The sequence below is a fragment of the Cajanus cajan genome, chromosome 11 (genome assembly GCF_000230855.2).
Source record: "Cajanus cajan strain Asha chromosome 11, NIPB_CcT2T_4, whole genome shotgun sequence".
In the NCBI taxonomy this organism is placed as follows: domain Eukaryota; kingdom Viridiplantae; phylum Streptophyta; class Magnoliopsida; order Fabales; family Fabaceae; genus Cajanus; species Cajanus cajan.
In genome coordinates, this window is record NC_138527.1 from 4,541,897 (window position 1) to 4,613,985 (window position 72,089).

Genomic DNA, 72,089 nt, shown 5'->3' on the forward strand with positions numbered 1-72,089 from the left:
CCTAGGTGGTCATTAGGGTTTTCTTAGCCTTCTTTATATTGCTCAATCGCTTTCTTAGTGTAGAACATTCAACCTTCATGTGTCTAGGCATTTTGCATCCACAACAAATGACCTTTTCTCTTTCTTTTTTGATAGCTCTTTTGAACATATCCTTATTTTTGTGGAAGCTTTTTAGCCTCCCTTTCTTTTTAAGCATGTTCTTAAACTTGTTGGACATGAAAGATATCTCATCATCCATTGAGTTCTCAGAACCTTCATTTGAGTTGTGCTCAAAGTCAACCTTCAGAGCCTTGCCCTTATCTATCTTCTTATTGGTTTCACTTGTCCTTAGAGCAACTGCATAATTTGTTTTCAGATGATCCTTATTGTTCAGATAGACTTCATGGACTTTTAAAACTCCTAAGAGCTCATCTAGTGTAAGAGTTTTAAGGTCACAAGCTTATAATATAGCTATAATTGCCAAATCTTTGGAAGACTATCCAAGATCTTGAGATTGTTCTAAGCTTTAGAAAATTCAATTCCTAGGGATTTTAGCCCATTGAAAATGTGTTGAAATCTTCCATACATCTCATCAATGGTTTCTTCTCCTTCATAGAGAATAACCTAGTGTCTCTAAAGATTAACAACTATTTAAGCCTTACATCTTCAATATCCTCATGAATTACCCTGATGATTTTTCATATTTCTTTTTACAGTCTTACAACTACAAAACTTGTTGTATTCCATTCTTGACAAAGAGAAAGCTAAGATTTATATTGCCTTTGTGTTGAGCTATAAGATACTATAGTCTTCCTATGTGTATTCCTTTTTTGGTTTAGTTATAAGAACATCACCACATGTGATGATCTTCTATAGATGGTATTGGGTAGACTTGATGAACATCTCCATTCTGTCTTTCCAATATGAGTAGTCTTCTTTATTAAAGGTAAATGACATTATAAGAAGAGCTTCTTTAGGTAGATATTGACCTTCACTACTTCCCAACTTAGAATCTTTTCCTTAAATATGGTTACGTGCTTAACCCCATCAAAGGCTAAGCTCTGATATCAAATTGCAAAGAAAAGATAGATATTAGAAGGGGTTGAATAATGTTAATAAAAAAACTCAACACTTTTTAAAACAATGAAGTAGTATCAAAAATCTTACGAGTGCAGATGAAAAGTTAATAACAAAGAACACAAAGTATTTTTATGTTGGTTTATTTCAACCATTGAGACTACGTCTAGTTCTTGATCAAATTGATCAAGTTTCACTATCTTTTACAAAGATACAAGTATTCTTTCACAAGCCATTTCTGGCTCAACTTAAGTATTCTTTGACTTGCTTCTTCAAAAAACTACTGAAGTATTCTTTGAACAAAGAAACCTCTCCAAGCTTCAATAACCAAGTATTCTTTACAACAAAACCTCTCCAAGCTTTAACAACCAAGTATTCTTTATGAAAAAGCCTCTCTAGGCTAATAGCCAAGTATTCTTTACAACAAAACCTTTTCAAGTTTCAATAAACAAGTATTCTTTACAATCAAGTATCTCCAAGCTTCAAGTTATAACATAGAGTTAAAGCCAAGAAATCACTTGTTGTTTCATTTTACTATCAAGATGTGATATAATAAAATTAAGTACAAAGCTTTTCACATAAAGAATGAATATACATTTTTTACAATGATTTTTCTTTTTTTCTTTTTGAATCTTCAAGCTTCTTTATATAGGTGTCTTATGAAGATGACCATTATAAATCTTTGAGCATCTCTCATAGGCTTGTTTTATCTATCTTTTTCTTTCTTCCTTGTGAGAAGAGTTGTCTGTTTGTGCATTAATTATGAGCATGCATTTCACCAAATTGTCACTTCTTATCTAATCAAGGAGGCTACTTATCACTTTTATGATACCAAATGGAAGCAAATATTGTGTATCAATCAAGAATGACTTTTTCTGGTACTTTGCATGCTTCGAGGGATTTGTTTGTTCTTTCTCTCCCCCAAAGCATGTATTTGTTCTTTTTGAAATGCGAGTACTGAAGAAGATTTTTATTCCTTTTGATCTATTAGGGAATATCATATACAAATATAATTTGGATATCATACATCATAAATAATATATATTAAATGCATTTATCTTACAAACAAAGTCGTTGATTTGAGAGACTACACATAATCATAATCAATCATCTATACTGATTCGTCAAAGTCGCTGATTTGAGAGACTACGCATAATCATAATCAATCATCTATACTGATTCGTCTTATAGTATAATCTAAAAAACTTTTCTCTAGAAAGTGTCTAAGTTTGATATCATTAAAATTGATATCCTGAGGGATCCAAGATCATCTTTTTATCTAACATAATTTAACAGAGATAGAATAAAGAATGAAGTGTTTGTGGATTTTTGTTTTTCTTTGAGCTTGTCCATTATTTTTATGTATTTGCATCAAGTGAAGATGATTGTTGCAAATCTTTGAGCTACACTTGTTGACTAGCTTCGTCTTACTCTGTTTCCTTACTTTATTTTGCGAAGATGAGTCTATCGGTGCATCTAATGTTTGCATTTAATGCTTTTTTGCCAAAGGTTCACTTATTATTTTATTAAGAATATTATTAATCAACTTTGGAGTACAAAAGGTAAGGAACTATAACATATGTTAGTCACAAACAACTTTTGGCTGACTTTGCATACTTTGAGGTATCTACTTGTCATTTCTTTAATGGAAAGCAAATCGGCCTCATAATTTTCTATATGTTGTGAGTACCAAAGAAGCTTTTATTTCTTTGATTTGCTAAGGTATAGGTTGAAAGAAAATTAAAGGAACCTCAAAAACATTAAATATAACATTTAAAGCATTGTTTGTGATAAATGATAATTTAGTTTGATATTTGGACATGTATAATCTTTATTCTATTTGTATTAACATGTGTTTAAAACTATCATCTTAGATATTGATCTTTTTATATTTTGCAAAAAAAAAGCTTATGTTTATTATCATTAAAACATAACTTTTGTGGAGCCTTTATTTATCCTTTGATCTAACACTTAGGTCAATTCAAATGCTCGAAATAAACCTAAGTAATCAAGCAAATAAGTTAGAACTAACCTTGGATTATTGGCTAAATGTTGTGAAGTGCCTTGGAATTGACTCCCCAACATAAAGGAATATAGAATTGCTTAGGTTAATTCTCACATAGTATGAGTTATAATTCCTTAGGTTAATTATCACATAAAAGGGATTTCTACGAGCCAACAACAATGCATTGGAAAAAAATCAATTCTCAAGTGTAATTATTTTTGTAATGACCTAATATGGCACCACACTTGATACAAATCAACTACAACACAATGGAAAATATAAACATCATCTAACATGGGATTAACATGCAAGAAGTACTTGGTTATTCATACAATAGATATATGTATAAGATACAAAAAAAAACATATCCTACTAACTTCAAATAATAATATAAATACACCTTAAGGGTTTATATTAATCCATGTATATATACATATATAACTAAAATATCAATGTTGAAAACATAAATCTTAAGAACTGGTTTAGTGTCACTATACAAGGCCGAATAAGAATAACTCTACAAAAATTCATTTCCAGTATGGCCATCCAATAATGCTCACACTTTTGCCTAATCCTAACATGCTCTCATACCAAGTATAAGCATCACAATCTAACACATGGAGAAACACTATGGCAACTAGTCTCCCTATTTTAGGATTGTGATATAATTGTTCCTAGTGAACCCTTAATGACGAATTGCATGAATTATCTTTCTTAATTGTCAAATTATTTTAGTGATTTACAATCATATCCTAGTTAATTAAAATTTCACGATCAAACTCTTTCAATTAGTAAAACCCTAAAATAATTAAATTATGAAAATTTGCATGGTCAAACTTGTTTTCTTATTTTTTTTTATCGAATTCATTTATTAATTTGTTTTTGCATGTTTATGTTTTATTTTATGAATAAACTTCTTATAATCAATTTGGCATTTTCCTAAACAAAGAATGTCAACTTTCTAGATCAAGGGATGTTAGTAATTTCATAAATAAATTGACGACAATGTTATAAGATTTGTTAAATTCATCTTTGGGGAATTGAGGACAATAAATCATAACTCTAGGGTTTTCTTCCTCTGAATCTCAATAACATTTTCTTCTCTTCTACTTTAATACTTGAACTTTAATTTTTGTCATATTCTTTCAATCAATTTCTATTTCTTCAAACTACCAAAATATCATTATTAGGTAGATATATAATTTCCTGAACATAGTCCTTTGGGTTTGATATATGCACTTTGTCTATGGTTACTACCCTAGTGAGGTATCTATTTTAACTTCTTATTTGATAAAGAATGTTGTTTATCCTAATTTTTGTTTGTGGTCAGAGTAAGAGAATGCTAAATTGGGTTGGAACCCATCATACAATACAAATGTTAACTTGGGTTAGAACCCATCATATGCTACATTGTTAAGACCTTAAATAAAAATACATGGAAAGGTTTCACAACTTAGTAAAATACATTGAAAATTTGGGTTTTCTTGGTGACACTCACCGTATCAACTAAGTTACTAGAGAATTGCTTGTTTCTAAGGTGAAAATAATGTGTAAATATATATATATATATATATGTATATATATATATATATATATATATATATATATATAGTATAATAAATCCTCCAAGGCACCCTTTTGAGGCTTTAGGCTATTAGAATAGTCTTGGAATCCTAGAAAAAAAACTATTGGGGAAATGCTTAGCTACAAAAAAAATCCCTTAGGTAGCACTCATTTGAGACTTTGTGTGACAAATGCAAAAATGTCTTAGTGGAAGAGCAACCCTTAGTTAGTAGGTGAGTGTCTTATGAGTAGAAAACTTGAGAAAAACATGGAAATAATTATGAGTTGATTTCCTAGACCCAATGCTTATTTGATTAACTTGACAATAACTATACACTTAGGGACATCTAAGGAATTGTGATTTTTTCCCTAGACTCAGTTAATAAAAATTTTGGGAAAGGTAAAACCAAGAAGGGTGAAGGTTGATCCAAGGAGGCTCACACTTGAAGACCATTGGGCCTTTAACTAGGTCCATGGTTAGGAGGCTAGAGGAAGCTTCTATAGAGGAGGTTCTTATTAGACCTATTCTCTTCTTGAGCATTGAGTATGATTCCTCTTTTTAGTCCCTTAGTCTCCATTGTATATACATTGTATGATACTTGTACACAGTAGTTGCTTGTATAAGTGTATTTTGCCTTTGTATTTATAAGGCACTTTCTTTCCTTTATTATATGTTATCCTTTAGGAATTTAAGGTATGTTACTTGGAGATTTTTGCTCCATTTGACCTTGTATTAAGGGTCATTCATTTTCATATTTTTCAATAGTAGAAGTGGAGTGACAAATAGCAAGGTCTGTAGGTGCAACTAGTAATTGGGCCAAGATTGGACGTAGGCCAAATTTTACATATTGGGCTTGTTTTGTTCCATATTTTCCAAGGAATTGATTTAGCTAGGTTTTTCACCATCATTTGATGAACCTAACTAAACCAACTCAATGTTTTTGGATTGGATTAAATATGGAAATACAAGTCTTGGCCACCTAACCTAGTCCTTTGGCCAAATTGCTTGGCTTGCCTTGCACACTTGGGAAGCTTGTGCTACAAGCTTCTAACTTAGCTTGCTTCCCAAGCTTCTAAGTTAGAAGCTTGCTCCACAAGCCTTCTAAACCAACTAGACCGGTTAAGTTAAGTTAACCATGGTTCTCTTGAACCATAATTAGCCTAGCTTGCACCACAAGTTTCCCCACTCTATATAAATCTTTTTCTTTTGTAATCACTTTTTGATCATATATTGAGTGAATTCTGAAATTGTTCAGAAATTCTCTCTTCTAATAGTCTCCAAACTCTTTGATATTCATCCAATTCTCTTATCGTCTCAAACAAGAGTGTGCTAAGGATTAAAGTGGCTTACCTCTTCCAAGGAGTGGTGTTTCTTGAAGAATGTTCTTCACTAAACCTTGGTGAAATCCAAAGCTTCTCCTCCATTGGAAGCTTTGGAAAAGCTTGAGAAGAATCAAGGAGCCAAAGGTCTAGGGAGAAACTTGAAGAGGAATCAACATCAATCTGTTTCCAAAAGCAAGTTTCCATCAGATCATGCTTGCTAAAGCACAATCATGCTTCAAAAGGAAGCACACCTTGATTGAATGAAGCATACTCATGTCATTAAGCACGTTTGTGTTTTCCTATATCCATGATTTTAATTGTAAATAGGGATGTACAGACCACATTTCTTTCATCAAGTTCTTAGATTTAGTTTCTCATTTTTTTTTCTTTCTTGTATTTGTTGTTGAGGTTATGTAAGAGGATAAAATCCAAACTCTCAAAGAAGGATTCTACCACTTATGGTATTTTTACCCCTTTTTTTTTAATGGATTTTAGTAGCTTGTTAGGTTATTTTTCAATCATGTCTAACTAGTCTCTATGTTTTACGGTTATGATGTAATTATTCCTAGTGAACCTCCAATAATGAATTGCATTAATTATGTTTCTTAATTTTCAAAATATTTTAGTACTTTACATTCTTATCTTAGTTAATTGGAAGTGCATGATCAAATTAACTCTTTTAATTAACATAACCCTAAAATAATTGAATTATGGAAATTTGTATGGTCAATTTTGTTTTCTTAATTTTTGATTGATTTATTTTATTAATTTACTTTTGTGTGTTTATGCTTTGTTTTACGAATAAACTTCTTATAATCAATTTGGGGTTTTCCTAAAACAACTGTTGACTTCTTGGATTAAGAGTTATTAACAATTTAATAAGTAAATTAACAACAATGTTTCATGATTTGTGAAATTCATCTTAGGAGAGATAAGAGACAATAAATCACAAGTCAATAGTTTTTTTTTTCCATTGATCTCAATAACACTTTCTTGTCTTCTACTTTTGTACTTGAACTTTAATATTTGTGTTCAATATTTGGACTTTGTTCATTGTTACTATGTGGTAACGCACACTATTGCCTTAATTAAGTGCATTTTATACTCAAAAAAGAAATTTATCAACATAAATGAATGACAATGAACTAAACTAACTTGAAAATAGTTTGAAACTCAATTTTTAATTCATTGAACTTGGTTCATAAATCAAATAAGCTAAATTTGAGCTAAAGATTGAACTCAAATAAATTTATGTGTTGAATTTGAGTTGCATGTAGTTTAACTTGTTTAGTTCGTGAATCTTCTCGACATATAAATATATAATTTATATATTAACTTTCTATTTAATTTAAACTTTTTAATACTTAAAAAAAACTTCAAAACTTAGTTATAAGTTATTATTAATAATAAAAGAAGTGAACACTTTTGAATTTTGTGGTTATGGATTGAGTTTTCTATTATTTTATGCAAGGTGAAGAAGTTTTTATTTATAAACTTTGGTTGTAATTAGGTTTCTTTGGAGTCATACCTTGTAATTGCAAAACTAATAAAATAAGTCATACTTTGTCTTTTAAAAAAAGTAAACAATCATTTTATCAAAAATATATTATAAAATGAAATTTTGAAATGTATAAGATTAAAAAAAATTGACTATTGGTACATGTGATTCAAGCTAACAAGCTGAATTGAGTTATTAGCGAGTTTGAATCAAGTTGAATTTGAGTTGAAAAAAGAGGTTCATGTCGAACTCCGGTTGGGCTATGAAATGAGCCAAATATACTCAGATCAATAACAAACAATAAGTTAACACATACAACTACACATAACTTAAACAACTTCACAACAAAAGCATAATGGAAGTGTTGTGCACTAGGGAAGTTTGCACACACATCTCTATATTAGTAAGATATTCTCCACTTTAGACTTGAGCTTTCATGATTTTACTTTTGAATAATGTTAGACTTTGATTTCATCTCAATAATCCTCCTCTCAAATAAAAGACCATGATTTAACCCCCTTTATAATAGAAGCTAATTCACAAGTATACCCAATGTTGACCCATAAAGCTTAATCATTCTCTAAGTACTTGCACTACCACTCCATCGTTAACTCACAATAGTGAGACACGTCTCCTAATCTTCCATGTTACCAATACGACTTTTTTCTATATATTAGTCAATCATTAGGAAGACTTTTATTATCAGGGATCCTATGCCTGGATCTACCTATCAACTCCATCATACTCGCCAAGTTAGTTACCTAATTGAAACCACCAGCTCTGATACCACTTGTTGAGCATCGAGGGTTTCCACAGACATATGTCTCTACATTGGTAAGATATTTTTTACTTTGGGCTTAAGCCCTCTTGATTTTAATTTGGTTCATTACCCAAAAGACCTCTTATTGATGGAATTTTTGTGTATATAAACTCATGTTCATCCTTTTATTTGAATAAAGTGAGACTTTGATTGTTAAACTTGTTGTGGCTTCTTTTGCTTGATAAGCTTAACCCACTGTGGGACACCAAATTGGACAACCACAACTCATTAGGCGGGTTGACTCCCCTATGGATCTTCTTGTCCAATGACCACATCTCATTGAGTAAGAAGGATTCTTTGAGGTCCTCTCGCTGAGAAAGCTCTCATAAGAGTCACCCACAAATTCATCTTCTCATTGAGAAAAACTTCCACTGTTGAGCAAAAGGACAAAAAGTGGGCAAATGTTCATTAGCTATACATGCACATTGGGCGAGCATGCATTCTTGTTGGGCGAGAATGCGAAGTTCCACCATGGAACTTACCTTTTCTCAACAAATCCAACCAACATATACCTTATCTACCACATGCAAACCATCAACATGTTCCAAACAACTTAAACTACTTGAATTCAACATCAAATTCCACATGCAACAAGGATCTAACACATATTCAACGTCCTTGGGTCTTAAGTTTCCTTTCGTCAAAATCCTAACTTAACAACTTCAACAATTATCATCTAATCGCAACATATAGGCAACCAATGGGGCAAACAACAATAGTTAACAACTTAAAACCACTTAAAGAATCAATCAATAAACTTTCGTTACCTCAATTGCTTCTAAAAAACAAGGAAAAGAAGAAGAAATATGAAACTTTCAAAATCCTTAGGGCTCAACTTCTCTATAAGAATCTGAGCTCTTTAAGCTTGAATTCCAACTTCTACAACTAAATCTCAACCTTAAGAAAAGATCTAGATATTCTCAATAAAGTTAGAAGAAAAAACGATCTTCTTAACATGACCAAGTTGCAACTTTTTCCCAAATATATTCAAAATCATGAAATACATTGTCATTCTATTACTTTTTCTTTCCTTAATTATTATAAGCTCATAAGTTAGTTTTCTCTCTCTTATTCCTTCATGTCAATTTCTCATGCTTTTGGCTATAATTTGATGTTGCAATAGATGCATCTAGCCTTTAACTAATATACCAATATTAAGGTATTTTATTTGCTTATTTTATATTTTCTTCCGTTACTTGTCTTATTACAATTGTCGCGCATATGAATTTTTTTTAATGTATGCTAGTAAAATGTTTTCTATATTAATTGAGCCTGTGACCCTCAAGCTTTAAGTTATTCATTGCAACTTAGTTAGAAATGGTATAAACTCTTTAAGCTCGTTGCTGACTTTTATTAACTGTTTCAATGTAGTTGACAAACTTTCTGTTGGTTTTTCTGCACCTCTGGTGGTTTTATTAATTTGGCTTGTGATGTATGATTATTTAACCGTTACAAATTAACTTTTTTTTTTTCTCGTGGTGGTTAGTTTTTCAACAGAAATAAAATAATCTTGTAATTATAATCATTATGAGTTTATATTACCAATAAAATATATTACACTGATAGTGGCAGTAGTAATGATATATATATATATATATATATATATATATATATATATATATATATATATATATATATATATATATATAATTTCACAATTTTCCATCTAACAAAATTGTTTATCAATAGTTAATGCATCAAACTAATTAATAAAATGTATATACTATATTAATAATTGAATTTTTGTAAGAAAAAAATGTGTAACAATGAGAACAAGCCTATGGACAATATGGTAGTTAATAAATGGGTTTCTTTAGCGTATCGTGAACCAAATTCAACAACAATAATAATAATATACATAACACGGATAATCCAAACAACACACTACACATGACCAATATTAAAAAATAGCAAATCCACCCACATGCATGGGACCATTCTAATGAAATTACACAAATGCATATTAAAACAATTACATTCTGGCATGTAAAATTATGACTTAATTCCCATCATCTATTGACTATGGGGGCCGGGCACTAGCACTTCTTAAAATTTGTATATATTCTGCTTCAATCTCCAATCTTGTGACGAATAATTGCACATTGCATTTAAATATATAATATCTTGAAAGGTTTACTTAATTACTATTATGTTTCCATGACTTAACTAGCAGTCATTAATTTGAATTCCAAGAGCTAGCTTTTGATGTTCTCATATCGGATCCTCAAAACATTGTTTATGTATGATTTACCCCGATGCTCAGGTGAAAGGTATCCCTTATAGAAATCTGCTACACCAATTGTTTTGAACAAAGGTGGTGTTTCTGGAGTAACAAGAGAAGGTGCTGGACCTATGTTTCCACTCCATTCTGGGCCACTAAATGCAGCTATGGATAGCCTTTCTTTATTTGAGTTTACCACTGCTCGATGCTCCCTGCTCCTATATATCCCATTTGTCACTACCTGTACGTCAAACCATATATATAACAATGGATTAGGACTATACTGATCCTTGTCATGTTAATTTTTGTATTATACATAATAAATCAATAAAAACTATTAAAATATATGTATTTCACTTAAATGATGAATTATAAGAACTAATTATGAATAAAAATATCATATACATGATTGATTGTTACCATAAAAGTTTAAGTCAATGAATAAATAAGTTACTTATGATTTTAGTCGTAGATATTATTTTGGTTCATAAAATTAAAATTTGTATTTTTAGTTTATGTAATTTCAAAAGAAATTTTTTTAGTCTCTTTATATAATTTTTTTTGATTTTTCAAATTTAAAATTTGAGTATTCAATCTCTAAAATATTATTATTTTAATATCTTTGTCCAATTGTCATTATTAAATCCGTCAATTAAAATTCATTTATTATTGAATATGTTGCATATAATTTTTCTATTTATACATTAAAATTATTGATTCTATATGATTATTTTAACCTATCAATGTTAATTGATACTATTATATATTACAGTCTTATAGACTAAATTAAACAGTAATTTTTTAAATAAAAAGAATAAAAGGATAAATTTTAAATTTGAGGAGTTAAATTAATTTTTTTTCCTTTTAGTGACTAAAAACACTAATTTTAAATTTGAAGGACAAAAAATATGTCTTAAATTTTAAAAACTAGAAACATAATTAAATCTAATTTATTTCATGTAATTATAATCAAATGCATTTTTGGATAAACAACCTAGGAAAAGGAAAATGTTAGACCAGCAAGTTTCGCATGCATTGCATGAATACTTTTAAATATAGGTAAAATATCAAGGTAAAGTTAATTATCCTATAGAGCAATTTATCATTCTTTTGATATTAGATTTAAACTCAAGAGAGAAAATAAAAACAATTATATGACATGATGAGTATAATTATTACTCACAAATTTGGTTACCTCCAAAACATCTCCAAGAGTAACGATGAAAGCATTTGGGAGGGGTTTAACAGGAACCCATTTTCCATCTTTTTTGATTTGGAGGCCTTCCACTTCATTGGCTTGGAGAAGGATGGTTAGGGCAGATGCATCAGTGTGAGACTTTAAGCCAAGGACATTTTCTGGTTGGGGACAAGGAGGATAGTAATTGATCTTTATTGCTTGTCCTGGTTCCCCTAATGACTCTTTAATTTCCTTTGGCTGATCTATACCAAGAGCTTTCCCAATAAGAACATAAATATTGATGGCAAGGTCTCTCATCTCCATGCAATAATCCTCTAAATTTTCCCTTCAGGCCAACGTTAATTCATATCATTATTGTGGTTTGAGGTACTAGCTACACAGAAATGGCAGTCTTCTAATTTCATGTGTGCATTTGGTGGAAAAGGCAATAATTGGTCATTTCAAAGGAGCAGTCTTTAATTATATCAAAAACTGAAACCATGTATATGATTGGCATAAATATAGCCTCACATCAAATTCGAAATTGAAGATAAAAATTGAGCACTGAGAACTCTATCTCTTACTACTTTTATCATAAAAAAATGATTTGTAACACTACAAATCTATTTGTAACCTAGTAAGAAAAAGAGATAAAGAGATGGGTAAATATCTTACGTATACAATGTAATATGATGAAAGAGAGAAATAGGGAGACAAGGGGGAATTTTTAAAGTACCTTTCCAAATATAAAGAAAAAACTCCTGTATAATGATATTAATTATAAATAAATTTTAATTATTTTATATTATTTAATTATGTCTTTAACAAAATACCCTTTATTTAATTGGAACTTTTTTACTTATGCTTCTGAGGTGAGGGAGAATGTGAGTAACATTTTAGGCTTCACATCAGGTGTTATTTATTTTGCTGTCCAAAAAAAAAAAAGGTATTATTTATTTTTCTTTTTAAAAAGGAAAGAAAGCTTGGTAACTTGACTTGCTTATAACGGAGAGCACTTTGGACTTATATACAACACTTAATTTTTTATTTAGATCATATAAGATTTTTAAAAGTTATATTATTATTATTATTATTATTATTATTATTCTATTTAGAATAATTTTTTTTATTATTTAATACGTGTAAACCTATTTTACCAAGGTTGAACACGGTTAAATAATTTTCTAGTTTAATGATTAATTTGGCTTAAAAACATATATTGATCTATGTCAATCTCTCTTCTACATGACAAGTAGAAATGAACCAAAACTTAATTTAAAAATGTTTTTCCTATTTTCTTAAAATAAGGCCTAAACCTATGGTCAACCTTCATTTTTTTATTAATATATATATATATATATATATATATATATATATATTAAATTAAAACAGACCTTTCATCTTGTTATGTCCTTTTACCTTACAAATAATTAACAAATATATATATTAAAGTAATTCTCTTTTCTTTTTTTTTTTTTAAGATTACTATTTTACTTGTAAAATATTATTCTCCTTTTTTATTGTCTCATCTTCGCACTACTTTATTATTTTATCATTTCAAGAGTAAAATAGTTAGATGATGACAGCACCACTACTATCTTTATTATCACTATGACAATAATAATTTTGAAATCTATATATATGAAATCTAAAAACAATACTAGGAATCTTATTTTCACAATTAATTTAATTTGCATTTTGAACTAAAACGTATCAAACTTTGACCTAAAGGATACAAAGTTGAATTAATAATTATTATTTTTATAATAAATAACATTTAATTTAATAATCAATTCTTGAACAAGGAGGGGGAATTGAAACAAAAGATTTAAAGAGCATGCACCTGAAAGGTAGTGGTAAATTAGGGAATAGGTGGGGCTTCCTAAAGTGAGATGGAAGTGTTAAAATGTAGAATCCATCTATCCAATCTGATGCTTCCCCTTTAGGCTTTTCAGTCATTTGACCAAACCCTTCCATATCTCCTGGTTTCTGCCAAAGCTTTTTCTTCTCTTCCATTGAAAGATTGAACAGTTCTTGAGCACCTCTCTTTACATCTTCCACCAATTCCATGCTAATTCCGTGGTTAATCAGCTATGATATATACAAAACCACAATTTTATAGATTAGCCTTTGTGTTCTCTCTTGGTGAAATTACGCTTGCAACTTATTGCTCCACATCATTTCCATTGTATACATATCCTTTTATTTTAAACTTTACTGTGCTTTTTCTTTCCTCAGTAGAATTTATAGGCATATTAGTATTCGAATTTAAGACTATCACTAGTAGAAAATAAGTATATTACGTCACCCCTTTTACGTCGGAAATACGAAAATCCGACGTAAAAAAAATGCGGTGGCATTTTTGTAATTTTTGCGAACTTTTTTACGTCGCACCTGGTAAGGTCCGACGTAAAAAGTCCAATCTACGTCGCACCTTCCCAGGTGCGACGTAAAAAGTCCAATCTACGTCGCACCTTCCCAGGTGCGACGTAAATTTACGTCGCACCTTCCCAGGTGCGACGTAAATTTACGTCGCACCCTACCAGGTCCGACGTAAAAAAGACGCAAATTTGAATAAGAGAGCGCGAGGCACACCGCGCGCATTCACTTTTCATTTTTTTCTCTGTAAACCCTCTTCCTCTTCGTTGTGTAAATCCCTCCGCCTCCTACTCCTTCGGTCCTTCCTTCCTTATAATTTTTCTATCATTCAGTCTCCGTTCATACGACAAAAACAAGCAGTTTGTGTTCATACGACTAAATGTGTATTTTGAACTTATTATGTGTGTTTCTTTATATATTTTGAGTAGGAACAACCAGTGGCTGAAGCCAAGCCTGAGGAGAACAGAGAAGAGAAGCGATTCTGGGAAGAAAAGCGATTCTGGGAGGAAAACGCAGAAGAAAAGCGATTTCTGGGAAGCAGAACGGGCCGTTCTGCAAGGAGAACGGCCCGTTCTGCAAGGAGAACGGCCCGTCCTCCAAGCAGTATAGGCCGTTCTCCAAACAGAATGCCCCGTTCTGCAAGGAGAACGGGCCGTTCTCCAAGCAGAACGGGCCGTTCTGCTGCATTATTTTTCTTTTTTTTTTTAAAATTTTTACGATTTTTTACGTCGGACCTGGGTATGTCCGACGTAAATTTACGTCGGTTTTTGACCCCCGACGTAAATTTTACGTCTCCCGCTTCTACGTCGGACGTTTCCCTGACGTAAAAACCCCTAAATAACCGACGTAAAAAGGGTCTTTTGTACTAGTGTATCTACATACTCTAATTCAATACTATGTTGATCCCAGCTGTTTAGAAATTTAATTTAACACTGTTGGTTACAAGACATATATTAAACATGAAAATGATTTAATAGCTAGTCGAAAATATTATAATAAATATAAAGTTTAAATAACTATCGTATGATATTAGAGAAGAAAAGAGAAAAGAAAAACACAAGATATCTAACATACGTCATTGAATATAATTAATGGAAAAGAAAATGGATACATGTACCTGAAAGAAACCCCATTCTTTGCATGCAAAGTCTAGCTTCTCCAGTTCAGGACCCTTCAATTCTTCAGCCAACAACTTGTTTAGGTCAATAACAGGGAGCTGAGGCAAAGAGTTTGTGTTAGATAAAATTGGAGGGTCAATATCTGCAATAACATATCTCTCTGGAACTTTGGTTAGTGCCTTCTTTGCTAGTTCTTTCACAGAAAGTAATCCAAGCTCTGCTGTTTCTGGTTCCATGTTGCTCAGATGACCAATCCCAAGGCTCAGATGAATGTTCCCTTCTCTCTGATCAACTCTTAAATACGAGAATAATGATAACAAATATTTGTGTATATGTGTTAAGGATACCCTTCTACCTCTTTAATATATTATTTATTTTGCTGATAAAAAAAAATGTGTGTATGTGTTTGTTTGGACATTGAAAGTGAATTTTCTAAGACAGGTTGTGAATTGCTACTTTGTTTTTGTTAATTGAAAGGAGAGTTGGGGCTTAGCTATCCAATCCGTTGACCCCAAATATAATAATTATAAGTTGATAATGAAGTACGCATGCCAAATAAGGGTTTGACAAAAGGAGTTATTATTGTGAATATGAATTTATCCTTTGCAAATGGCTTAGCTGGGGTGGCTTGTTTTCCGGCGCAGCCTCGGATATATATGTTCCATCTCTTCCTTTCACGTAAGTTGTGGTTCCAAGCAAGAACATGGGTTTCATCGCTTCATGCATGGTTTGGAAGTTATTTATGTGATATATATAGTTTGAAATATACACAATATGGTTTTATTAAGTTATAATTGCAATCATTATTTTTTTAAACATGTTGCAGCTTGTGATGTTAGTTTGTATATAATTTACTTGTTCAAGTATGATAATAATTAAATATTAATAACTATACTATAGACTTTTTTATTTTTATTTTTATTTCTATAAACAACGACTTTATTAAATGAACAAAGTATAAACCGTAATCTTACCATAACAAAGAGTTCTTGCATTTAAGGCTTAAGAAGATAAATAAGGAATGCTAGGGTCAAAATTAACATCGAAAATTATAAACATTGTTTTTCTTGCCTTTAAACCAAGTCTACAATCTAACTTTTATTTAATCCATAACGACAGTGAAGTCGAAAAGAATGCCTTGGAATACAAAATAATATAGTCTTTAATTGGATACATAAATGATTTTTTTATTTTTTATTTTTACTATCATTCAGCCATAAACCGTCATATCTAGTAATATTATTAATTTTAATTATTGATATATATATATATATATATATATATATATATATCATATTTAAAGTGTTGGAAAATATGAGAAGGAATAGAATAAAGTTAAATAGTACATAATGGAAAAAAAAAACTCCTATTCTATAACTTAAATATGTTACAATGAAATAGCACCAAAAATTTATTCCATTATTTGAGTAACGAGTAAAACGAAATAAATTATTATTTATGTCTATATCACCTTATTTTAAAAGTATACTAAAATATTATTTTTGAACAGATAATTTTTGTCCTTGCTGCTTTATTGTCAATATTTAATTTCTTTATTTTTATTTTAGAAGTGAGCGATGACATCTGCTTACTTGTCTAATTTAGTTGTCACTAGCATGCTTCTTACAAATTCATGGTTTGCAGCAACATGTTGTTTTCATCTCTAACACATCATTTGTTCTTATTATATATTTAAAGCAAAAGTGTCTCATTTATTAATTTCCTCTCACTTGATTAAACCCCAAATTTTCTCTCACTTGATTAATTTAAGGGTTATATTTTAACCCTCATCTCTCATAATAAATTCTCTCTCACTTGATATGCTCCCTATATATATATAAAGAGATAATGGATCCACTTATTTTGAGAGTAGGTCTTAATAAACTTATTTCATTCAGTAATTCATATTCTACATCAAATTTTAGCAATTCAACTATTAGATCAAAGTTTTTATCGTATAGATAAAGTTCAAAAATTTATTAAAAAATTTGAAAATTATTTAATATTATATTTCGTTAAATCAAATTGACGAATAAATATAAAAATATTTTATACGTTCATTTGGATTTACATAATAAAGTATCACATGATATACATTTTTTTTAAAATTTGTGTTGTCTACACGCTAAGAACTTTTAAGTTGACACTTGAATTGTTGAAATTTATTGTAAAACATGAATTATTGAATGAAGTAAATGAATTATTCTCATATATATATATATATATAATATTAGCTATCAAACTTAATGAAATTACACTAATAAAAAAATAGCCTCACTACTACAAGAGCCATATTTTACATCGGTTTTTCTTGGCATTTTACATCGATTTTGGAACCGATGTAGATTAAGGAGATGTAGAAAGTATCAGACATTCTACATCAGTTGTTCAATAACTGATGTAAAACCAGTAACCCCTCGTCGGCGACAGCCAAAACCCTAACGCGCCTCACCACCCAAGCCATTCCCGGGTCCGTCCTCCTCACCACCGCCCACGGCAAGTTCTTCTCCAACGGCTTCGACCATGCCTGGCCCCAATCCGCTGCCTCCCCCTCCGCCGCCCTCAATCACCTAGAGTCCATGGTCGCCTCCCTCAAGCCCGTCATCGCCGCCCTCATCGCCTTCCCCATGCCCACCATTGCCGCTGTCAACGGCCAAAATCACCTGAGCCCAACCCTAGTCGATTCCCTCCTCTCAGCCCTAACGCGCCTCATCACCCAAGCCACTCCTGGGTTCGTCCTCCTCACCACTGCCCACGACAAGTTCTTCTCCAACGGCTTCAACCTCACCTGGGCCCAATGCACGACCTCCCCCTCCGCCGCCCTCCATCGCCTAGAGTCTATGGTCGCCTCCTTCAAGCCTGTCATCGCCGCCCTCATCTCCCCCCATGCCCACCATCGTCACTGTCAATGGTCATGCCTCTGTTGCCGGCCTCTTGCTCGCGCTCAGCCATGACTACTTTGTCGTCGTCATGAGGTCCAAGATTAGGTCGGCGCCGCCGATGTGAGGGTGGCAGAGGATGCATCCATTTGGAAAGCCGCGTGACGAGGGCTTGGGTTGTTGCTCAATGTCATGGAGAATGAGGGACCCTGTCATTTGAATTGGCAATACTACATCGGTCCTTTAGTTAACCGATGTAGAATGATTAAATAATTACAAAAATGGCACCGTCCTTTTTTTTACATCGGTTGTTCAATAAGCGATGTAGAAAGCCCGACGTATAATATTGTTTTTGTAGTAGTGCCTACAATGTCAAGCTATTAAATAAGTTGTTTTACAATCTATTTAATAGACAATGCGATGACATTTTTAAATTTAATCACTTCATTTAAAATCAATTATCATGTAACCGATTTTGTATATACGTATAAAATCGGGTATGAAATAACTAGTTTTATAGGTGTGACTTATTAAATTGAATAAATATAGAGAGAGGACAAGGCTTTTCGTTGTTGTTGCTTCCACAACATTGTTCTCTACCTCAACTCCGAGGCAACTTTGTTTCATTTTGGTTTTCTCTATGGTTTGATATTGAATGCCCATTTTATGTTGAAACTTTTCCTTTGCTTTGTTCTTGTGATTAAAGGAGAATCATGATGATACAAATGTTGTATGTGGAGAACAGGATCAAGTGATTTAGTTTGATTTCACTACTGGTGAGCATCATAGAGCGCAAAATGTTTCTTGGTAAGGAGGAAGGCATATCGATATTGGTCGTAGTGCCGGAGGCTAGGACGACACTAGTGAAGGAGGGAGGCATACTGGTGCCGATGGATATTTGTTTGATTTTTTCTTGTATATTTTCATATTTTGTCAATTTATTTGCTTGTACTAGTGGACCACAACATTGGAGTTACAGGGAAGTATGCCTACATAAAAAATTAGTTGTTGTAGACACCAGATTTCATCCATGTTGTCAAGACTAAGGATAAAGGACTGTTAGAACGACACGAGTGGCCCTTGAAGGCCCAATAGAACACTAGAACAGACTAGAACAACAATAAAAGGCCTAAAAGTTTGAAGGTAGGGTTTTAAGCGTGGAATGGGTCGTTCCCAAACTGGAACAGGCCATTCTAAACCCCTAAAATGGCCTAAAACCCTAGTTGGGAATGACTTGTTTCCAATCTAGAATGGGTCGTTCTGACCCACTAAAATCAACATGAAACCTGTGACACCCTCTACCCCAACATAATTACTTAATAAGCATTAACTATATTAAAAAAATATATTAGAGTGATAATAAATATCATAAGGTAGAAGATGCACATTCGTAATTAACATTTATACCAAACTCAAGAAGTCATAATAAAACAAAGATTATAAATTAATCCCAGTAAAGGTGGCAGTGCCTCCTAGTTAGGAATCAATTTATAATTTTTTTTGATATCATACAAATATATTTAAATTTCAAAAAAAGGAAAATAAAACATTATTATCCCAGAAAGAAGCCTAGCTAAGCCCGATGTCACATCCTATCAGAGCATGCCCACTTAAGCCTCTAGACTTCATTACCAACATCCTCATGATTAAGATTACCTGCAACATAAATTTAAACATATACAAGAATAACAAGAGGAGTGAGAAACTTCTCACTTAGTTGCAGGTATAGAAATAAAAGTTAAATAGCACACACACACGCAATATAATTCACATATATAATCAATCTCACATATATGCTTATGTATAATGATTTTCTTGACTTGACTCACTAATGTATGCATGTGGCGCCATACGGAAGTTTCAGAATTTATCACTGGTGACCCAAAGGTACACCTATCACTGGTGTTCATACACCTCGTTAGCATGTTACATCACTGGTGTCCCGAAGGCACACCTATCACCGGTGATCATACACCTTGTTAGCATCACTAGTTTGCGGCCTCAGCGGCACACCTGGAATAATATATGCATATGATGCATGTCATACATTCATAGACTCAACATTTAGCATATTACACATATAAGATTCATATTTCATAATTATGATTTATTTTATTAATCCAACTTTAATAGTCCAATAGTCCAACAGTCCAATAGTCCAACGGTTCAATAGTCCAACGGTCCAATAGTTCAACAGTTCAACGGTCCATTCATGGATCGTAGGTCACAAGTCATGAGTACATATTTCATACAGTCATATCCTCATAGGTCCGCATAGGTCTCATATATACTTCATATACTCAAGTCATAATAAGATCTTCATAAGTTCGCATAGGTATTTTTATTCTAAAACTTATTCTTTTTTTAACATCAATTACATATTTATTAATTAATAGGAGGCTTAGCCTTCCATATCTTTATTAATAAACAATTTATTCATTTTTTTTTTCTTTTATAAAAATAGTATAGTTATTATTTACTACGGACAAGAAATCAAGTAATGCAAAAAGCAAAGCACATTAATAACAATATTTCATACAAACAAACAACAGGCATAAGATCGGGAGCCAATCTAACAAACAACTATTTAACGATTACTCCAACACCCCCAAGCGAGGTTTCCCACTCCCCCCCTTACCTGGATAAAAAAGAATTCGGCAGAATCTCCTCTTTTTCTTCTTAGATGATTATCGAAACAAGGGCAGAACCTTCTCTATTCTCCTCCTCTTTCAAAACCTAGGCAGAACCTTATTTTCTTTTTCCTTCTCTCTCTCTTACTTTCTCTCTCTATTTCTCCAGAATTTCTTTCTCTCTAGAATTCTGAATTTCCAAAACCTTAAGCCCCTATTTATAGAAATTTTGAAGTTACTATGCACTATGCACTATTCATTAAAATAATATTATAAATTACTATGCACTATGCACTATTCATTATTATATTCAAATTAATTAAAATTTTGAAACGGAAAGAATCCGCAGCCCACGTTTCAGCCGCCCCTTCACTGTGCAATTGCATAGTAAAATACTATTCATACATACGTATACGTAATTAATAAAATACGTATATATAAATAGTAAAATACGTATACATGAATAGTAAAATACGTATATAAATAGTAAAATATGTATATAAAAATATGATATATCTACTAAGAATCTCAATACATAAAAATAAAATTTTGGGATGTTACATTTCTCCCCTCCTTTTAGAAATTTCGTCCTCGAAATTTACCTGAAAATAGGAATGGATATGCTTCACGCATCTTGCTTTCTAATTCCCAAGTAGCACTTTCTTCAAAATTTCCTCCCCAAATGACCTTAACCAAAGGAATTTCCTTTCCTCTTAGTTGTTTTACCCTCGTATCATCAATTCTTAGAGGAACTGTTTCATAGGTAAGATTATCTTTCAACTGAATGTTGTCAGACTCAATGATATGGGAAGGATCATGGACATACTTTCTGAGTTGGGAAACATGAAAGACATTATGAAGATTTGAAAGAGATGGGGGTAAGGCAATTTGATAGGCTACTTCACCAATTCTTTTAAGGATTTGATAAGGACCAATAAAACGTGGAGTAAGTTTACGGGACTTCAGTGCTCTGCCCACTCCTGTCCAAGGAGTAACTTTAAGGAATACATGATCACCTTCATTAAACTCAAGGTCCTTTCTCCTCTTATCACTGTAACTTTTCTGCCTACTCTGAGTTGCTCTCATTCTCTCCTGGATCATCTTAACTTGTTCAGTAGTTTGTTGAACTATCTCAGGTCCTAAGATAGCATTCTCTCCAGGTTCTACCCAACACAAAGGTGTTCTACATCTCCTACCATATAGAGCTTCATAAGGTGCCATCCCAATACTGGAATGGTAGCTATTGTTGTAGGTAAACTCTATCAAAGGTAGGAAACTATCCCAACTACCCCCATGTTCTAAGATGCAAGCTCTCAACAAGTCTTCCAAAGATTGAATAGTTCTTTCGGTTTGACCATCTGTTTGGGGATGGTAGGCTGAACTCAATCTAAGCTTTAGTGCCTAAAGCCTTATGCAAACTCTCCCAAAATCTAGAAGTAAATCTAGGATCTCTATCAGACATTATACTAGTAGGAACCCCATGTAATCTTACAATCTCACTTATGTACAACTTGGTTAGTCTTTCCAAAGAATATTTAATGTTAATTGGAATAAAATGGGCAGACTTAGTCAATCTATCCACAATGACCCATATAGCATCTAAGTTTTTCGCAGCTTTAGGTAACCCCACTACGAAATCCATAGAGATACTATCCCATTTCCACACAGGCACATCCAAAGGTTGCAGGAAACCTGAAGGTTTTTGGTGTTCTACCTTAGCTTTCTGACATACCAGGCAGGCATACACAAATTCCTCCACTTCCTTTTTCATCTTAGGCCACCAGAACATCTTCTTAAGGTCTTGGTACATCTTAGTGGCTCCTGGATGAATACTAAGGCTACTCCTATGTCCTTCTTCAAGTATTGCTTTCTTAAGTTCAGGCACCCTAGGAATACACAACCTATCCCTAAATCTCAATACTCCATCTATTCCAATTCTAAATTCATTTTCCACACCTTGATTCAATTTCTCAACTTGACTCAATAGGAAAGGGTCAATCTTCTGACCTTTTCTAATTTCATCTATCAAGTTATTAGTCACCTTCAAGGTTCCCAACCTAATACTCTTAGGGGTTAGTTCACACCCTAAACTCATATCCCTAAATTCTTCAATCATACGCAATTCCATAATCATCAAGGAAGACACTCTCAGAGATTTCCTACTCAAAGCGTCAGCCACAACATTAGCTTTGCCAGGGTGATAGTTCAATTGAAAGTCATAGTCCTTAAGAAATTCTAACCATCTTCTCTGTCTCATATTTAATTCTTTTTGGTCAAACAAGTACTTAAGGCTTTTGTGATCACTAAACACCTCAAATCTAGATCCAAACAAGTAGTGCCTCCACAACTTAAGCACGAATACTATTGCAGCTAACTCAAGGTCATGGGTAGGATAGTTTTGTTCATGGATCTTAAGTTGTCTAGACGCATAAGCTACTACCCTACCTTCCTGCATAAGTACTCCACCTAATCCCATTTTGGAAGCATCACAAAATACCTCAAAAGTCTTGCTAGGGTCAGGTAATACTAACACAGGTGCACTAGTTAGTCTCTTCTTAAGTTCTTGAAAACTCTCTTCACACTTAGAGTTCCACACAAAAGGTTGGTTCTTCCTAGTTAACTTGGTTAAAGGTAAAGCTAATCTAGAAAAACCCTCTATAAACCTCCTATAATACCCAGCTAATCCTAGAAAACTTCTAATCTCAAAAACTGACTTAGGTGCTTTCCATTCAAGAACCGCTTCTACCTTAGAGGGATCTACAGCTATTCCATCCTTGGATATCACATGCCCTAGAAAATTTACACTCTCCAACCAAAATTCACATTTTGCCAATTTAGCATACAACTGTTTCTCCTTAAGGGTTTGAAGGACAATCCTAAGGTGCTCAGCATGCTCCTCCCTGGTCTTGGAATACACTAGGATATCATCTATGAAGACTACTACAAATTTATCCAAGTAAGGATGAAAGATCCTATTCATATAATCCATGAATACTCCAGGTGCATTAGTTACACCAAAAGGCATAACTAAATACTCATAGTGCCCATAACGAGTCCTAAAAGCAGTCTTTGGGATATCCTCGGATTTCACTCGGATTTGATGGTAACCTGATCTCAAATCTATTTTACTAAACACACAAGCTCCAACTAGTTGATCCATAAGATCATCTATTCTAGGCAAGGGATACTTATTCTTAATGGTCACCTTATTCAATTGTCTATAATCTACACACAATCTCATACTTCCATCTTTCTTTTTGACCAATAAAACAGGCGCTCCCCAAGGTGAAACACTAGGCCTAATGAATTGTTTCTCTTGTAGTTCCTCTATTTGTTTCTTAAGCTCAACTAACTCTTTAGGAGACATCCTATAGGGTGCTATAGATATGGGTGCGGTACCTGGCACTAAGTCTATACTGAACTCAATCTCTCTCTCGGGTGGTAAACTAGACACATCCTTAGGAAATACTTCAGGAAATTCTCTCACTAAGGGAATCTCATCTAGCTTACTCTCAATCTCAACTGTCAATGAAGATAAGATCATGTATACCCTTTCATTTTCCTTTAAACAAGTTTTAATCTCAGAAGCACTAAGAAATTCCGCACTCTTACATTCACCAAATGAAATGGATTTATCAAAGCAATTCAAAAGAACATGGTGAGAAGATAGCCAATCCATACCAAGGATTACATCTAATTGACTAAGAGGCAAACAGATTAAATCAACTAGAAACTGTTTATCAGAAATTGTCAAAGGGCATTTTAAACACACTAGGGATGTAGTTACAGGACCATTAGTAGGAGTTTCAACAACTAAATCAAAATTTAACAAAGACACAGGCAATTTCAGTTTTTGGACACAAGAGATGGAAATAAAGGAATGAGTTGCACCAGAATCAAATAGTACAACAAAAGGAGTCTCAGCTATGAAACAAGTACCTTGTATCAAATTTTCTGACCGAGCAGCTTCAACACCACTAAGAGCAAATACTCTCCCTATAGTCTTTGGTCGTTCGGTTTGCGATCCTGATCCAATGACACGTGTTCTTGGTGGTTCAGGACATTGAGTACTGATGTGTCCTTTACCATTGCAGTTGAAGCAAGTAACCTCCTTGTCACGACACTCTGATTTAATATGACCGATCCGTCCACACTTTCCACATCTTCCTGAAGAAATAGACACAGACCCTCCAACACTACCAGTAGTGTTCACAGTGGACGATTTAGTTCTATTGGCAGCAGCCATATTTCCCTGAGATCTGGTAGAAGCAGAATAAGGCTTACTCTTACCAGAAGTATTTGAATTCACTGCACGAATAGGACCTCCAGCTCCCTTGTAAAAGACAGAACGTGCACGATTATCACGGTCATAGATTCTACTCTTGTTGACAAGCGTTGGGTAGTGATAAATCTCTTGATAATTAATTGCGGTTTTTATCTCAGGACGAAGGCCATTCACAAACTTAATACATTTAGCCCGTTCGCCACCCTCACCATGATAATGGGTACAATAACGGACCAAGGCATCAAATTTTTCAGCATAGTGTGCCACCGTATCATTTCCTTGCTTTAACTCGAGAAATTCAGCTTCCTTCTGGCTTCTCACATCATCCGGGAAATACTTCTCAAGAAAAACTCTTTTGAAGTTTTCCCAATTTAATTGCATTCCTCCATCTATTATCCTTTGAAGTGCTCCTTCCCACCAAAAATGGGCATCAGCAGTAAACATAAAGGTAGCCAACCTCACTTTCTGAGGAAAAGGACATTCCATAGCATTGAAGATCTTTTCGATTTCCATTAGCCAATTTATTGCAACATCTGGGTCATATCCTCCTTTAAAGGTCGGCGGGTTATTCTTCTGAAATTGCTCCAACCAGTTAGGAACAACTCCAGCCATATTGTTGTTGTTCATAGCTTGGGCTAATGCTTGGAGAGCATCAGCAATCGCACGATCATTTCTACCAGCCATAATCTGGATATATAGAACTTTTAATAAACACAGACAACTATAACATAATATATTTACAATCAATAAACATAGTAGACACATAACTCACGGCCGATAGAATCGACCTGCTCTGATACCACTAGATGTGACACCCTCTACCCCAACATAATTACTTAATAAGCATTAACTATATTAAAAAAATATATTAGAGTGATAATAAATATCATAAGGTAGAAGATGCACATTCGTAATTAACATTTATACCAAACTCAAGAAGTCATAATAAAACAAAGATTATAAATTAATCCCAGTAAAGGTGGCAGTGCCTCCTAGTTAGGAATCAATTTATAATTTTTTTTGATATCATACAAATATATTTAAATTTCAAAAAAAGGAAAATAAAACATTATTATCCCAGAAAGAAGCCTAGCTAAGCCCGATGTCACATCCTATCAGAGCATGCCCACTTAAGCCTCTAGACTTCATTACCAACATCCTCATGATTAAGATTACCTGCAACATAAATTTAAACATATACAAGAATAACAAGAGGAGTGAGAAACTTCTCACTTAGTTGCAGGTATAGAAATAAAAGTTAAATAGCACACACACACGCAATATAATTCACATATATAATCAATCTCACATATATGCTTATGTATAATGATTTTCTTGACTTGACTCACTAATGTATGCATGTGGCGCCATACGGAAGTTTCAGAATTTATCACTGGTGACCCAAAGGTACACCTATCACTGGTGTTCATACACCTCGTTAGCATGTTACATCACTGGTGTCCCGAAGGCACACCTATCACCGGTGATCATACACCTTGTTAGCATCACTGGTATGCGGCCTCAGCGGCACACCTGGAATAATATATGCATATGATGCATGTCATACATTCATAGACTCAACATTTAGCATATTACACATATAAGATTCATATTTCATAATTATGATTTATTTTATTAATCCAACTTTAATAGTCCAATAGTCCAACAGTCCAATAGTCCAACGGTCCAATAGTCCAACGGTCCAATAGTTCAACAGTTCAACGGTCCATTCATGGATCGTAGGTCACAAGTCATGAGTACATATTTCATACAGTCATATCCTCATAGGTCCGCATAGGTCTCATATATACTTCATATACTCAAGTCATAATAAGATCTTCATAAGTTCGCATAGGTATTTTTATTCTAAAACTTATTCTTTTTTTAACATCAATTACATATTTATTAATTAATAGGAGGCTTAGCCTTCCATATCTTTATTAATAAACAATTTATTCATTTTTTTTTTCTTTTATAAAAATAGTATAGTTATTATTTACTACGGACAAGAAATCAAGTAATGCAAAAAGCAAAGCACATTAATAACAATATTTCATACAAACAAACAACAGGCATAAGATCGGGAGCCAATCTAACAAACAACTATTTAACGATTACTCCAACACCCCCAAGCGAGGTTTCCCACTCCCCCCCTTACCTGGATAAAAAAGAATTCGGCAGAATCTCCTCTTTTTCTTCTTAGATGATTATCGAAACAAGGGCAGAACCTTCTCTATTCTCCTCCTCTTTCAAAACCTAGGCAGAACCTTATTTTCTTTTTCCTTCTCTCTCTCTTACTTTCTCTCTCTATTTCTCCAGAATTTCTTTCTCTCTAGAATTCTGAATTTCCAAAACCTTAAGCCCCTATTTATAGAAATTTTGAAGTTACTATGCACTATGCACTATTCATTAAAATAATATTATAAATTACTATGCACTATGCACTATTCATTATTATATTCAAATTAATTAAAATTTTGAAACGGAAAGAATCCGCAGCCCACGTTTCAGCCGCCCCTTCACTGTGCAATTGCATAGTAAAATACTATTCATACATACGTATACGTAATTAATAAAATACGTATATATAAATAGTAAAATATGTATACATGAATAGTAAAATACGTATATAAATAGTAAAATATGTATATAAAAATATGATATATCTACTAAGAATCTCAATACATAAAAATAAAATTTTGGGATGTTACAAAACCCTAGTTTAGAACGACTTGTTCCAAAATCAGAACGATCGTTTCGAGCCTTCGGGTGCTATTATAAATGCGTGTCTAATACACGCATTCCCACACACACACACTACTTAGTTGACCTAGTCCAAGCAGAAACTCTATCCTCTCTCTAGGCTTTCTTGAGTGTTTGTGAGGTTCCTGTAGAACGAAATGCTATCAAAACACGCCTTTGTACCAGGATTTGAAGTTCTTTTTATAAAAGTTTGCTGTAGAGTTATTTTCATCAAATTCCCTTGCTCTTTCTTTATTTATTTAATTGTTTTATTTGTATTATTGCCATCAGAAAAGTCATTCACCATGTAGATATTTAATATGTAAATAATTAATAAAAAGGGGTACACTTTTAAATTATTGTTTATTATTATGTTAAAATCATTATAGGATACCGAATTAGGGCGTTGTAGGGTATCTAACACCTTCCCTACATGTAACTGGCCCTCTAACCCAATTCTGGTTGTCCAGGCCATTATTGATTTTTCAAACCTTTTCCTTTTTCTGATTTTTTGAGTAAAATGTTGGTGACAACTCCTAAGAACCTTTTTCAAAAACCATTGGTGAAGGATTAGTCTGGATTTTGAGCATTCCTAAACTAATGATATTTTCAAATGGAAGTCAAAATCATATGTGGACAAGATCGGAATTTTTTGGGTTCCGGCAATTGTTACATATGATTTTTTATGTGATTTTTTAAATAGGGTGTTGATTGATTTTAAAAGTGTCTATATTTAGCATTAGTGGGACAAAATCAGTTGTGCAATTAATTTTATAAATCCAAAACAATCAATTTTGTAGACCCCTTTTTTCACTAGTGTTACACTTTTCATTATTTTTTGTTGAATAAAAATTTAAATTCAACCATTATATTTTCTGTTCTTAGTAATTAGATTAAGTGTATAAAATTTCATATAATTCAAGAATTATTTGGCTATTCATCCATTAGTTCAAAAAGAACTTTTTATGACATAGATTTTATGTCGATTGTAATCCTTATATAGAAAGTTATGTAGTGGTAAAGTTGTAAATATGACAACTTTTTTATGTTAGGTGTTGTTTCATTCATCATAGAAAGTTTTTTTGAATGTCGGGTCAATTGAGGCAACACCCGTCATAGATTATGTTGTGAATGGTCAACTTTGTAGTTGACCTTAACCTTTCTATGATGGATGTAACAACATCCGACATAAAAAAGTGCTTTAAAATTTCATATTGATAACACAATTAATGTTTAAGACTCTTGTTTTTGGTTTTGTCTTCTTTCTTAGTCTTCCTCCTTCTCGCATGTTCAAGTAAATTATTTTCATCTTTTGCTTATTTTTTTTGCGTTTTATGTGGTTATTGTTTAAAAATGATAATGTGGTAGTTTGGAAACAACATGGTGGTGATGAAACGCAAAATGTGGTGAGTGCAAAAGAATATGCAAAAATTAGAGGAAAATAAAGGAGTAGGAAATACAAATAGATGTGATGATCGAGAAAAAGTGTGGTGGCAAAATGCAAAGAGATTTGACAAAAAAGAAAGGGTACGGTGATAGAACATGAAGAGATACGATAAGGGAGAAAGAGCACAATTTTGAAATGTAAAGAGATGCAACAACAAGAAAAAAAATGACACGACAGATAAATACGAAAAGATGTGACAAGAGGGAAGAAATGCAACAGAGAAAGATTTGTTAACCTAAAAGTTAAGACTTTTTATGTTGGTTATTTTGATAACCCATATAAAAATTCAATACATTTTATGTTGTTTATTTTCATAACTAACATAAAAGGTCAAGACATTTTATGTCATCTAAATTTATGATGGGTTTAAAACTGACATACAATGTCTTTTTCTCCCGTAATTAAAAGTGTCGTGCACACTAGTGATCACATCACTTTTATATTTAACTTATAATATGATATTTAAATCATTTGTAAATATACATTGTTAAATAACATATCTAAAAAAGTAAATTATATGAAATTTGATATACATGATCACGATTGTAATATTACATAATGCAACAATTGTATTGGTTAAATCTACATTCTACAACATGTTACTAAAAGTGCAATTTCACTAATTTTGATACCCATGTCAACAAATCATTTCTATACACATACAAGTTACTCATTTTTAACCTTGTAATACTTATCTAATCTTGACTTTCGTGAACAAGAGGAAAAAAGAAAAGGAAGGCTCTAAAAATAGAATTTGAGTTTGGTAGCTCAAATGAAAGTTCTGAAGATTCTACAAATGATGAGATATCTTTCATGTCTAAAAAGTTCAAGGACATGTTGAAGAACAAAGGAAGATTGAGAAGTTTCCTTAAAAATAAGGAAAGATTTAGAAAGCCAAGTCAAACTAACAACAAGGAGGTTGTTTGCTATGAATTTAAGAAGTCTGACCATATAAAGGTGGATTTCCCATCTTAAAGGAAAAGGTGGTCTTGTAAAAAGAAGGAAAAGAAGAGTCTTATTGCCACTTGGAAAAATTTAGAAAGTAGTAGTAGCAACAATTCAGATGATGAGAAGGCCAACATATGCCTCATGACAGACACTAAGTTAGATGCTACTGACTTAGAGGTAATAATTGATTCAAGCTCTTATTCTTCTAAATCAAATGATGATGATGAGATGTGTCATGAGACTCTTTTGGCTAACTCTCACATAATATCCCGTGAGTACAAGAAACTAAAAGAAAAACAAAAATTGGAAAAAAAATCTTGAATTGAGGAAAAACATACCAAACGCAACAAGAGAGATAAAATCTCTTAAGAACAAGATCACCAGCTTTGTCCCACTTGAGGTCACGACATTGGAAGATGAAAACCTACAACTCAGGAAAGACTTAGTTAAGTTTGATGATGGATTTTCTAAAATGTACATGCTCTTAAAGCATAGAAGACTTCCATCTAACAAAAATGGCCTTGGCTTTGATCTTAGATCAAGGACATCTCAAGCCAAACCCAAGGCTTCCTTTCGTAAAGCCAATGGAAAAAAATATAAAACTCCAGGAAAACAAAGGAGTAAGACTAAAGGCATGAATACTAACAGAAAAGGACTAAAAAAATATGGGTACCAAAATCTCAAATATAATCTCTATTACAAGTATTCTTAATGGGAAAAAGGAAGAATTGTCACTAGTACCTAGGTAATGACTGCTCACGACTCATGACGGGAGAAAGGTCTATGTTCCTAGACCTCCAATCATATGAAGGACCAGTCTCCTTTTGAAGTGGAAAAGGAAAAATCTGAGGTATACGTAACATAGGTAAAGACTATATACCTACTATAAATAACATTTTGTATGTTGAAGGTCTAAAGTATAACCTAGCAAGCATAAGTTAATTTGGTGATAGTGATTATACTATAGTCTTTGACAAAGATGGATGTATAGTCAAGCAAGATGATGGATACCTAGTGCCCCATATGTAGGTGGTTGATCTTATCTCTTGGTTTTGAGATAATGTTGCTTGATATCTTAGAAACATATTCACGTGATTGTGTGAGGATATTTGATGAGCAGAGATGTTATTCTTGATATCGTGATCCTTAGTGTGTTCCAAGATTTTCAGGGACATGGCATAGGAATTATCCCTTGACCGTTAAAGATATAGCCACCTGGATTATCGGTTGAATTTTGAATGGGCAAGTTGATGAAATTGTTCAACTTGTTGGGGCTCACTATGAGCTTAGCTTGGCCTGTCTGAGTTGGACAATACACAACCCAAAACCAATTTTCCCCTTTTGATCTTTAAGGACAAAGACTAATTTGTTTCCAAGGATAATGATAGGCCCTTAAACTTTCATTTGCATGCAAGTTATCCTAGGGTAGTTTTCATTCTAGAAGTTTCTAAATAATAGAGACAATGGGTTTGTTTGTTAAAAAGAATCCTATAAAAGCATTTATTTTAATAACATAAACATTTCTTTACTTTTTTTGTTTTTTTTTTGTAAAATAAACAATTTTTGTGTTTAGAAAATAACTCTTATCTACTTCTTAAAGAATTTCTTCTTTTCAAAGCACTTATTTAGAAACACTAATTTTTAAGTTTAAACTAACAGACTTAATGACACTTAAGAGCTTCTAATAGATTATAGATCAAATTTGTTGGTGATTTGTATTTTTTCTATTTGTATAACATTCTTATATTTAGTATATCTTGTACTCAACTTTTAATATATTCTTTTTGATTTATATATAAAAAATAAATAAAAATTATAGGTAAAATATTTATGTATTTATTTGGTCAAAATTATGGAATATGATGATGAAGCAATTAATTTCAAATTTTTACTTTTTTTTAGTTGTAGTAATTTCAGGAAATTGTCCATCTTTAATAATAATTTCAAAACTATACTCTACTATGACAAATTATCTCAACCAAAAATACCTTTTCGTTATTAGGATACAAGTAGTAACTAACTAACTAAACACTTCTCTAACTTAATTTTCTGGGTCGATTACATTTTCTCCTTACATAGACTTTTCTATTTACTGATGCTCTATCACTATGTTCGTTCACAATTTATGAAACTTGTTAATTTTAGATGAGAATTAAGTCTTGTCTCTCTCACTATAAACATTTTATAAGTCTTCCAACCTTGGCAATTAAAATTCTAATTTTCCATCATATGCTCAATACTCCTTGTATTTACTTGGAGTGAGCCTAACATTCAGGGGTAAGGAGTGTTCGTGGCGAATGAAAACTAAAGAGGCTAAGGAAGCTCTAAAAATTTGGAACTTTAACCATTATGGGAACTTACAAAAAAGATTAATGGATGTGGAAGAAAGGCTAAACAAGTTAGACAAGAAAGAGGAAGAGGGTCGGTTATTAGAGCAGGATCTGTTGAACAAACGGAACTTACAACAACAACTGTGGGAGGTTGCCAAGCATAATGAATCTCTATTAAGGTAGAAATCTAGGATAACTTGGCTTAGGGAGGGTGACAGGAACTCGAGATATTTTCACATGGAAATTAATGGGAGGAGAAGAAAACTCAACCTAAAAGGTTTGCAATTGGATGGTGAGTGAGTTCAGGATCCAGACACAATCAAGGTTGAGGTCTTAAGATTCTTTAATAGTAAGTACTCAGAGGAAATCTGGAATAGACCGACCCTTGATGGGGTTTAGTTCACTAAAATTAATCAACAGCAAAGATTGTACCTCATGCAACAGTTTGGGAAACAAGAAGTTAAAGTTGTAGTGTGGGAATGCGAAGGAACAAAGAGCCCAGGCCCTAATGGATTCAACTTAAATTTCATCAAGAAGTACAGGGATGTTTTGGAGGGCGACATGATGAGATTCATTGAAGAATTCCACACAAATAGAAAGTTGCCAAAAGGAACAAATGTATATTTTATCTTTCTGATCCCCAAAGTTGACTGTCCATCTTAGCTTGGTGATTTCAGGCCCATTTCACTTGTGGGTTGCATGTATAAAATTCTTGCTAATAGGATCAAGAATGTTCTCCTTTCTATTATTGATCCAGTCTAGAGTGCCTTTCTTGGGGGAAGGAATCTTCTACACAGTGTAATGATTGTAAATTAGGTTGTCGATGAAGCTAAAAGGAAAAAAAAAAAGAAATGTATATTGTTTAAGATAGATTTCAAAAAAGCCTACGATTCGGTATCCTAGAGTTTTCTCCTCTATATGTTGCGTAGACTCGGCTTTTGTCATAAATGGTGCAATTGGACCGAGAGTGTCTAGTTATAACAAGGGTCTCAATATTGGTAAACAGAAGCCCATCGACTGAATTCTCCTCGCAAAAAGGAATTCGACAGGGAGACCCCTTAGCACCATTTTTATTCTTAGTGATGGTTGAAGGTTTAAGCGGTCTGATAAGGGTAGCAAGGGAGCAGAACATGTATTCAGGTTTCATAGTAGGGTCGGAAAAGGGTGGAAGTTAGTCTATTATAATTTGCTGATGATACAATATTTGTTGGGGAAACAAGTTTGGGTAATATGGTTACGGTTAAATGTATCCTAAGATGGTTTGAGTTGGTATCAGGGCTACAAATAAATTTTCACAAGAGCATGTTTGGGGCATTGAGAGTGGAGACAAGGGAATTGGAAAGGTATGCATCGTTGCTTAACTGTAAAGTTATGAAATTGCCATTTACCTACTTGGGGATTCCCATTAGGGATAATCTGAGGAGGAGTCAAGTGTGGGAAGAAATAATAAAGAAACTCAAAGAAGTTGTCAAGGTGGAAAAATATGAATATATCATTAGCGGCGCGAGTGTGCCTTGTAAACTTAATACTAACAGGGCTGCCATTATATATGATGTCTTTCTTTAAAATGCCCAAACAAGTGGTGCATAAGATTGAAAGAATACAAAGAAAGTTTATATGGGGAACCAAGGAGGGAAGTTCAAAAATACATTAGGTGAAATGGTAAAAAACGTGCCAACCAAAAAACCAAGGTGGATTAAGTATAAAGAATCTCGAGGCATTCAACGATCCATTCATTGGGAAATGGAAATGACAAATCTCCCACCATCAAGATTCATTGTGGAATAAAATCTTATCCTCCAAGTATGGGGTGTGGCAAACTTTACTGGAGAAGGAAACATGTTAAAAGGCATCATGTTGGTGAAGGGAGTTATTGAAAGTTTGTGGTGGGCTAGCACGTGATCAATGGTTTCAAATGGGGCTAGAATGGCGACTAGGGAAACGAGATAAAATCAGATTATGGAGAGACAACTGGACTGGATATCAAACATTGAGTGAACTGCCTATCTGAGACTATTTCAAATATCATATCAGAAGGACAATTTGACAAAGGACATGGGCTATTAGGTTGATCAAGAGTGGAGATGGGATCTGTTATGGAGAAGAGGATGGATTGGTAATGAAGATGCTCAATGGGACGATTTAAGTGCTCAACTTCAAGGAAAGTTGCCAAAGATTAGCAAAGAAGATTCATGGTGGTGGGTCAATGGCCACAATGGTGATTACTTTGTTTTTGTAGCATACTCAACCATTCATTCCTTGCATTTTATTGCCTCCGAAAACCACTTTCTTTCAAAGGTTTGGAAGCTCAAAGTCCCTCCCAAGGTGGCGGTTTTGATTTGGAGGATCTATCACAATGGTCTCCCTACTTGTGATAACTTAATCAAGAGGAACACCATTATATAGGACCTTAATGAGATTTGCCCATTCTGTAACTTGGAAATGGAATCCACTAACCATATTTTGTTCACATGTCACCAAGTGGACCTCATTTGTAAGGCTTGCTACAATTGGATCTTTACCCCATTAGTTCTTCCTGGGAATGCCTCATAACACTTTTTCCATCTTCCATATCCTACGTGTACTAAATAGGAGGCCCTAAAGTGGAAGGTCTTATGGTGTTCAATAGTATGGTGTGTTTGGAACTTAAGGAACAATTGCAGGTTTCAGGGCAAGCACTTTATGAAGGAGAGCCTACTAAATGACATTTTGGTTACAACTTGGGCATGGTTGAAGGTAGACCTTGCTTTTCAATTCATTTTCCAATAGTGGAGTGCAAAATCACTACAAGAAAATGACAATTTTGTGATGGTTATATGGCCTACATTGTGACGGTTAGAACTGCCGTAAAGACAACATTGCGAAGGTTTGGGAACCGTCGCAAAATTGTCCGTCACAAGGCAATTTTGCGACAGTTATCAGAACCATTGCACAAACCGTCGCAAAATTGAAATTGCGACCCCAAAAGCACCCGACGCACTAACTGCCTCTAAATTAATATTACGACTCTTTTTTTTACCCGTTAGAAATTATAATTTTTTTTAATTTTAATAAATTTATTAATGTAACAATCCTCATATATATTTGGCCTCTCAAGGGTTCTATTTCACGATATTTCTCCAGGTCAAGCACGCTTAACTGTGAAGTTCTGATGAGTAAGCTACCGAAATGTATATGTATGTTGTTAGTATAACTTGTACAAATTAATTCATTTAAGTCATTCTCAAATATACAATCTCATATTTGTACTATAATAATAATATATAATAATTTTATATTACGAATAATAATAATAATAATAATAATAATATATTTATTTATTCCTTATTTATATGTACTTACTTTTATAATTAACATCTACTTATTTCTATTTAAAATTATAATTTAAATTATTTAATTTTATAATTTATAATGATAATATAATTTATAAAATTATAAATATTTATTTATTACATACTTATAAATTAAATTTTAATATTTTAAATAAATTATTAATTAATTTAATATATTTATTTACCTTAAATCAAACATATAAAATTCAAAAAAATGTATTTATCCTTGTTTTATTTTCTAATTATCAACTATTAATAAAATACTAACTTAAAATCTTATCTAATTATATATAATATTCTCATATTAAATTTAAAACCAGATATTAGTTATACAAAAATATTAAGATCATATAATAAATTGTCAATAAAATTTTAATTAAATAATTTAAAATAATTAATGTTTCAATTATATTGTTAATTAGCAAATAATTTATTCCAAAACTAATTAATTTTTTTATATTAATTATTAGTAAAATTTAATAACTTTTAAATTAACAATTAATTGGATCGATGAAATTCAACACACACCATGAGTTATTGAGCGGAATAACTTTACCAAGAGTTATTTTGTAAGTTATCTTAAATCAAACATATAAAATTCAAAAAATGTATTTATCCTTGTTTTATTTTTTAATTATCAACCATTAATAAAATACTAACTTAAAATCTTATCTAATTATATCATAATATTTTCATATCAAATTTAAAACTAGTTCTTACATTTTCGACAAATATAAATTTTTCTGAAATATTCCATCAATAGTATAGCTTTTCCTACAAAAATTTTCTCATCGAAAATATAAATTTTTCGACAGATTTAATTTTGTTTTATAAGAAATCATCTTCGATTAATATAACATTTTGTATATATGATTTAAGAGTAAAAGATTTTCACTTTAACGGTTGAATTTACAAAATTCACATTTAATATAAAGTTATTGAGCGGTGTGACACTTAGTAAAATTTACACCGATGTAATTATAACCCCCCTCATATATATATATATATATATATATATATATATATATATATATATATTAAATGTGACTTTTACTAAGTATTACACCGCTCAATAACTTTATATTAAATGTGAATTTGGTAAATCCAACTGTTAGATTGAAAGTTCATATCTCTCATAGATTATATATACAAAACTTTATATTAATCCAAGATGATTTGATACTTCATTTTTATAAAACAAAATTGATGTAATATATTCATTTCAAAATATACTAAAATATAAACACTTTGATTACCTTCTGGTTGTTGTTCAATTTTAACAAAATTTGATATACACTTTTAAAGTGATATGAACTTTCAATTTAAGGGTTGGATTTACAAAATTCACATTTAATATAAAGTTATTGAGCGGCATAATACTTAGTAAAAGTTACACCGGTATAATTATAACCCCCTATATTATATATATATATACAGGGACGGATGCACGTTTGGAATAGTGGGGCACTTGCCCCCACTACTATTTGACATATACATAATTTTTTATCTAAAAAAATAATATATTTTAAAAAATAAAAATTATATTCTAATAAAATAAAAATATAGATTCAGAAAAAATGTTTATTTATTTGATATCTGTCAAATTTTTGAAAGAAATTAATTCTCATGTGATAAATTTTTTTTCTTAATAATGAATTAATTTTTTAAAAAAGTTTACTTATAATATATATATGTATATATATATATGTCTTAATATTCACATATATAATGTAATATATTAAAATAAATAATTTTTTGATAAAATAAAATTTGTACCATGCATGTTTATCTTTTGTGTTTTTTATTTATTGTATATGTTGATTGAAAAAATCAAAATAGTAAAATTGTATATATTGATTAAAAAAATCAAAATAAGAAAAATCAGAAGATTTATGTTCCATTTAGAATTGTTATTATAATATATATTTTAAAATAAATTATCATCTAAAATATATATTAGATATTAAAAACATATTTATATCATAAATAAATTAAATTGGATTTTTATAAAATTTAACATATTTATTTTTATATTTTTAATAGTGTTAAAAAGATGGACATTTAAAATAAAATTTATAAAATTTAACATTGTAAATTATTCAATAATATGTGATCTGATAACTCAAAAATTAAGTTATAAAATGATAATTATATTTATTTATATACTCTAACACATCTTACATACAAGATAAATTCATAAGTTTGTTGAAAGATAAATTTATATTCTAGTCAAGATTTTGAAATTATATAAAGAAAAAAAAATCGTGTATATAAAATTGTTAATAAAATATAAGTTCATTAAGATAATATACATAATACTTCAAAAGAATAAACTTTTAAATTCTAATAATAAAAAAATTGTCTTATAGATTGCGACGGTTTATAGTAAACCGTCGCAATGCTGAAAAGTTTGCGACGGTTTATGACTAACTATCGCAATGTTAAAAAAAATTTGCGACGGTTTATGATTAACTGTCGCAATGTTAAACAAATTTTGCGACAGTTTACAATAAACCGTCGCAATGTTAAACAATTTTTCGACGGTTTTGAAAAACTGTGGTATGAAGGGTCGCAATATCAAAGCAACGAAGGTTTCTAGATAACCGTCGCAATTTGCCCGTCGCAATTTATCATTTTTCTTGTAGTGAACCAGGTTTCTGTTTGTTAGGTATAGGTTAGTGATGTTGTTTTAAAGGAAAACCTAACAGTGTAGGTTAGTGGAAGGTAGGGGGAAGGGTAACAAAGTTAGTAGTCTAATGTAGGAGAGTGTAGGTGGAGCAAAGTTTATGTTGGTGATTAAAGCTATCTCAAAATGAGTGTTTCATAATACATGTGGATGTTGGGAACAATGTAAGGGAAGAAGATTAGTAGGTGCAGGGTTATAAGCATGTGTAGAACATTAAGTTAATTTCTAGCAAATGATTTCTTAGCTCTGTATTTATACTCTTTCAAGTATCACTTTTACCTGATAGTATCAATATATATATATATATATATATATATATATATATATATATATATATATATATATATATATATATATATATATATATATAATTATCTTGGCTGATAAAAAAAAATTTCAATCTAAATTACGGGACAAATAATCACAAATATTATATTTAGTCATTATGAAACAAAGTCATTATTGTTGGATTTCTATATTCATTTCTGTACACTAGTATGATAATATTCACTTTAAATATAAATTCTCGTACCTTTAGTTTTGATATTTTTTAAAATGTCTTATACTAATAGAAGTTATAAAGATTATGTATATTTTATAAAGCTTTATTTCTTATTCCAATAATTACACGCGAGGGTTTTGTATATTCTGTTATGTTCCATCAATGATGAGCAAATTCAATTTCTAGCTAGGAGCTAGCGTTTGACGTGCCCATTTTGGATCCTCAAGACATCATTTATATATGATTTTGGTTTCCCAAGATGCTCGGGTGAAAGGTATCCCTTATAGAAATCTGCTACACCAATTGTTTTGAACAAAGGTGGTGATTCTGGAGTAACAAGAGAAGGTGCTGGACCTATGTTTCCACTCCATTCTGGGGCATAAAATGTAGCTATGGATACTCTCTCTTTCTGTGAGTTTACTACTGCTCCATGCATAGTGCTCCTATATATTCCATTTGTCATTACCTGTAAAACCAAATATACATGCCCAAGTGACATTTCAAATAATCCTACACGATATAAGAAAAATGTCTAATGATATAAAATCACTAGATTTAACTTCTTTAATTTTAAATTGATGATGAGCATTGATCAGGTCTACAATCTACATTGTATTTTAATTTAAGATCCCTAAGAAGTATTGTAGTTTCTTTTTATAACTCCATTTCTAATTAGAAGTAATATAAGACAAATTATTAAGAATAAAAAAGTAATTAAATAATTATTTTTATTTAATATTCTATTATAAAATAAAATTTTATTATGAATATATCTTTTATTTTAATTGATAGTTATATTTAATGTTAGTATTCAATGATTATAGAATAAGTGAATGAATAGAAAATAGAGTTAACAATAAATTAAAAAGAATAAAATAAATTTATAACTAGAAGTAGTTTTATTTTTTAAATTCAACATTAAAATTTGTACAATTATAATTGTGATTAATACATTAGGAATCTTAGTCTCTTGATCATGTAAAATTCGTAGTTAATTTGATTTAATTGTTAAATATTTATTAATTAATTGTTAAAATTGCAACATTATTAATGACCTAATATTAAATATATGTTGAGATAATTAATATTTAATTATATTTATGTTAAATTACTTTTAGTCCTCATTTTATCTAATAAAGTGATAAAAAAATATGAAAATAGAGTAAAAATAAGAATTAAAAGTATAATTTAACCTAAATATTATTCTCCATCTATGTCATCTTTTTTAATATCAAGTCTTTTTAATATCAAGTTATGATCAATGTTACAATTTTAATTATTGATACATAAAAATATATATAACAACTGAACCCATTACATAAAACGGAGTTTAAAATTATATGGTTAAAAAAATTGAAGGATGAAAATCCTGTGAAATATGATAGGAAACCAAAAATTATATTTATCCTTTTAATTACTTACCTCCATGACATCTCCTAGACTAATGATGAAAGCATTTGGGAGGGGCTTAACTAGAACCCACATTCCATCTTTATTTACTTGGAGGCCCTCCACTTGATTGGCTTGGAGGAGGATGGTGAGGGCAGATCCATCAGTGTGAGCATTTAGGCCAAGGACATTTTCTGGTTGGGGACAAGGAGGATAGTAATTCATTCTTATTGATTGGCCTCCTTCTCCTAATGACTCTTTAATATCCCTTTCTTCTATACCAAGAGCTATTCCTATAAGAACAAAAATGTTGATGGCAAGGTCTCTCATCTTTATACAATAATCCTCTAAATTTTTCCTGCATGCACAGGTCAACATTAATGATCGAAGTAATTTTCAGATTCTAGAAAGAAATATCAATCTTCTGACAATGACTTCGTATGTGTGCATTGGATGATAGAGATAGGAATTTGTCATTTAAAGAGCATAATCTTTATATGAAAAATTCAAAACGTTTGATTAATATATATTAAATGTAGATAACAAAATGATAAATATTTTATTTGAATATATATTTTACATTTAACGATTTTGTGAGAATTTCATTTCTCTCACCTCACTTTAATTCGAATTTTAAGATAATAATTTTAGCCTAAACTCTATTATTATATTCATGACAAAATATTTTCTTCAACTTTTTTTTCCTTAGTCATTTTTTCTCTGTTGGTGACACTTAATCATGTGTCGAAATGAGTTTTATCAAATTATCTAACATCTTGAACTTTATCTATTTAACCTAATCATTTTTCTATGACTTAGTTTTTTTTTCTTTCTATTTTAGAAAAGTTATACTTGGTTTAAACGTCTATTGAAATTGTAATAAGGTATTCAAACAAACCAATATAAAGTAATAGACAGATAGATTTAAACTTTCAGATAGACTAATACATGCATGATTTCAAGACATTACAATATTTGACAAAAAAAAAATTATGATGGAATCACACTAAGGTCAAGAAGACCAAGAGGTGATATATTGAAGGAGGAAAGAAGAATGGGTTAGGTTTGAAAACTATAAGAGGAGTAGGACTACTTTTGGGCCTTAGCTCCACTAGTACAGAATATACATTTTACGTCGGTCATTTTAGGGGGTTTTACGTCTGAAAAAGCTGTGACGTAGAAGCGGGAGACGTAAATTTACGTCGAGGTGCGAAAATCGACGTAAATTTACGTCAGACATTACAAGGTCTGACGTAAAAAGTTGTGAAAAAAAAAATTGATTTCAATCAGAACGGGCTGTTTTGGTTGGAGAACGGCCCGTTCTCCAAGCAGAACGGCCCGTTTTGCTTGGAGAACGGCCTGTTCTGAATGGAGAACGACCCGTTCTAAATGGAGAACGGCCCGTTCTGCAATCTGGACTTGGCCACTTCCTTCTCCAGCTTCAAAAACTCAGAATGCAACGCATAAAAACTCAGAATTGCTAAAAGATCTGCCAAAATACTTCACAAATACACCCGTAAGTGAACCTAGGAACAACTATTTTAAACAGAACCTTTTAATCAAGGGCAATAACTCCATTTCCTATTTCTTAAAACGACTACACCAAAAAATTACAAGGTTCAAAATGCAAGAAGTAAAACCTTTTCCAGATTTGCTCCAGATTTTCTCCAAAAATCAAGAATAGATTTTGCTCCAAAAATCAGGAGCAGCCACGATTTGAGGAGGCGCGGGAGAACCTTTTCCAGATTTGAAATCTCCACCACGATTTGAGGAGGCGCGGGAGAACCTTTTCCAGATTTGAAATTTCCACTGCGTGAATCTCCATTTAATTAATGAGTGAGGATTATTTACGTCGGCCCTAAAGGGGTCCGACGTAAATTTTAACATCTACGTCGAACACAATGCTTAGCCGACGTAGATGTTAAAATTTACGTCGGACCCAATTAGGGCTGACGTAAATAATTCAACAAAATTACGCTACATGTCACCGCACTTTTATAACGTCGGGTTTTCGTATTTCCGACGTAAATTAGGTGACGTAAAATCCTATTTTTGCACTAGTGCTCCTAAGTTTTTATTAGTATAAGATTCATTCCTATTTTTGCCCTTGTCTTTAATTTTTTATTTTACCCTTCTATTTTGGGTACCTTAGACATAAGATTTATTTTTCTTGTATTTTCTATTTTACCCTTATATTTTGGAGTGTCTTAGTCATATGATTTATTTTTACTTGTATTTCTCATTTTACCCAACATAAACAACGCATATAAAGCAATTAGGCACGCAAATCTTAACAACGCATATAAAGATACATATATAACCAACATAAACAACACCAACAACATCATCATTATCATCTTATAATAATCATCATCAACATTATTCAACATCATACATGGCCTATACATCATTTACTAGCCTACCTAGGAAATAAGAACATCTTATAAAACACTATAATATCTTATAGAATAAAAACCATTTTGCTAAGCAAGCTTCAACTCGTTGAGTGACCCAATCTCTCTATATCCTATAATATATTATGAGGTGTCTTAGATTATAGGATTTTATTTTATAGCTAGGGTATTTTATTAAGGTTGGAAACCAGGCTTAGACATGTTTTTTGGTGGCATTCACTAGTGGAAAATTAGCATATTACGTCACCTCTTTTACGTCAGAAATACTTAAATCCGACGTAAAAAAAACGCGGTGTCCGATGTAGATTGGACTTTTTACGTCGGACCCTACCAGGTCCGACGTAAAAAAGGACACAAATTTGAATAAGAGAGTGCGAGGCACACCGCGCGCATTCACTCTTCCTCACTTTTCATTTTTTTCTCTCTAAACCCTCTCCCTCTCCTTTGTTACTGAATCGTTTTTTTTGTCTTTTGCAGAGGGATGAACCCTTTGTTACTCATTTGCACATTATTGCTGCTCCTCAGGTATGAATCAAGATTTCCTTAACACTTTTCTACTTCGCATTGCTACTCTGGCTATCTGTTTTATTTGATTTTTTGGTTGTTCTATTTGTATAGGTAGTGGGCGTTTTCTTTTAAGTTGTTATACGAAGCTGAATGGCTTGTTATGGAAGCAGAATGGCCTGTTCTGCAAGCAAAACGGCCCGTGCTGCAAGCAGAACAGCCCGTGCTGCAAGCAGGACGGCCCGTTCTGCAAGCAGAACTTCCCGTTCTCCAAGCAGAACAAGCCGTTCTGCTAGCATTTTTATGTTTTTTTTTTTAATTTTTTCCTACTTTTTTACGTCGAATGTCGTAATGTCCGACGTAAATTTACGTCAGTTTTGCGAATCTGACGTAAAATTTACGTCTCCCGCTTCTACATCGGTATGTTTTCTGACGTAAAAAGCTGAAAATGTCCGACGTAGTACACCTCTTTTGTACTAGTGATTGGATTTATTTTTAGACTTGGCAAGGTTTAGGTCCAAGTGGAAGGCACCTAGGTTGCATGGTCTTATCATGCACCTAGATGTAGCTTAACCAAACTCAAAGATTCCATCCTTGGCCACCAAGTAGCATCTAGGGTTAATTTAGGTTTCATTTGAAGTGTATTTGGATTGCATTACTTGGCCATGTACTCTCAAATGTAACCCTAAATGCATCCTCCAGTCTATAAATACTCTAGGCTAGCCTCCTTGTAAATACTTTGTAAATTAATATAGAGTGAGCCTTTTATGCCTTTATATTTTTCTTAGTCTCTCTTGGTCATTTTTGGCCAAGAACCCTACCTATCTCCACCTTGAGTAAAAACTCTAGGAGTGACTCAAACCCTAGAGTACCTTTCAAGCATTCTATCAAACATCTTCTATCCTTCCTCCATTTTCGGTCACCACCACCATCTAAGGCTAGGCCTTTGAAGGACTAAGATCCGTGGAGCCTAGGAGTCCTCTCATTGATCATCCTTCTTCCATCAATGCTAGGAGGTCTTCCATCAATTTATTCCAATAAAAACTTAATACAATAATTATTTTATTACAATATCAACATCCATTTCGTTGTCCACGTTTTATTTCTTTATTTCAATATTTTTAATTTACAAGAACTTCCTTTGTTTTCGTTAATGATGATGATGATATTAATTTCCAAATAATTTTTAAATAAGTTGGTATAGGCTAATTTTTATATTTGTATAATTTTTTTAGGAGGTGGGTATATGAAATATTATCTTATAGAATATGAAGGTTTTCTAACATATCAAAATATTTTATTGTAAAAAAAAAAAATATCTACATATTTTATCAATAGTTCAAATTAACTCAATCAAAATTTAATTTTCTGAAACTTTAAAATTAATAAGTGTATACTTTTTTCTCCTAAGGAAATAAAAGTCTAAATATCTAAACTAAAAATCAAGAAAGAAAAAATAACATAAGACATATATGAGAATAAAAGAAAATGAATCCAATTCTAGAGATTTAAAAACATGAACCTCCTCCATTAAACTAAGACCTCTCTTAACAAAACAAACTATCACTTGATTATCTCCCTCATAAATATGAATATAATCAACACAATGATCATTCCAACCATACGGACCACAAGATTAATTAGTAAGAAGAAAATATAGATGGTTTCAGTTGCAACCTTCATTTATGAACTTTTATATATACTGCCAAAGAAGAATCTATAACTTACAAGAATAAGCAAAAACAAACTTGTCGAGATGGTTCTCAATAATACCTCCACAAGACAATGTATGATTTGTTGATTGTGCCCCAACACAATAATTGATTTTGTAGCAATAGATTAGAGACTTGACCCATTCAATGTGAGATGTCACTAATTGAGTTAATTTACCAATTGGACCACCATGCAATCCTACTTGAACAATCTACGAGGTTCGACCATGCATTTTGCACACCAACTAATTCATCATCACATTCTTGTTGGAAAATAAATCTATTACGCGTCTGCCATATGGAATCCATGCCATTATTTTATGCATCATGAAATTTCTAACCAAGTTATCTTCCAACCATCGATTTAAGGGAGATGTAAAAAATTGAGTTCCCCAAAGTTACCTCCTCATATACACTGTCAAACATTGTTAGCTAAAGTACAATCCCGAAGCACATGTAAGGTATCTTCGTCCTAATTCTCACATATGGGTCATAATGCATCATGAGCCATGTCTTTCCTTACGCTCTAATCGTTAGTGCTTAAGTTTTTGTTTGCCACTCACCACAACAAAGTGCAAATCCTCTTGAGGCTAGGCTATTTCCAACTGAGTTTGAAGAGTTAGATAGATTTGCGTGCCTAATTGCTTCATATGCTTCTTTAAAGGAAAATGAGCCATCTAAAAACCTCCTCTGGACAATAACATCCTTCTAATCCTCCAAGGTTGGGGGGTTTCCTAATAACCTCATCCCAAACAGTATGAGGAATTAATGTGCGAATATGTTCTAAATTCCCCTCCCGTAGATGTTAACATATTCTTTTTTTGGTTCGTCCCTGGAGTATCCATCGCCGACAGCACTGACTAATCTCCTCGCTACGTTGGAGGCACCTCAAAGAGTGGGATAGCTGGCTCCAAGATTTAACGCGGCTGCATACACAAGGCAGGATTCGAACCCCTGATCTTGCTTAAGCGTGGATCAACCCCTACCGCTGAACCACACGCTTACTAGTTTTAACATTTCATCTGTTGGAATATATTGAATTATAGATCCAAGAATGAGTTTTCCTAAAGAAAGCCATCAATGCAACCAAAATTTAACATATCTTACATCTCCCATTCACTAGACAATATTGAATTTGACAAAATCCATCATCACACATGCCTTGCCAAATATTTGAAGCATTTGACTTTCTATTGAAAGATGAGACAATTTCCTCACCACAATTGTATTTGGCTTTCACCACTTTAACCTAAAGCTTGTTTGGATTTTTAGACATCTATTAACAATTTTTCATCACGAATCACTTATTCAACATCTAGCACTTTTTAGTCCAAGACCCCCTTCCTCCTTAGGCATATACCAATCAAGAAACAACATGTATTTTCTTTGCAAGTTGTCATGCCCCCATTGGAAATCTCTACATCTCTCAATCTCCTTACATCTTTGTATTGTTAAGAAGGAAAATCGCATACTATAAGTCAAAAGGGCTACAAGAATGGAATATATGAGAGTAAGTCATCCAACAAATGATAGATTTTTGGCCTTCCAACTACTTAGTCTTTAGCTCACTTTATCAAGCACTAAATGATGCATTCTTTTACTCACCCTAAAATGATGAATGAAATTGCTCTAGTTCAGGCTTACTAACCCTTCCATCACCTCCCTAAGACTAGAAGCTAGTACCTTGGTTGTTACCTTATAAGACACATTGTAATGTTTAATAGCCTGGACACACTTGAATGAGAGAGATCCATAAATTTTTACCAATGTGAGATTTTATAGTTGAGGATGATTTAAAAGAATTAATTTGTATTACCTATGCCAACAAGATGCATATATTTTTCAATAGTTATCACAAAAGAACTCCATATAGTTAAGTGTGCTTAGCATAAAGTAATTTAGGGATGAATGACCTTTTGGAAAGTTTCCTAGAGAGCATGTGAGTAAGGACATGCCAAAAAGTTGTGTTGGCTTGTGGGGCCAATTGTTGATTCTACAGGTAGTCGCATATCTTAGAAAAGATTACCCATGAAGAGTTCTGACCAATAAGGAGTTGTGTAAAGTGTTGTGAAGTGGAGTTGAGATGTCAAATCTAAGGGGTATTACAAATGGTATTCAACCAGCTCCTCCTAATACGGTGTGGATTGGCAATGAACAAAGAGAAAATTGGTGAACTTGTAATAGTCCGAATACATTTAAATGAGAGGGATCTAAAGATTTTTATACGTTTGAGATTGTATAATTGACGATGACTTTAAGAAATTAATCTTGTACTACCTATACAACAAGATGCATTTACTTTTTCAATAGTTCATCACAAAAAAGTTTCATAGTTAAGTATGCTTAGCTTAGAACAATTTAGGGATGAGTAACCTTTTGGAAAGTTTCCCAAAAAGTGTGCTAGTGAGGAAAAAACATGCCAAAAAGTCTTGTATTGGTTTGTAAGATCAATTGTGGATTGTAAAGGCAGTTGGACATCTTAAAAAGGGTTATCCATGAAGGGTTATGACCAGTGAAGAGTTCTGATCAACAAAGAGTTGTATGAAGTGTCATCATGTTAAGTGTTATGGATTAAAGCCACTGAGATGTCAACTTCAAGGGGTATTATACAAAGGCTAATCGACCTCATTTATGTTAGATTCACCACACTATCCACTTTTGGAATTAGAGTAATAAAAGTATCTTTCATTTCCTCAACTTTACTGGGGATAACCTCGATCTCTTAATTAGTTTACATAAGGCAAAATCCACTTTACTCTAGTGAGTTGATAAAAAATAACTTGTAGACCATTTGATCCTGGTGATTTAAAATCACCCATACGTTTAAAGAACCATGAATCTCATCTTCTTCAAAGAGTCTCCTCAAATTTTTCATATCTATATCAGACAACTCAAGAAAACAATTAGATAGACAAAAGGAGAAATATCTTTGAAATAACCTTTATAAAATTCAATAATCATAGTTTCCAACTCCTCATCATTATTAATCCATTGCCCAACATCATTTTGAAGCATCTTCACTCTATTTCTTTTCCTTCTTTTCCTTCTAATGATAGTTGTATAATGAAAATATTTTTTTTTCTATCTCCAAAGTACAACCATTTACATTTGGATATCTGAAATGTTTGGCTAATGTTATGTTTTAACCTTAACTATCAAACTCTGACCTTACAAGATATAAAAAAAAATTGTTTAATTATTTTTAATGATTAACACGTTATTTTATCAGAACAATTAATTTAATTAGTGACAAAAAGCAAAGAAGAATGAAAGAGCACCTGAATGGCAGTGGTATATTTGGGAATAGGTGGGGCTTCCTTAAATGTGATGGAAGTGTAAAAATGTAAAACAAATCTACCCAATCTGATGACCCTCCTTCAGAACCGAGCATTTGACCTAATCCTTCCATATCTCCTGGTTTCTGCCAAAGTTTATTCTTCTCTTCCATTGGAAGATTGAAGAGTTCTTGAACACCTCTCTTTACATCTTCCATCAATTCCACGTCAACTCCATGATTAATCAGCTGTCACAAGAAACCAAATTTCATAGAGTTGCATACCCACTTAAAAAATACTCAGCTGTGCAAGATTGATTAATTGCTTGGCATAGTTTACTTTTTTTTTTTAAGCCTTTTTTTTATTACATAGAATTTCTTCCCGCTTATTGCTATCCTTTCACTGGTAATTTTTCCTTCAAAACCAATAAAGCAGTAACATGAAAGTAACGTATAATATATTTTCTATGAAAATATACACTAAATTAATAATGGACTTAACAAGCGAGAAATGAATAAAATAATAAGAGACAAAGTGTGATATATACTTCAGAGAAATGCTAAAAACCCAATTTTTTTAAAAAAATATATTCACTCTAATTGATTGAAATTTATTGAAAAATATAAAATTTTGTGATTTTTACACCCTATTTAATGATTTTATATCTAAATTTTATAATTTTCAATAAATTTTAACCTATATATGTTAAGAGGACCGTAAATTTTTAAAAGTAAAAAAATCAAATTGCAATCAAAAATAAAAATGAGGAACTACACTTTTATTTTATCCTATTTAATAATATAAATGAGATATTTAAATACTTACTAACAAATTGCTAAAAAATTATATTTTAATAAAATCTAAAACTTAACCAACTGTATTAATCGGTTTATCCTTTCAGATTAAAGATCGTTAATTAGATTTGCACAATTGATAAAATATTATTAATTATATAAATGGTGTTTCATAATTATTTTATTATTAATTTTGTGAATAGAATATATTTTACAATAATTAAGAAATTAATAAAAAGAAAAGGATATTTATTTAATTTAAGATATTATTTGAAAAATATGTATTATAAATTGATAAATAATTATGATGTAAGGAATTATTATTATTATTATTATTATTATTATATATTGAATATCTCATAATTTCTTGATTAAGAAAAGGGCCTACTGTCGATTAATCTTATTTTTAGTAAAAACTTTTTATGTCATTCAGTGGGTGGATCAAAAAGATGGGTAAGAAAACACGTACTATATTTCATAAGATTTAGAACTGAAAAGAGTGAGAAAAGATGTAGATGCTAACCTGGAAAAAACCCCATTCTTTGCATGCAAGATCTAGCTTTTCCAGTTCAGGACCCTTCACTTCTTCAGACAATAACTTGTTTAGATCTACTACAGGGAGATGTGACAAAGATTCTGTGTTATATAAAATTGGAGGGTCAATATCTGGATGAACATATCTCTCTGGAACTTTTATTAGTGCCTCATTTGCTAGTTCTTTCACAGAAGAAGGAATACGAAGAGAGGATCCAATCTTTTCTGTTTCTGGCTCCATGATCACAAATTCCTAGGCTCAGATGGTGTTCTCTTATCTCAACAGTTAAGACTTGATAAGATTGATGTCAAACATGCTTGTATATCCAAACATAATTTTCCAAGACATGTGGCCGATAATCGAGGCTTTTTTTCCCATGCATTGACCATATGTTGAATTTATATATATAACAAATAATGATGATACTAGTGGAAAATTAGGATACTACGTCACCCATTTTACGTCGGACATACAAACATCCAACGTAATAAAAATGCGGTGGCATGATTCTTAATTTTAGTTAAATTATTTATGTCGGACCTCTTAGGGTCCGATGTAAATTTTAACATCTACGTCGGCTATGCATTGTGTCCGACGTAGATGTTAAAATTTACGTCGGACCCTACTAGGGCCGACGTAAATAATCCACGCCCATTAATTAAAAGGAGGTTCACGCAATAGAGATTTCAAAAATTTAAACCCAAGCTCATCTCCCGCGCGTTGTGCAATGGAGGCTAGCGAGAAATCCATCCGCTTCCTCCTCAAATCGTGACTGCCCTCGCAGTCGGAGCCACCATGTGCCACGAGTGGACCAGCATCAACGCCCTCCGCCTCGACATGTTCTACCTCCTCTGGAGCTTAGGAAGGTTGGGGAATAGGTTGATTCGCGTGATGATATGTTCTTCTTCTTCGGACGATTGTGTTGGTCATGGGTTTTTCTAGGAGGTTCTATGAGGTGGCGTCTTCTGCTGAGTGTGTTCACAGGAATAAGAAGGTAATGTTTGCGTTGCATTCTGAGTTTTTGAAGCTGGAGAAGGAAGTGGGCAAGTCCAGGTTGCAGAACGAGCCGTTCTCCATTCAGAACGGGTCGTTCTCCATGCAAAACGGGCCGTTCTTCTTGGAGAACGGGCCGTTCTCCAACCAGAACGGCCCGTTCTGCTTGCAGTCATTTTTTATTAGTCCCTTAGCCTCGTATAACTTAAGAAGGGGGGTGAATTAAGTTTTTTAAATTTTCCTCTTATAAAAACTTTTCCAATTACTTTCTTATCACTTTATTTCCTTAGACAAATTTGCATGTAAAGAATGATGATGAAGAACAACTCAAACACAGTTAAATAACAAATAAATAAAAGTGTAGGGAAGAAGAATTGCAAACTTGATTTTATACTGGTTCGGCCAATCCTGCCTACATCCAGTCCTCAAGTGTCCCACTTGAGAATTCCACTACTCTTGTAAACCTTACAAGAAAATGAATCCTCCAACACCTCGGAACTCCCTTTCCTTGTGTTGAGATTCAAACACCAACAAGGAGAAAAACCCTTTCTCCTTTACAGATCCAATGATCTATTAAGTAATACAGAATGACTCTCTTGAAGAGTGAATATTAACTTTCATGATCTTTGATGAACTCTTTAGAGATTTTGCAAATGATTTTGGCCAAGTGATTTGTAAAGATAATTTTTCACAATTGAGTTCGTCACCTTTCTCTGAAAAATTATAGGTATTTATAGACAATTGTATCTTGAGTTATGTCTTTTCATGAAGAGTTGTAACTCTCTATAATTTTTCAGAAAATAGGCTCTGGTAATCGATTACAAGACTTGGTAATCGATTACAACGGTTTAAGTTCAAAATGTTTGAAACGTTGTATAGTTCAAATTCGAATTTTGAAATTTCTCTTCTGGTAATCGATTACAATCAGGGGTAATCGATTACCAGAGAGCATTTTAACATTTTGAAAGGTTTTCTTTCTCTGGTAATCGATTACAGAAAGTGGTAATCGATTACCAGAAACATGTCACTTGTTTTGGCTTATGAAAACCTAAGATATAAAGAGCTTCTATTTTCCAGTTAAAAATATTTTTATTTAATCTTTTGAATACTCTTTTTGCTTTCTTTTCAAACAACTTATTCTTATATTCAAAAGTATTAAGTTTAGGTTTTCTTGAAATTCTTATTTTAATGGCCAAGTCAAATTTGCAAATTCTAAAAGTTCATTTTACATACTAAGCTAAGCAGTCAAGACTTATCTAGTTATTACTTGAGATCTTGCTTCTTGATCAGCTTGCTTTAACTTGACCTTTATTTTCTTCAATGCTTTGGCATCATCAAAACTTTGTGCATATTTTCTTCCACAGTCTCAACTTTGTAATTATGTTTTGTAGAATCGACTCTTATGTATATATGTGTGTGTGTTTTGATTGAGTTTATAGATACTATATATTTTGGGATTGTAATCTTGTAAAGGGGTTTAATTTTACTTCTTTGATGACCAAGAATTACTTTACAACTTTTGATTCTGGTTGATCATTGAGATCCTAAGTACACATATTTTGTACACATGACGTCTAGGTTTTGTTGCATGATAAGCTTAAGATAGATGAATTATGTTTTAGTTGTGATGTTTGTTGTTTATGATGTTATAGTTGTGCTAGTGTATGACATGTGTCGCCACCGGCCCGAAACGGGCTTTCGGCATTCGCGAAGGATGGTTGGACTCGTTTTATTTTAAAATATGGATTGCTAGAATGACTTATTCTCAAACTGAGACCTCGTCAAACGAGCAATTTTATTAAAAGGCTCACTAATCCATATTAATCCCAAGCGGGACCCTCCATGGATTAGTGGTTTTCATAAGAGGAGGGTTCGTGGAGTCGCCACCAATGTTTTACTCAAAACATTGGAAAAAGGGATAAGGCAATTGATTTAAAAATCAACTTTGGCCACTACAACCAGAGTTGGGTAAGGGAGTCGGTTACGCGTGGGGAAGGTGTTAGCACCCCACAGCGCCCCTTTCGGGTTCCCTATGACAGATTATTTTCTAAAATAACAGCGTAAAATCACTAAATTACCCCTATTTATTCTAAGCAATTATAAATTGACTATCTACATGATGACAGTTTATATATGCACACAGAAAGCAGTAAAAGGAAGGATTGAAGGGAAACCTCTTGAAGCGTGCTTTTTATAAAAAATGAACTGGGAAGCGTTTTGGCGTTCCCTCGCTCTACAAGCCCGCTCCTCGCTCTCCTAGAACAAAATTTTAACTAAGGGAATCAAAAAGATTTCCCCTCGACTAGGTTCGATCCTCAAGCAAAATGGCTCGGGGCTCAAGAACTTCGTCGGATCAACTCTCCGAGTGATTTCTAGGGCAGAACACTGCTCAAAAACCCCAGAATACTCAAGGAGAGGGTTGAAACTATGTTCCAAAAGTGTGGAATGACGTCCAATTGACGTCATATTTATAGGGAATAGGCGCAATACGGCCTACAGGAGCAATACGGCCGTATTGAAATTTTTGAACTTCAATACGGTCGTATTGAGTTCAATACGGCCGTATTGAAATTCAGAAATTTCAATACGCCCGTATTGGTTTCAGTACGGCCGTATTGAAGTTTCAGAAACTTCAATATGCCGTATTGAGTTCACTGCGGCCGTATTGAAGCTTCAATACGGCCGTATTAAGTTCAGTACGGCCGTATTGGGCTTCATTCCCTCCACTTCCTTATTTTGAGCTATTCTAAGACCTCTAGACCTACAGAGAACCCTCCTAGGGCCTTCCGGGAGTCCTTCTGGCTGATCTTCCTTCAGTCTTCGAGAGTCTTCAAGCTTTATTTCCGACCCGGACAATTTCAGGGGTCTACAGCTGCCCCCCCTTTACTTAGTCGGACGGCCTCTTGGTGTATCGGCTGACAAGTAAAGGAGTTGACCCAATTGTCCGGGTATTGTGCCGACCTTCTGACTTGTAGCGTCTTCCGGTGGGAAAATGTTGAGTAGCCTCTCCAGGTGGGTGCATACCTCGGCGCTTCTGACATCCTCGGTAGCTGAGTTTACCTTCTCCAAGGCCAACTTCACTCGACGCCCGAGCCGGAAGTTGGACATCAACGCGCCTCTGATGACGCTGATGGTTGAGTACCGCCTCTCCAGGCTTAGCTTCACTCTTTGTTCGAGCCGGAAACCAAGCACCTTTGTGACGACGGTGAGCAGTGTGAGTTTTGCCTCTCCAGGCCTTGCTTTGCTTGTTGCCCAAGCTGGAAGCTGTAAGTACCGTCTCTCCAGGCTTAACTTCACTCTTTGTTCGAGCCGGAAGCTAAGTACCCTTATGACAACGGTAAGCGGTAAGTACCCTTTTTCAGAGATAGCTTCGCTCATTGTCCGAGCCGGAAGCTGCATACCTCCGTGTTTGTGACGACGGGGTAGCGTGAATATCTCCTTTCCAGGGATTTGGTGATGATTTTGTCTCCACAGTCCACGATGCTGCTTCGACGGTTGTTTTTTTGATTTTTGTGCCGCTGAGGGCTGGATAACGCAGGGATCCGTCTAGGGGATGTGCAGTCATTCACAGGTTCCTGTGCCCCAACTTGCATTGCATTGTTGGTACCCTTGGGGAATTTCTGACTCCTTGGGGTATAGACACAAAGATGCTCTTTCTGATGTGAGCGGTGCCTTATGATTGGCTGACGTCCTTTCGACGTTGGTGGAGTATCCCGGTTATCCTTGTTCGGGTAACTCTTTTTGATTTTCTGATTTTTTGCTGCCTCTGTGTAGGCTGTTATCCGCTGGGGATTTTGGATGTTGATTTTGATTAGCCTCTTCTGTTAGGCGTATCAGCTTGACGTTCAATGATTGGCTGAGAGCCAGATTCCACTTGGGGAATGATTATTGATTTTTATTTTCTTCTCCTTCTGCAGGGATGCCTCTTGAGTAGGCGACTGGGGATTTGGGGATCTTATGTATCCCAGAGTATTATTTAGGAAGCCTCTACAGGCTTAGCCTCACTCGACACTTGAGTTGGAGAGCTACCTTCACTGAGGAAGTTTAAGTCCTTTGACTTGGATATTCTGCTTGGGTGATCGTACTTCCATTGGGAATGTCGTCGATCTTGTTTTGATAGCTCTTGCTGGGGATTTTGAGTCCAAGAGCGTGAGTTGAGGTTTCTCTGGGGAGTATTATTTCTGCGAGCCTCTCCAGGCTCAGTTATTTTTGAGAGAGTATTATTTCGGCGAGCCTCTCCAGGCTCAGTTATTTTGAGAGTATTCTTTCGGCAAGCCTCTCCAGGCTCAATTATTCTGTATGATGCTGCTTGTTGGATTTTCTGTATTTTTGCCTTTTTCATTTTCGGCTTTTTCTATGTTTTGCCTTTTTATTGGTTACGGCTTTTTTTTCGTTTTTGCCTTTTCTTTATTGGTTTTGGCTTTTTCTGTATAGAAATGTCTCAGTTATTATGAGAGAGTATTATTTCGGCGAGCCTCTCCAGGCTCAATTATTTTGAGAGTATTATTTTGGCGAGCCTCTCCAGGCTCAGTTATTCTTAAAGAGTATTATTTCGGCAAGCCTCTCCAGGCTCAGTTATTTTGAGAGTATTATTTCGGCGAGCCTCTCCAGGCTCAGTTATTTTGAGAGTATTATTTCGGCGAGCCTCTCCAGGCTCAGTTATTCTATGGGAGTATTGTTTCGGCAAGCCTCTCCAGGCTCAGTTATTCTGAGAGTATTCTTTCGGCAAGCCTCTCCAGGCTCAGTTATTCTGTATGACGCTGTTGATTTTCTGAATCTTTGCATTTTGTTTGCTGCTGTCATACACAAGCAATTTTTCTATTTTTTCTATTTTATGTAGTTGCCTCATGACGAGGTCTTTGAAAATTTCTTTATGGCCAATACGGCCGCATCCATTTCAGTACGCCCGTATTGAGTTGAAATTTTGTTCATAACCCTGATTTTAGTACGGGTGTACTGAACATGGTACAGGCGCATTGTTTTTTCTGAAATTTATATTATTTATATATTTTTTTTGTTTTTTCAATAAACAGAGAATAAGTGATCTTCCAGTACACCTATCAACTGTATGCATGTATGCAGTATGATGCACCTAATTCTATTTGATTCTTTTTTCAAAAGAATTAACCGATGCGTTTTTGTGTTTGGATTTTGCCATTCCTCCAGACGGACTGTGCGCTGCCGACTTCTGTAACCGAGGAATGATGCGTATTATATTTGAGATTTGGTGTCATCAACCAAATGATCCTTCCCTTTCTTTAGAAGATGTGTCAACCCTCCTATTGACCACTATATCTCCATGTTTCCACTAGATTATTCAAAAATCGTTGGGACAAGAGAGAAAAGAAGGAAAGGATATATTTTCAAAAGTTTGTGTTTTAGAGGGGATTATTTTATTTTTGAAAAATTGTTTTTGTAAGCATGGATGGCCAAGGTAGGCTTATTGTGTTTAGGTTTGTTTGTTTAAACACTTATGAGGTTAAGCACATCTTTGTTATTAATGATTGTGCTTTGACAACTTGGATAGCTTTTCTTGAGCCCCTTTGTTGAATTCAATTGATGGTACCATCATGGATTTATTTTGTTTTTCTTTTTTGACGGCTCTTACTTTTGCCTAAAACACCCATTTGTGGTGTCTTAGCGGGCTTTTGTTTTTATTCATTATTTTGTAACCCTAATTTTTGCCTAGGTCACCCTTTTGTGGGATTCCTAGCGGGTCTTTTGGTCTTATTTTGTAACCCTAACTTTTGCCTAGGTAACCCTTTTGTGGGATTCCTAGCGGGTCTTTTGCTCTTTAGGATTTCTTTATCCATGATGGCACTTATTGAGGCCAAGAAAAGGTGCTCCAAGTTGACACACACACTTCCACATAAAAATGATGTGGGTTTATTATTATTAAGATGATTTTAACCTCATTCATGTTTATTCAAACAGGGTTAAAATAATGTGGTCTAGAATTTTATTGCAAGCGAGAAAAGAAGCAATAAAGAATTAATGAAGAATGATTTTATTATAATCATAATGGAAACATGTGCCCTATCGAGGCTCGGGGGTCGGGCTGTCCCCGAGGAGTGATCTCTAATAGTCACTGAGTCTATACATCCCTATCGGAAGGAGAAAAACATTTGACGACGACGACCGGCCTTGACGCTTGTGAACCGGCCTTCCTAAAGATCTGGCTTAAAGAACGTCGAGAAGGATCTTGATTCCTCTTCGTTCTTTGATCTTTAACAGGGTTGTATCCTAACCCTTGTTTCCCCGGATTGTCCTTGATAATGGGTAGCTCCGGGATTCCTTGGGAGTCCTTGCCTAATCCTTGTCCTGGCAAGTATCCGTTCTTGGTGAGCATGGAGGCTACCTTCTTCATTTCTCGGGGAAACGTTTCGACATTGGCGATTTCCAATGCTTGGAAGGCGGTTTCTAAAGCTTCCTCTGCTGCATCCACATAAAGTATGTTGGATGGCTTGCTGATGAGTATGTCATTTTTAGCTTGTTCGGTCACCAGTTTGTCACCCACTATGAACTTGACTTTCTGGTGGAGCGTAGAAGGAATAGCTTTCGCATCATGAATCCAAGGTCGGCCGAGGAGACAGCTGTATGCGGGAGTGATATCCATCACTTGAAATTCGACGTTGAAGATAGTGGGTCCAATTTGGATTGGAAGATTGATTTCTCCCACTACTTCTCTTTTAGAACCGTCGAAAGCTCGAACGATCATGTTGCTCGGGCGCGTTTGGACTCCCTTGATTGCCAATTGCTTGAGCGTTCTTTTTGGCATCACTTTCAAGGAAGATCCATTACCTACCAAGACTTTAACGATGTGCTACTCCTTGCACTTTGTAGAGATGTGCAAGGGCTTGTTGTGGTTTGATCCCTCGGCGGGGATTTCTTCATCGATGAAGGTGAGGTGATCATTAGCCTTGATGTGACTAACAATCCCCTCAAACTCGTCTTGGGAGATAGTGTGCGACACGTATGCCTCGTTCAAGACTTTCGACAGAGCTTGCCGATGCGGTTCGGAACTTAGGATCAACGACAACAGCGTAATCTTTGCTGGCGTCCTATGAAGTTGATCCACGATGGAGTACTCGCTCTGTCGGATAAACTTTAACAGCTCGTCAGTCTCCTCCTCGGATTCTTTTTCCTCGGTTTTATCTTTTCCTTTTTCTTTATTCTTGGGAGCTTTATCATGAAGATCTTTGGGAGTGTAGATCCTGCCACTCCTAGTCATGCCCCCAAGTCCAGCGATATTGGAGATATCACTGTCGGCAGAAGAGTGGATGTCGTATATCCACGGCACAGCCTTATTTGATTCGTAAGGGAAAGGTCTTGGAGCGGTGATCCTTAATGGTGTCGGACCTTCCCCTTTATTCGTCTTGATTACCAACAACGGAGTTGATGTGCGCTTGCTTGGCGCGGTTGTTGGTTTACACTTGATGACGAACGGCGTGCGATCCATTTTTGAAAATACGCATCGATTTAATCCTTTCTTTTTATTTATGTTTATTACTGAATTACTAGGAGGGATGTATGAAATGAATGATTCCTAGATCCCTCCATGATCTATATGCATGAGATGATGATGTTGAATATGCATGCATTGTGTTTATTGAACTAAGCATTATCATGTTTTTAGGATTTTCCTAAGATGATGCATGATATTGCTTGGTTTGGGTAAATACATATTTTTTCTTTTGAATATTTTGTATCTTTTTTTGTATTTTTTGGGTGAAAAGGGAAACTACCTATATGAATGCAATGAAGGTAGATGTTAACACCATGTACTAGAAGATCCTTATTTCTATTTATTCTTATTTTAATAGAATAGGAATGTTGTTTGTTTAAAGAATGCAAATGTATGCTCATACAATGTCACATAACGAATGCACAAACAATTCACTCATCCACGAACAGTCACGAGCGAATCACGAGGTAGGGGTCTCCTGCAGAAAAGTGCATATTCAAGGAGGATCTAACTGTTCTCACTTGGTCAAAGGCCCCCAAGGTGCCCCCATTATAGGGACCCAATTCCTCTCGTCGTAGGTCGATGGAAAGCTCCAACGCACCGTCGGACTCAAGTTCATGGTTATCACCTTGAGTGATGTTTTCCGACAACGGTCTCATAGGCTCCTATAAACCCATCAACCGGCCGTACTAACATCCACTCCCTATGGATTACCACTCATGCCCCCGGGTATAGAGGGAACTGTTGTGTGCAAAGGTTTGTGTGCAATTTTTATTTCAAACAATTGCGGAAATTTAAACAAACAACAGTTATTTAAAGCCAAATATATAAAGCATGTTATCATACAAGCAAGGGGTAATGAAGTAATTTTAACTATTATTTGTTAAAAATAATCTGTCACTAAATGGGACTGACTCTCGAGGCTTCCCCAGTGGAGTCGCCATCTGTCGCCACCGGCCCGAAACGGGCTTTCGGCATTCGCGAAGGATGGTTGGACTCGTTTTATTTTAAAATATGGATTGCTAGAATGACTTATTCTCAAACTGAGACCTCGTCAAACGAGCAATTTTATTAAAAGGCTCACTAATCCATATTAATCCCAAGCGGGACCCTCCATGGATTAGTGGTTTTCATAAGAGGAGGGTTCGTGGAGTCGCCACCAATGTTTTACTCAAAACATTGGAAAAAGGGATAAGGCAATTGATTTAAAAATCAACTTTGGCCACTACAACCAGAGTTGGGTAAGGGAGTCGGTTACGCGTGGGGAAGGTGTTAGCACCCCACAGCGCCCCTTTCGGGTTCCCTATGACAGATTATTTTCTAAAATAACAGCGTAAAATCACTAAATTACCCCTATTTATTCTAAGCAATTATAAATTGACTATCTACATGATGACAGTTTATATATGCACACAGAAAGCAGTAAAAGGAAGGATTGAAGGGAAACCTCTTGAAGCGTGCTTTTTATAAAAAATGAACTGGGAAGCGTTTTGGCGTTCCCTCGCTCTACAAGCCCGCTCCTCGCTCTCCTAGAACAAAATTTTAACTAAGGGAATCAAAAAGATTTCCCCTCGACTAGGTTCGATCCTCAAGCAAAATGGCTCGGGGCTCAAGAACTTCGTCGGATCAACTCTCCGAGTGATTTCTAGGGCAGAACACTGCTCAAAAACCCCAGAATACTCAAGGAGAGGGTTGAAACTATGTTCCAAAAGTGTGGAATGACGTCCAATTGACGTCATATTTATAGGGAATAGGCGCAATACGGCCTACAGGAGCAATACGGCCGTATTGAAATTTTTGAACTTCAATACGGTCGTATTGAGTTCAATACGGCCGTATTGAAATTCAGAAATTTCAATACGCCCGTATTGGTTTCAGTACGGCCGTATTGAAGTTTCAGAAACTTCAATACGCCGTATTGAGTTCACTGCGGCCGTATTGAAGCTTCAATACGGCCGTATTAAGTTCAGTACGGCCGTATTGGGCTTCATTCCCTCCACTTCCTTATTTTGAGCTATTCTAAGACCTCTAGACCTACAGAGAACCCTCCTAGGGCCTTCCGGGAGTCCTTCTGGCTGATCTTCCTTCAGTCTTCGAGAGTCTTCAAGCTTTATTTCCGACCCGGACAATTTCAGGGGTCTACAACATGTTGGGTCATTACACTTTTTGGTATCAAAATTAGTTCAATCATTTGGGCATCACTCTTTAAGGGTGGTTCTGTTGTGCTTTTTGATGTGTTATTTAAGTTGTTTAGATGTGTTGTGATGGTTTTATCTTATGTTTTGGTATTTTGATCTTAGTATAGGATGATGGGTACACCTCTTATATATCCTCATATTTTGATTGATAAGGCTCAAATAGCGAGAGTCGTGGAGATGATGTCAATTGCAACAAACGATGATAGCTCAACATTAACAGGTAGTGTTGGCCCAAACGGACATGAACAAGGTAGTTGTTGAGTCATCCAAAGAGGTTTTTTTCATAGTACTAGACACTAGTAGAGTTTTGGAAGGGTAACCTGAAGTTAGCGGAAAAACACATAGAAGGGGGGTTGAATATGTGTGTGTGTGTACGAAGGAATTTTCAAATAATTTTTGCAAGAGTAATGTTCTTCGTCCAATGCACTTTTAAACGTCAGACTGTTATGCAAAATTAGTTTAACATAAAGTAATGTGTCGGAGGGGTTTATCGTCTGCTAAGGAAAATGTTTCATAATGATAATTATTGAAGTTCTTACATTTTCCTTTTTAAGATAGTTTCGTTTTAGAGACGAGTAGTAGATAAATCTTTTCAGTGTAATATATCTCTTAAACATGTTTGCATCTTCATCTGAGAAATGGTTTTAAAGATATGTAAATATTGGATGAAGTCTTTTACAAAGATTTAATCAGCAGAGAAGGTTCATTCCTAGTTAAACAAGAAAAACAAGGCAATCATTTTTATACTGGTTCACTCAATTGAGCTACGTCCAGTCTCCTTCAACTAAAGGGTTCCACTAGATATGAAATGAAGAACATTGAGTATTATCATCCACTCCTGGACTTGAGTATTCTCGACCACTCCTGGCCCTGAGTATTCTCGACCATTCCTAGCCCTAAGTATTCTCAACCACTCCTAGCCTGCCAGCTTGACTCACCAGCACTAGTATTCTTAAACCACTTCTGGTTCTCCAAGTATCCTCGACCACTCCTGGCCTGCCAGCTTCATTCAGCAATGCTAGTATTCTTAAACCACTTTTGGTTCTCCAAGTATTCTCGACCACTCCTAGCTGATGGAGGACCATCCTTGAGGACACATGTGGGCCCCCATCACTAGGTCCATGGCTAGGAGAGTTGAAGAGGAGGAGGGAGCTCACACACCAAGGGACACTCTCCTCATGATCATAGAGTATTAGTTCTCCCCTAAGCCTCATTAGTATAGGGTTTATTTTATTTTCCAATTTTACCCTTGTATTTTGGGGTGTTTAGGACTTAAAATTTTTTTTTTTTTGTATTTCCCATTTTACCCTTGTATTATGGGGTGCTCTAGATGATTAGGATTTTAATTTTGGGCTAGGGTTTAAAATTAGGAGGTGACACATTTTTTTGGTGTTCTTGGACCTATTTTTGGTGTTAGAAAGGCTTAAGCCCAAGTGGAGGGCAAAGGTTGCATGGTCTTATCATGCACCTAGATATAACCAATCTAAACCCAAAGATTCTATCCTTGGCCACCAAGTTGCATCTAGGGTTAATTTGCATTTCATTTGGAGTGCATTTGCCTTGTGAATTTTGGCCATGCATACTCCAAATGCAACCCTAGATGCTTCCCACTCCTATAAATACCCAATGCACCACACCTTGTAAATACTTTGGATTATATGATATTGAGTGAGCATTATTTGCCTCAACATCCCTTCCTTAGTCACTAGGTTACCTTTGGCTAACCTTCTCCTATCTCCACCATTGGAGAGTGAGAAACCTAGAGTGGCCTCCATCCACCTTTGGAGTGAGCCAACCTTTAAGCACCCAAACACTTCCACCACCCTTCACCATATCACGCCTAGCTTCATTTTTCCACCTTAACATTCCTTTGCCTAACCTTTGGTGAGCCTAGATCATGGGCAAGGTGACTCCCTTCAACACATCACTTACAACCATGGAAGGAGGGTCTCCATCACTAGCCCGCCAGCTTCACTCACCAGCGCTAGTATTTTCTTCTCAACCACTTCAGGCTAGCAATGAGTATTCTTTGACAAGCCCCTCCGGACTTTACAAGTATTCTTTCCCTAGCCTCTTCAGGCTTTACAATGTATTGGCTAGACTTGTGTTTGGATTTGAGTGTATAGTTAACTCTCACAAAGAGGATTGGGAACTTTCTACACTCGCTAAGGCTTGTTACCTTAGTCTTACAGAGACTTGTGTTTGAGTGTTTGGATTACTCTCTTGGAGAGGATACATAGATTTATAACACTCACTAAGGTTTATCCACAATTGGCATATAAAACACCTTAGTCTATAGAGATACAAATACATTATTACATTGTACAAATGACTAAGAACGCTTATCTCTGGTCTTTGTCTTGTGGGCTTGATATCACTCTTTCTTTCTAATCAAAAGCCAACCTCTTAAGGTTTGAAGTAGTTATATATATATGGTCTAGTGGAAATCTGCTCGTTGCTTGATTTTGAACATATCCATTGGCGCGCAGCTTCCCGTTTCAAGTTTTCGTTGAAGCAAATATATTCGTTCATGACTAGTTTGATCCTTTCATTTAATGCATTTGGTCTTGCATTAAATGTTGCTTCTTGTTTTTAGACATTGCTTGTATTCCTTTTTGTCCTATTGTCAGCGGTGTTTGACTTTATCTGAGACCTAGAAGTTGTTCGTCTTTTTCTGGTCATGCAGCAATATAGTCGTTGTCCTTTTCAGAAAAAGTAATCCACTTTTTCTAACACATGCATACTTTTGCTTTTGCATGCTTCTCTTCTTATTCGTTTCTTCATTTAGATCATGCGTTTTATGTTGAGAGCTTCTGTGTAATTGTAGACGATGCCTTGGTTTATCTCTTGAGACTTCATTCTTCATATGCTTTTATGGCAGTCTTCGTCTTCATCAATTTGTTCTATGCACCTCAACTTTTACCTTTGTCTCAACGTTTGAGTTTAATGCTTTGGCTTTTCTTGATCTGGTCAAGAGTGTGGATTGACCTTGTTTCTATCTGGAGTCTCTCAGTCTGTGTTTCCCTTTGTTTGATGCATAGTTGACTTTTTTCTGACCTTAGACATATGTCTTGTCTGATCTGAGCTTTAGAACAGTTACACTTGTCACAACCTTGTCTGGCTATCTTATGATCATGTGGCACATATTCTATTCTAACTATTCATCTTTTGACGCTCAGTTTCCTATGTCATTTGCTTCATTTGTCTACATTTGTCTCGACTTATCTAGTCTGTATTGTAGACCCCTAAAATTGTCCGGGTCGGAAATAAAGCTTGAAGACTCTCGAAGACTGAAGGAAGATCAGCCAGAAGGACTCCTGGAAGGCCCTAGGAGGGTTCTCTGTAAGTCTAGAGGTCTTAGAATAGCTCAAAATCAGGAAGTGGAGGGAATGAAGCCCAATACGGCCGTACTGAACTTAATACGGCCGTATTGAAGCTTCAATACGGCCGCAGTGAACTTAATACGGTGTATTGAAGTTTCTGAAAACTTCAATACGACCGTACTGAAATCAATACGGCCGTATTGAAGCTTCAATACAGCCGCAGTGAACTCAATACGGGCGCATTGAAATTTCCGAATTTCAATACGGCCGTATTGAACTCAATACGACCGTATTGAAGTTCAAAAATTTCAATACGGCCGTATTGCTTCTGTTGGCCGTATTGCGCCTATTCCCTATAAATATGACGTCAATTGGACGTCATTCCACACTTTTTTAGATAGTTTCAACCCTCTCCTTGAGTATTCTGGGGTTTTTGAGCAGTGTTCTGCCCTAGAAATCACTCGGAGAGTTGATCCGACAAAGTTCTTGAGCCCCGAGCCATTTTGCTTGAGGATCGAACCTAGTCGAAGGGAAATCCTCCGGATTTCCATAGTTAAAAGTTTTAGGAAGGAGCGAGCGAGCTTGTAGAGCGAGGGAACGCCAAAAAGCTTCCCAGTTTTACTCAATATATAAAAGCACGCTTCAAGAGGTTTCTTCTTAAATCCTTCCTTTTACTGCTTTCTGTGTGCATATTTAAACTGTCATCATGTAGATAGTTAATTTATAATCGCTTATAATAAATAGGGGTAATTTAGTAATTTTACGTTGTTATTTTAGAAAATAATCTGTCATAGGGAACCCGAAAGGGGCGTTGTGGGATGCTAACACCTTCCCCACGCGTAACCGACTCCCTTACCCAACTCTGGTTGTAATGGCCAAAGTTGATTTATAAAATCAATTGCCTTATCCCTTTTTCCAATGTTTTGAGTAAAACATTGGTGGTGACTCCACGAACCCTCCTTTTGCGAAAACCACTAATCCATGGAGGGTCCCGCTTGGGATTAATATGGATCGGTGAGACTTTTAATAAATAAATTGGATAAGATCGACAAGGTCTCAGTTTGAGAACAAGTCGTTCTAATAATCCAATACATTTTCAAAACTAAAATAAAAGCGAGCTCGACCGTCTTCGCGACCGCCGAGGCCCGTTTGGGCCGGTGGCGACAGATGGCGACTCCACTGGGGAAGCTTCGAGAGTCAGTCCCATTTAGTGACAGATTATTTTTAACAAATAAAAGTTAAAATTACTTCATTACCCCTTGCTTGTATGATAACATGATTTATTATATGGCTTTAAAATAACTGTTGTATGTTTAAATTCCGCAATTGTTTGAAATACAAACTGTACACAAACCTTTGCACACAACAGTTCCCTCTATACCCGGGGGCATGAGTGATTAACCATAGGGAGTGGATGTTAGTACGGCCGGTTGTCGAATGGGTCTATAGGTGCCCGTAGACCGTTGTCGGAAAACATCACTCAAGGTGATAACCATGAACTTGAGTCCGACGGTGCGTTGGAGCTTTCCATCGACCTACGATGAGAGGAATTGGGTCCCTATAATGGGGGCACCTTGGGGGCCTCAGACCGGTGAGAACAGTTAGATCCACCTTGAATATGCACTTTTCTGCAGGATACCCCTACCTCGTGATTCGCTCGTGACTGTTCGTGGATGAGTGAATTGTTTGTGCATTGTTTATGTGAAATTGTTTGAGCATACATTGCATTTCTTTAAACATACAACATTCCTTTTTAAAAATAAGAATAAATAGGAATAAGAATCTTCCATTGCATGGTGTTAACATCTACCTTCATCACATTCATATAGGTAGTTTCCCTTTTCACCCAAAAAATAATAAAAAATACCCAAAAAAGAAAAAAAGGGTCATTTATCCAAACCAAGCAATATCATGCATCATCTTAGGGACATCCCGAAAACATGATAATGCTTAGTTGAATAAACACTATGCATGCATATTCACCACCATCATCTCATATCATGCATATAGATCATGGAGGGATCTAGGAGTCATTCATACATCTCTCCTAGTAATCCATTAATAAACATTAATAAAAAGAAAGGATTAGTCGATGCGTATGTTCAAAAAATGGATCGCACGCCGTTCGTTATCAAGTGTAAGCCAACAACCGCGCCAAGCGAGCGCACATCAACTCCGTTGTTGGTAATCAAGACGAATAAAGGGGAAGGTCCGACACCATTAAGGATCACAGTTCCAAGGCCTTTCCCTTACAAATCAAATAAGGCTGTGCCGTGGATATACGACATCCACTCTTCTGCCGACAGCGATATCTCCAACATCGCTGGACTTGGGGGCATGACTAGGAGTGGTAGGATCTACACTCCCGATGATCTTCATAACAAAGCCCCCAAGAATAAAGAAAAAGAAGAAAAGAAAACCGAGGAAAAAGAATCTGAGGAGGAGACTGACAAGCTGTTAAAATTTATCCGACAGAGCGAGTACTCCATCGTGGATCAACTTCATAGGACGCCAGCAAAGATTACGCTGTTGTCGTTGATCCTATGCTCCGAACCGCATCGGCAAGCTCTGTTGAAAGTCTTGAACGAGGCATACGTGTCGCACACTATCTCCCAAGACGAGTTTGAGGGGATTGTTAGTCACATCAAGGCTAATGATCACCTCACCTTCATCGATGAAGAAATCCCCACCGAGGGATCAAACCACAACAAGCCCTTGCACATCTCTATAAAGTGCAAGGAGTATCACATCGCTAAAGTCTTGGTAGATAATGAATCTTCCTTGAACGTAATGCCAAAAAGAACGCTCGAGCAAGTGGCAATCAAGGGAGTCCAAATGCGCCCGAGCAACATGATCGTTCGAGCTTTCGACGGCTCTAAAAGAGAAGTGGTGGGAGAAGTCAATCTTCCAATCCAAATTGGACCCACCGTCTTTAATGTCGAATTCCAAGTGATGGATATTACTCCTGCATACAGCTGTCTCCTCGGCCGACCTTGGATTCATGATGCGAAAGCTGTACCCTCTATGCTCCACCAGAAAGTCAAGTTCATAGTGGGTGACAAACTGGTGACTGTACAAGCTGAAGATGACATACTCATCAGCAAGCCATCCAACATACCTTATGTGGAGGCAGCAGAGGAAGCTTTGGAAACCGCCTTCCAAGCATTGGAAATTGCCAATGTTGAAACGTTTCCCCGAGAAATGAAGAAGGTAGCTCATATGCTCACAAAGAACGGATACTTGCCAGGACAAGGATTAGGCAAGAACTCCCAAGGAATCCCGGAGCTACCTATTATCAAGGACAATCCGGGGAAACAAGGATTAGGATACAACCATGTTAAAGATCAAAGAACGAAGAGGAATCAAGATCCTTCTCGACGTTCTTTAAGCCAGATCTTTAGGAAGGCTGGTTCACAAACGTCAAGGCCAGCTGTCGTCATCAAGTGTCCTTTTCCTTCTAATAGGGATGTGTAAATTCAGTGACTATTAGAGATCACTCCTCGGGGACAGCCCGACCCCCGAGCCTCGATAGGGCACATGTTTCCATCATGATTATAATAAAATCATTCTTCATTATTTCTTATTGATTCTTTTCTTGCTTGCAATAAATCTCTAGACCACATTATTTAACCCTGTTTGAACGAACATAAGTGAGGTTAAAATCGTCTTAATAATCAATAAACCCGCATCATTTTTATGTGGAAGTGTGCATGACAGCTTGGAGCACCTTTTCTTGGCATCAATAAGTGTCATCATGGATAAAGAAATCCTAAAGATAAAAAGCTTGGCAGGAAACCCAAAAAAGGGACTGCGCAAAAATAAGAGCAAAAGACCCGCTAGGAATCCCACAAAAGGGTGACCTAGGCAAAAATTAGGGTTACAAAATAATGAACAAAAACAAAAGCCCGCTAAGACATCACAAATGGGTGTTTTAGGCAAAAGTTAGGGCCGTCAAAAAAAGGAACAAAATAAATCCATGATGGTACCATCAATTGAATTCAACAAGGGGCTCAAGAAAAGCTATCCAAGTTGTCAAAGCACAATCATTAATAACAAAGATGTGCTTAACTTCATAAGTGTTTAATCAAACAAACCTAAACACAATAAGCCTACCAATGGCCAGCCATTCTTACAAAATCCATTTTTCAAAAATAAAATAATCCCCTCTAAAACACAAACTTTTGAAAATATATCATTTCCTTCTTTTCTCTCTTGTCCTAACGATTTTTGAATAATCTAATGGAAACATGGAGATATAGTGGTCAATAGGAGGGTTGACACATCTTCTAAAGAAAGGGAAGAATCATTTGGTTGATGACACCAAAATCAAATACGCATCATTCCTCGGTAACAGAAATCGGCAGAGCACAGCTCGTCTAGAGGAATGGCAAAAATCCAAACAGAAGAACGCATCGATTAATTCTTTTGAAAAATGAATCAAATAGAATTAGGTGCATCATATACTGCATACATGCATACAGATGATAGGTGTACTGGAAGATCACTTATTCTCTGTTTCTTAAAAAAAAAAAAAAAAAAAAAAAAAAAAAAAAATCATCAATCAATGCGCCCGTACTGAGTTTAATACGGGCGTATCAAGGTGAACGTTGAAGCAACGTTTCGTATTCAATACGGCGTATTAAACACAATACGGGCGTATTGACGTTCAATACAGCCGTATTCCATTCAATACGGGCCGTATTGATTGCCACATTTGTACAATAACGGTAAAAGCCAATACGGCTGTATTGAATTCAATACGGCCGTACTGGCGAAAACTTCTCTATAAATAAGTCTCCCCCCCTCTCATTTTGCATACCAATCTTCTTTCCCTGCATATTTTGTTTGCGAGTGCACCCTAAATAGCTTCTCAGAAATGGCAGAGTCATCCCGAAAAAGACAGAGAGCCCCAGCTCGACGTGAGATGACAGACCGACACAGGCAACGGCTGGAGCTCATAGAGACGTTCAACTTCGAGCCGTCAAGGGTGCTTGACTTTGACCTTCTCCGAGCAGTGGGCTTGGAGGATGACGTCAGGGGTTACTTCGGCAGCATAGGATGGGGATTTCTCCTTGATCCCCCTTCTCAGCTGTACTTGACAGCCACGAAGGAGTTCCTGGCCTCCGTCGGTATTACTGAGTCGACGAACAGTTATGGGGAAGATGTCTGCTCGGTTGATTTCTGGATGAATCAGGGGTACCGCTCCTTGACTTTGGACGAGTTCAATGTCCAGGCGGGATTTTTCAGCCGCACTGATCAGCTGGAATTTCGGGATGCCATATGCGAGTGGCCTGATCAGTGGACTCCGGTTGACATGTGGAGATTGCTCACTGGCCGAGAGGATTACCATTCAGGGGTAAAGGGTTCCCGGCTTCCGACCGCTCTTCGGATCTGCCACAAGATCCTTACCAGTACTATCCATGGCAGGTCCAAGAGCCCCGAGTCGATTACTCGTCCGGACCTGCTGGCATTATATTGCATGGCCACCGGACGGAAGGCCAACCCTGGATATTTCTTCCTCGAGCATGTGAAGAAGCTGGGGACACGAGAGGGAGGAGAGTCTAGACAGGGGTATATCTTGGTCGCCCCACTCCTCTCACAGCTGGCGGAGACATGGGGATGCCCCAATGGCGAAGAGCCAAGGGCGCTGGCGCCAAAGCTGATCGGTGCTACCACTTTGATTAGCATGAGGATCATTACTAGATCAGCTGGGGGGTTTGTACGAGTAGATGGCCCCGATGCCTATGCCGACATCCTCAATGACCTCGACTTTGAGGGCGATGGCAGCCCACAGCCAGAGACCGGCACTTCGCAGTCGGATAGGGCCTACTTTGATGCCCGCTTTGACGCTTTACAGCAAAGCATCGATACTCGATTCGATGCTTTTCAGCATAGCATCGGCACATGGCAGCAGAGTACAGATGCTCGACTAGATACCTTGGTGCAGGGGTTCGACAACCTCTCCGTCTGGATGCATCGCCGCTTCCCGGACCCGCCACAGGACCCGCCGACAGAGGAGTGAAGACTGGCTTCTGTTTTATTGCTTTTTCATGCATTAGTTTGGTTGGGCTTAGCCCCATTTCTCAAAATTTTCCTTGTACAAATTCATTTTTAGTAATGAAATTTGCCACTTTTGAACTCAAAATTCTCTAGCAATTTAAATTCTGTACAGCAAAAGCCAAATCAGAAAAAAAGGCAAAATACAGAAAAAGCCGAAAATAAAAAAGGCAAGGATACAGAAAATCCAACAAACAGTTTGTACAGAATAACTGAGCCTGGAGAGGCTTACCAAAACACTCCTCATCCCCCAACTGTACAGAGTAAATGAGCCTGGAGAGGCTCGCAGAAATAATACTCCCCAGAGAAAACCTCAACTCAAGCTCATGGAACGAATCCCCAGCGAGAGCTATCAAAGAAAAATCGACGCAATCCCCAATGGAAGTGCGATCATCCAAACAGTATATACAAGTCAAAGGACTTAACACTTCCTCAGTGGAAGATAGCTCTCCGACTCAAAGTGCTGAGCGAGGCTAAGCCTGTAGAGGCTTCCTAAATAATACTCTGGGATACAATAAGATCCCTAAGTCCCCAATCGCCTACTCAAGAGGCATCCCTACAAAAGGAGAAAAAATAAAAAAAATAAATAAAAAAAAATCTCTAAAAAAAAAAAAATCTCAATAAATATTCCCCAAGCGGAATGCGGCATCCAGCCAAGCACCGAACATCAAGATTATCTGCCCAACAGAAGAGGCCAGTCAAGAAATGAATGACAGAATTCCCTAGTGGATAATAGCCTACACAGAGGCTACAAAATCAGAAAATTGAAAAGAGTCACCCGAATAAGGACAACCGGGATACTCCACCAACGTCAAAGGACGTCAGCCAAACATAAGGCATCGCTCAACTCAAAGAGAGAGCATCTGTGTCCATACCCCAAGGATTCAGAAATTCCCCATGGGTACCAACAATGCAAGGCAAGTTGGGGCACAGGAACCTATGAATGACTGCACATCCCCTAGACGGATCCCTGCGTTATCCAGCCCTCAGCGGCACAAAATCAGAAAAAACTGTCGAAGCAGCATAGTGGATTGTGGAGACAAAAATCATCTCAAAACCCTGGAGAGGGTAAACTCGCATTGCCGAAGTGATCAGAAGACACGGACGCAGTCCCTGGAGAGGGCAAACTCAGCTGCCGATGTTAAGGTGCAGTCCCTGGAGAGGGTAAACTCAGCTGCCGATGTTAAGACGCAGTCCCTGGAGAGGGTAAACTCAGCTGCCGATGTTAAGACGCAGTCCCTGGAGAGGGTAAACTCAGCTGCCGATGTTAAGACGCAGTCCCTGGAGAGGGTAAACTCAGTTGCCGATGTTAAGGCGCAGTCCCTGGAGAGGGTAAACTCACCTGCCGATGTTAAGACGTAGACCCTGGAGAGGGCAAACTCAACTGCCAAATGTTAAGCGGCAGAGCCTGGAGAGGCGGTACTCAATCATCAGGGTGATGTTAACACACTGGTGTCTAGCTTCCGGCTCGGGCGTCGAGTGAGGCTAGGTCTGGAGAGACGGTACTCAACCATCAGCGTCATCAGAGGTGCGTTGATGTCCAACTTCCGGCTCGGGCGTCGAGTGAAGTTGACCCTGGAGAGGGTAAACTCAGCTACCGAGGATGTCAGAAGCGCCGAGGTATGCACCCACCTGGAGAGGCTACTCAACAATTTTCCACCGGAAGACACTACAAGTCAGAAGGTTGGCACATCACCCGGACAATTGGGTCAACTCCTTTACTTGTCAGCCGGTACACCAAAAGGCCGTCCGACTAAGTAAAGGGGGGGCAGCTGTAGACCCCTAAAATTGTCCGGGTCGGAAATAAAGCTTGAAGACTCTCGAAGACTGAAGGAAGATCAGCCAGAAGGACTCCTGGAAGGCCCTAGGAGGGTTCTCTGTAAGTCTAGAGGTCTTAGAATAGCTCAAAATCAGGAAGTGGAGGGAATGAAGCCCAATACGGCCGTACTGAACTTAATACGGCCGTATTGAAGCTTCAATACGGCCGCAGTGAACTTAATACGGTGTATTGAAGTTTCTGAAAACTTCAATACGGCCGTACTGAAATCAATACGGCCGTATTGAAGCTTCAATACAGCCGCAGTGAACTCAATACGGGCGCATTGAAATTTCCGAATTTCAATACGGCCGTATTGAACTCAATACGACCGTATTGAAGTTCAAAAATTTCAATACGGCCGTATTGCTTCTGTAGGCCGTATTGCGCCTATTCCCTATAAATATGACGTCAATTGGACGTCATTCCACACTTTTTTAGATAGTTTCAACCCTCTCCTTGAGTATTCTGGGGTTTTTGAGCAGTGTTCTGCCCTAGAAATCACTCGGAGAGTTGATCCGACAAAGTTCTTGAGCCCCGAGCCATTTTGCTTGAGGATCGAACCTAGTCGAAGGGAAATCCTCCGGATTTCCATAGTTAAAAGTTTTAGGAAGGAGCGAGCGAGCTTGTAGAGCGAGGGAACGCCAAAAAGCTTCCCAGTTTTACTCAATAT

The 72,089-nt window shown here is 35.2% G+C and overlaps 4 protein-coding genes across 5 annotated transcripts; all 4 read right to left on the reverse strand.

The window, feature by feature from the left end:
* Positions 1-10,042: 10,042 nt before the first annotated feature.
* Positions 10,043-15,586, reverse strand: LOC109818717 (oxoglutarate-dependent flavonoid 7-O-demethylase 1). 2 transcript variants are annotated; one of them, XM_029268907.2, is made up of 4 exons: positions 15,160-15,586; positions 13,507-13,754; positions 11,670-12,009; positions 10,043-10,727 (listed from the first exon to the last, which is right to left on the reverse strand). In XM_029268907.2, exons 1-4 carry the CDS (start codon positions 15,394-15,396, stop codon positions 10,461-10,463), a joined length of 1,092 nt encoding a protein of 363 aa, XP_029124740.1. In that variant the 5' UTR covers positions 15,397-15,586; the 3' UTR covers positions 10,043-10,460. The 2 variants fall into 2 exon arrangements, with proteins under 2 accessions (XP_029124740.1, XP_020239834.1); XM_020384245.3 differs by having other exon boundaries at positions 11,682-12,009; positions 15,160-15,582.
* A 3,664-nt stretch (positions 15,587-19,250) lies between these two features.
* LOC145953145 (uncharacterized) lies at positions 19,251-21,890 on the reverse strand. Its single transcript, XM_083066835.1, has 2 exons — positions 20,678-21,890; positions 19,251-19,695 (listed from the first exon to the last, which is right to left on the reverse strand). Exon 1 carries the CDS (start codon positions 21,888-21,890, stop codon positions 21,246-21,248), a length of 645 nt encoding a protein of 214 aa, XP_082922961.1. The 3' UTR covers positions 19,251-19,695; positions 20,678-21,245.
* Positions 21,891-22,777: 887 nt separating this feature from the next.
* On the reverse strand, positions 22,778-28,257 carry LOC145953300 (uncharacterized). Its single transcript, XM_083067242.1, has 3 exons — positions 27,113-28,257; positions 23,614-26,130; positions 22,778-22,828 (listed from the first exon to the last, which is right to left on the reverse strand). Exons 2-3 carry the CDS (start codon positions 25,717-25,719, stop codon positions 22,778-22,780), a joined length of 2,157 nt encoding a protein of 718 aa, XP_082923368.1. The 5' UTR covers positions 25,720-26,130; positions 27,113-28,257.
* Positions 28,258-39,134: 10,877 nt separating this feature from the next.
* LOC109818716 (codeine O-demethylase) lies at positions 39,135-50,817 on the reverse strand. The gene is made up of 4 exons (XM_083067243.1): positions 49,553-50,817; positions 48,239-48,483; positions 40,364-40,688; positions 39,135-39,407 (listed from the first exon to the last, which is right to left on the reverse strand). The coding sequence occupies exons 1-4, from the start codon at positions 49,802-49,804 to the stop codon at positions 39,135-39,137; spliced, it is 1,095 nt and encodes a 364-aa protein (XP_082923369.1). The 5' UTR covers positions 49,805-50,817.
* Positions 50,818-72,089: the final 21,272 nt, after the last annotated feature.

Coding starts and splice junctions, on each gene's coding strand:
- LOC145953145 (XM_083066835.1), bottom strand. CDS start 21,890: ATGGCACCTTATGAAGCTCTATATGGTAGGAGATGTAGAACACCTTTG.
- LOC109818716 (XM_083067243.1), bottom strand. CDS start 49,804: ATGGAGCCAGAAACAGAAAAGATTGGATCCTCTCTTCGTATTCCTTCT. Junction 48,484..49,552: donor AAGAATGGGGTTTTTTCCAG/GTTAGCATCTAC, acceptor TTCTTGTGACAG/CTGATTAATCATGGAGTTGA. Junction 40,689..48,238: donor AATATACCACTGCCATTCAG/GTGCTCTTTCAT, acceptor CTGTGCATGCAG/GAAAAATTTAGAGGATTATT.
- LOC145953300 (XM_083067242.1), bottom strand. CDS start 25,719: ATGTGTCTACTATGTTTATTGATTGTAAATATATTATGTTATAGTTGT. Junction 22,829..23,613: donor ATCCTTACTTGGATAAATTT/GTAGTAGTCTTC, acceptor CGCTTTGAGTAG/GAAATCTCTGAGAGTGTCTT.
- LOC109818717 (XM_029268907.2), bottom strand. CDS start 15,396: ATGGAACCAGAAACAGCAGAGCTTGGATTACTTTCTGTGAAAGAACTA. Junction 12,010..13,506: donor AATTTACCACTACCTTTCAG/GTGCATGCTCTT, acceptor GTTGGCCTGAAG/GGAAAATTTAGAGGATTATT. Junction 10,728..11,669: donor TTTTGGAGGTAACCAAATTT/GTGAGTAATAAT, acceptor TTTGACGTACAG/GTAGTGACAAATGGGATATA.